Source organism: Quercus lobata, chromosome 9 (genome assembly GCF_001633185.2).
Source record: "Quercus lobata isolate SW786 chromosome 9, ValleyOak3.0 Primary Assembly, whole genome shotgun sequence".
Lineage (NCBI taxonomy): Eukaryota > Viridiplantae > Streptophyta > Magnoliopsida > Fagales > Fagaceae > Quercus > Quercus lobata.
In genome coordinates, this window is record NC_044912.1 from 1,402,243 (window position 1) to 1,474,102 (window position 71,860).

Genomic DNA, 71,860 nt, shown 5'->3' on the forward strand with positions numbered 1-71,860 from the left:
ACATATCTACTTCTTTGTCAGAAGCATATCTAAGCCATGCAAACAAGTCCCCTACTTGGTTTGACACTTGTTGATCAACTCCAACATTTGGTAACCAGGGCCTCTACTCTTGATGCATAAGAACTTTCTCCTGACATGCACAATTATTACCATGGCAGAGCTCTATTCTGAAGAAGATATGTCTCTAGCCAGGCCCCTGCCTTTTTTGCCACTTGTAAATCCATATATGTTGAATTTAAATCTTTTCTTTTGAAAAAAAATCAAATATTGTAGTTGATTTTCTCATGATCTACAAATAAAATAAAATTTATATTTATTATCTCACAAAAGGACTAATCAAACATTGACAATTTTATTTTGATAAATTTGTGTCACATATATATTATATTATCTATTTCATTTTGTTTCTTTATCTTTGTCATTTTGTCTCCTTATCTTTGTCACCCATTGCCCCAAACACACTTGTACCCCCACTACTAATTTATAATGCATTATATGTCCTTTATCTCCTTCTTTTTCTTTATCTCTGTTGCCTATTCCCAATATTGCCCCACTACCAACATACAGTCAAAGTGTCAAATAATCAAATACTTTATATATTATCAATTCATAAATCACAACTCACAGTCAAATACTTTAGCAAAAATTATATATAAATCACAACTCATATCTCACTTTCGCAACTCAAACTCTCCCACTCATCAGTTGCCAAAAAAAAAACTCTGAGACAAATAGAGACTCCCAAGCCCCAAACACAATCACATATTCAAATTCAATTCACAATCATCCTTTGCCACCAAAAAAAAAAAAAAAAAACCACAATCAGAGATTCCTATAATCATCCTCAGCAAAAATAAACAACAACACAATCAATCAATCACAGATTCACAACACAAACATTATATCAATGTTATGTTAGGTTTGAAAGTTTAAAGAGAGAAAAACTACTTGAAAGGGCAAATTGGAATTTTGGGCTGGAAGCTGGAGGCTGCAGCTATCAGAGACAATGATGGGTTAGGCAGATCAAGCTGCCGGAGGTGCTAAAGGTAGTGGCAACGACGTGGATCTATGGCGGCCGAGGCTAGGCGGCATGATGGTGGCCTGTGGTGATGTCGTGTAAGGCTGACGGTCTGTGTGGCACTGTGGCTAACTGCTGACTCCAGTCAGTACTTAGTACTAGGGACGGACCTAGGATTTAAAGCTAGAGGGGCCAGAGATAAGCGAAAAAAAAAAAAAATCAAAAAAATTTACAACTGCATCCATATCATATATGTTGAATTTAAATCTTTTCTTTTGAAAAAAAATCAGATATTGTAGTTGATTTTCTCATAATCTACAAATAAAATAAAAATTATATTTATTATCTCACAAAATGACTAATCAAACATTGACAATTTTATTTTGATAAATTTGTGTCACATATATATTATATTATTTATTTCATTTTGTTTCTTTATCTTTGTTTTCTTATCTTTGTCATTTTGTCTCTTTATCTTTGTCACCCATTGCCCCAAACACACCTATACCCCCACTACTAATTTATAATGCATTATATGTCCTTTATCTCCTTCTTTCTTTTTATCTCTATTGCCTATTCCCAATATTGCCACACTACCAACAAACAGTCAAAGTGTCAAACAATCAAATGCTTTATATATTATCACTTTATATATCACAACTCACAATCAAATACTTTAGCAAAAACTATATATAAATCATTACTCACATCTCACTTTCTCAACTCAGACTCTCCCACTCATCAGTAGGAGGAAAAAAAAAAAAAAACACGACACAATCAGTCAATCACAAATTTACAACACAAACATTATATCAATATTATGTTAGGTTTTGAAGTTTAAAGAGAGAAGAACTACTTGAAAGGGTAGATTGGAATTTTGGGATGGAGGCTAGAGGCTGCAACTACCGGAGACAATGGTGGGTTGGGTAGATCAAGCTGCCGGAGGCACTAAGGGCAGTGGCAGCGACGTGGGTCTGTGGCGACGTCGTGCGAGGCTGATATTCTGTGCGGCGCCGTGGCTGACCGCTGACTCTAGTCAGTACTCAGTACTGTCTCTCAATCTCTCCACTCCAATCACTCTCTCTCAATCTTTGACTCTCTATCTCTCTCTCTCTCTCTCTCTCTCTCTCTCTCTTTTTTAATTTTATCTGAATCAGTTTCTAGGGTTAAAAGTGTTAATGGGTTTTAAAAAATTTTGAGTTGGGCTTAGGGGGCCGGTCAAGGTTGGGCTGAGGGGGGCCCGATAAAGGTTGGCTGGGCTTAAAGTATTATATATAACTAAATTTTTTATTTATTTTTTGGGCCAAGGAAGGCCCGAGCCCCCTACTGGGTCCGTCCCTACTCAATACTCTCTCTCAATCCCTCCACTCCAATCACTCTCTCTCAATCTTTGACTCTCTGTCTCTCTCGACTTTCTCTCTCTCTGTCTCTCTCTTTTTTTAAATTTTATCTGGATCGGTTTCTAGGGTTAAAAGTGTTAGTGGGTTAAAAAAAAAAATTTGGGTTGGGCTTTTGGGGGGGGGGGGGCCATCAAGGTTGGGCTGGGGGGCCCAATAAGGGTTGGTTGGGCTTACAGTTTTTTTTTTTTTTTTGGGCCAAAGGGGGCTCGGGCCCCCTACTGGGTCAGTCCCTGTGGGGGGTTAGGTCGATCGAGAATCTTGAAATAATAAAACACAAAGAGGAGACAGGGCAATGTCTCTCATGCATGTAGTTTTATACTTCCATCATGGAACTTCCATTTTATATCTCACATAAATCTTATGAGAAAACTACAAACACAACAAAATCTCATAATCTTTTCACGTTAGCCCTGTTTTGATAAGATCCCAATATAATATTTGTAAGGACGCGATTCGTGGCGGACCGTAACAGTGTCGGGTTCGCACGTGAAAAGGCCCCTAACAATATCATTTGTAGAGCGTGGGTTTGGAAGGCTAGGCCTTGGTTGACAGGCGGTGGGCTTTTCGTGGTGTACATACAAGTTTCGGTTTTCCTTCACCCCTGGAGTCTTTCTCCTGGAGGTGGGTTGGGAGGCTCTGGTTTCTGGCCATTTTTCCCAACCCCCCCCCCTTGGTGTGCCTTCCTTTTTATTATATATCCGTCTTGGTTGATCCTGACCCTCCACTTGTAGGTCAGGCAGGAGCTCACTTCGGTATCCATCCCATCAACTGTCCCATCTAACTTTCTATTAGTTGCATGGGTCGACGTTTGCACTGCCCAAACGTCTTTTCTCATTAACCAGCTCTGGGTATTGGCAGGTGCATTTACTGATGGGGGTGGGACGCGCTTTCCTTGGTTCGAGTTCACGCCTTGCTTCCCTATGGGCCCCTTTCCGTTCACATCCCCTCGAGGGGGCTGTTTGGGGATTGCCTATATCAGAATGTTGGTCTTCCTGTTGGAGCTATGGAATGCCGAGGACAGGGTAAGTCCTCAGCCGTCTCCCTTGCTACCTCGGCCACTGATCACTCGTCTTCAGCAAGGTACCTCCTCGGCACGGGCCTTGGGCCCAGACAGGGTTTGGGCCGGACGGCAGAGTTCTCGGACCCACAATAGCCCCTCAAAATCCTGCTATCCGTCTCCTCGGACGGATAGGAGGGTTTTGATGACATCATGGATCTGCCAACGTCCATCAATCCTTGTCATCTAGCGATTCCCGAGGTTTTTCACCTGCCCAAGGCACGTTCCTAGAGCCGTTAGAAGGCGAAACGTGGCCTCATTAAATACGGGCGGCTTGGTGCCTCCCACGTTCAACGGTGTGATGGAAATCCTACGGCGGTGATCTCCTGGCTTCTTTGGGTGGGAAAAAGGGCGTGCAGTTTACCCTAGAAAGTATAAAAGATTTTTTGGAGATGGATCCGTCTCTCCAGTTCTGTACTTAAGAGTTTTAGTGCGTGTATCCAGGACTCATCCGAACTTCCGCCCAAATTCAAGTCTATCTCGAGCACATATAGCCCATCCGAAGCGTAGTTCTCTTTTTATGTAAGTTCCCTACCTCTATTAACTTACGTTTTTTCTTTTCTGGATTTATTTCTCTTCGGCTCCCTTTCTTTTCCATCGCGGGTTAGGTTTGTTTTAGTGAATGGCGAAGGCGGCTAAATTGAGATTGAGGAAGTTGGTCGATACTGAAAAGGCGATGAATAAGTTCATCGTTGATTATAGGATTCCCCCCAACGTAAGTCTGGAACACTGTAAGATGGGGGAATGGCACACTAAGAGGGGAACGGGCGCGGTTGTAATTCCCGTCCTCGCCTTTGTAGAGGGAGGTATGAGAATCCCTATGGGACCAGTGACAAGGGGTTACCTCAGGCACTTCCGTTTAGCCCCTACCCAGTGCGCCGGCAACGTTCTTAGGATTTTGGGTTGTGTGGACGCTTTAAACGAGAAAATGGGTTTAAGACTGACCCACCATGATGTAAACTGGTGCTATAACCTCCAAAAATTGAAAGGAAAAACCTACTACATGAGATCGAGGGATGACAGGATTCCGTTGATCCAGTGCCTCCCTGATTCCAACAAGGGACTGAACAAGGATTTTCTTATCGTCTCTGGGGAGTGGCATGACGGCGATCCATGCCCCGTAGTAGAAGGAGAACCAGGTGGGGTATTAGGAATGGCTGGGGGATAACCCTTTAAATCGTTCTGACCTAACTTCCTTCGATAACTAATTATGCATATATGTTTGTTGCTTTTGTAGATGAACGCGCCTATAAACGACATTTTCATTTAGTCAATCGGGCAGACTTGGAAACCGTTTTACAAGCGGCAGTTTTTGTGAACGACAGTGATGGCCAGGTCCGTGCAGCTCACAAAATACTAGGGTACCCCCCGGTTCAGAAGTCGTTCGGGGACGCGAAGCACGTGATCAGTGCCCGCCGTCCCTGGCTTCCAAAAATTACAGTGGTAGAGAAGGGGTTTTTGATCTCGCGGGAGCCAGCTGTCCCCAAAAACATCCCCTTGGCGGGCCCCTCTTCGTCTCATCAAGCAGCAGAGGACGAGGGTGAGCCAGATCAGCCAGAGGAAGGGTTCGGGGTATTTGACTTAGTCTACCAATCCGAGGACCCTCCGGGTGACCTAGGTGACCCAGCCTTGTCCGAGGCGGAATTATCATTAATAGGTACCTCTTCTCAAGCCGAGATGGGAGTCAAAAGAGTACCTTTAACCCCCCTTCTCCAACTCCTCGAGGACCAACCAGGGACGGATACCCAGGAGGCACCACAACCCAACGCTCCTCCTCCACCAGCTCGGCCCCTCACAATCCAAACCAGGTCGTCCTCCACCAAGTCCCAACCACAATCCACCCGGTATGAATCTCCCACCTCCTCCCAACCAGCTCGGTCTCCTCGACCTGAAGGTGCTGATTCCAAGAGGAAGAGGAGCCCCAAGGGCAAGGACATCGTGGACGAGAGAAAATCCCACCCTCTTAAGGAGAAGGATGAGACTCCGCCCACAAAACAACTGAAGATCGGATCCCAAGGCAGAGGCAAAGGACCCGCAGTTCAAACCCCTCAAGGAAAAGGAAAAGGAATTGACTCCCAATCTCCACCGAGCGCCTGGCTCCCTGGCCCAATGCTTCACGGGGGTCCATTACTAGAAACTGCTTCTCTGAGGGACCTTGGAGACGGCGAAGGTGGATACGTGGCAGATGCATTAGGGAGAACCATGCTACTCCCTAATGACATGGAAGAGCTGAAGAGAATGAGGATGCAGGAGGTTTTTCTCAGTACTAAGAGGTACTTGGGCATGGTAAGATTTCTTGGAACCTAACACATTACTAATTCTTACTTCCAGTTTGTCACTTACTATACGTTCATCTTTCTTGACAGGCTCTCCAGGCAACCTACAGGATGGAGGACGAAGTGCATGACAGGAGTAAGGCGGCCGAGAACGAACGCAAGAGGCGCATAACGGCCTCAAAGACTCTCGAAGCTTCTGAGAAGGAACTTGCCAGAGTCAAGGATGACTTAACGATGACTACTCGCGAGAGGAATAACGTCTCGGCGGGCCTTGCTAGTGCCCAAAAACAGGCCATAGACCAAACCAAGCGCGCAGTGGAAGCCGAGGACCAGCTGCAAATAGCCAAAACTCTGATCGAGGATTTAAATAAGCAGCTGGCCACGGCTCTGCATGAGAAAGGAGTGGCAGAATATGCCCGTGATGAAGCCGTAAGGGCAAAGCAGGAGGCCGAGTTTGCCAGGAATGAGGCGGAGGCTGCCAAGAATACGGCCGAGGATGATGGTTACAACATGGGAGTAGCCGAAACCCAGGCCACCCTTAAGGCGCAGATCCCTGGTGTGTGTAGGTTTTATTGCTCCCAGGTTTGGGAGGAAGCATTAAAGCGAGCTGGGGTGGATGCGTCGTCTGATTTGTGGAAGGCGGAGAGCATATTTTACCCGGCGGCCATCCGTGAGGCCACCTCGACCAGCCCCATGGCTACGCGTGATCAACCCGAGGGAGAGATTCCCCCGTTGGAAGACTTGCAGGCCGACGGTTCTTCTAGCAAAGCACCCAAAGAAGGAGAACTTCAGGATGCGACGGTGATATCCCAACACACAGATTCTGAGGTACCTAAAGAGGTTGCTGAGGCCGTGGTTGGCATTCAGGTGCCTAATATAGAGGAACCCACCACACTTGCGGAGCCGCCACAGGCCACTTCCCTTGCTGTGGTTCCCCAGAGCACCAGTGCTGGTCCTGTTCAGCCTTCCCCAGAAGGGATCATCCTTCCAGGCACCGAAGCTGAGTCTGCTCCCATCTCCCAAAATGTTACCGACAAAAAAGCAGAAAAGTAGAAACCTTCGTTGGGCTTTTTGTATTCATTTCTGTTTGAACGATTAACTTGTTCCTTTTCCTTTCACAAACTTTCTAATTTACTGATGGTTTACAAGCATTTGAACATGTATATATGAAATTTTGTTTTTCCTTTTTCCTTCTGATTACATCGTTAACCGCCCTTGTTGATGCGCACTATTTGCTTATGAACTCTGTGCTGATTTATTTTAATATGTACAAATAGCTATGTATGTAATACATCTATCATCATGTTCCCCGAACCCTAATTTACTTGCGCCCACAGAGGCCTTAGATTTATTCCTAACCTTCGTCTCACGAAAATATAAGCACCATTTTTAACGTTACGCATAATAACTAAAACCTGCTTAGTGCCTGGTTTTCTCCATCCAAGTAGTTGGTTTCCCCATAGGCTTGAGTCCGGTGGACTATGCGATGCCTTGGTTCTGTCCAAAAACCTAGTTTTCATTACATCCAGGTAGTTGGTTTCCCCTGAGGCTTGGGTCCGAGGACCATGCAATGCCTTGGTTCTGTCCAAAACCTAATTTTCATTACATCCAGGTAGTTGGTTTCCCCTGAGGCTTAGGTCCGAGGACCATGCAATGCCTTGGTTCTGTCCAAAACCTAGTTTTCATTACATCCAGGTAGTTGGTTTCCCCTGAGGCTTGGGTCCGAGGACCATGCAATGCCTTGGTTCTGTCCAAAACCTAGTTTTCATTACATCCAGGTAGTTGGTTTCCCCTGAGGCTTGGGTCCGAGGACCATGCAATGCCTTGGTTCTGTCCAAAACCTAGTTTTCTCTACATCCAGGTAGTTGGTTTCCCCTGAGGCTTGGGTCTGAGGACCATACAATGCCTTGGTTCTGTCCAAAACCTAGTTTTCCACATCCAGGTAGTTGGTTTCCCCTGAGGCTTGGGTCTGAGGACCATCCAATGCCTTGGTTCTGTCCAAAACCTAGTTTTCCACATCCAGGTAGTTGGTTTCCCTTGAGGCTTGGGTCTGAGGACCATACAATGCCTTGGTTCTATCCAAAACCTAGTTTTCTCTACATCCAGGTAGTTGGTTTCCCCTGAGGCTTGGGTCTGAGGACCATACAATGCCTTGGTTCTGTCCAAAACCTAGTTTTCTCTACATCCAGGTAGTTGGTTTCCCCTGAGGCTTGGGTCTAAGGACCATACAATGCCTTGGTTCTGTCCAAAACCTAGTTTTCTCTGTATCCAGGTAGTTGGTTTCCCCTGAGGCTTGGGTCTGAGGACCATACAATGCCTTAGTTCTGTCCAAAACCTAGTTTTCTCTTTGTGCGGGATCTTGGCCTTAGGGGAGTTAGCTTCTCAACCAAGCCCCTAATCAAGAAACGTAGTTCCTAACGGAACTTTATACTAGAATTTTATAACTAACGGTTAGATATAACGAAGAAAATCTACCGACCCACTTCCTATACCAACACACAAGCCTTTCCCACAGACGGCGCCAATTGTAAGGACGCGATTCGTGGCGGACCGTAACAGTGTCGGGTTCGCACGTGAAAAGGCCCCTAACAATATCATTTGTAGAGCGTGGGTTTGGAAGGCTAGGCCTTGGTTGACAGGCGGTGGGCTTTTCGTGGTGTACATACAAGTTTCGGTTTTCCTTCACCCCTGGAGTCTTTCTCCTGGAGGTGGGTTGGGAGGCTCTGGTTTCTGGCCATTTTTCCCAACCCCCCCCCCTTGGTGTGCCTTCCTTTTTATTATATATCCGTCTTGGTTGATCCTGACCCTCCACTTGTAGGTCAGGCAGGAGCTCACTTCGGTATCCATCCCATCAACTGTCCCATCTAACTTTCTATTAGTTGCATGGGTCGACGTTTGCACCGCCCAAACGTCTTTTCTCATTAACCAACTCTGGGTATTGGCAGGTGCATTTACTGATGGGGGTGGGACGCGCTTTCCTTGGTTCGAGTTCACGCCTTGCTTCCCTATGGGCCCCTTTCCGTTCACATCCCCTCGAGGGGGCTGTTTGGGGATTGCCTATATCAGAATGTTGGTCTTCCTGTTGGAGCTATGGAATGCGAGGACAGGGTAAGTCCTCAGCCGTCTCCCTTGCTACCTCGGCCACTGATCACTCGTCTTCAGCAAGGTACCTCCTCGGCACGGGCCTTGGGCCCAGACAGGGTTTGGGCCGGACGGCAGAGTTCTCGGACCCACAATATTTTTTTATTTCATTTTATTTTGAGTTATAGAAGTTTGAAATATTATTTTTTGTAAAAATATTGTGAGATTTTATTGAGTCCCAAAACTTTTCAATTATTCTTAATTATTATAATCTCAATTATTAAGTTTTTATAGGTAATGAGGACCACACATGAACCCAAGGGCAATGAACGTTGGGGCTCTTGTTGCTGGGACACACTTGCTGACCCTCTAAAAGTCTTTATTTTAACAGTCCAATTACTCCAGTATCAGTACAAAGTAAACACTAACAACAAACCAAGAAGAGAAATAACCCTTTAAAACTGAACCAAAAAAAAAAAAAAAACCCTATAAGAATGGAAAAAGAGAAATTGTAGTGAAAAATAAATGAATGTGGTTAAAAATAAATTTTTAATAAATCATTTTCTTGAAGTTATTCATGTGCTTGTAATTCAATGTTTGGATTGTAGAAAAAGCTTTAATTTACAAATGAAATTTCCTAATGACTATATCTGTGTATATAGAATGTCCTAACATAGCATGATTAAATTGCATTGCACTAATATAGTTCAATTGAATATAATCCTTTTTATGTCTAGTGAAATTATTGAGAAAGTCTATTATTTATGGTTAAATTTTATTTTTTTTAAATCCAACAATATACAAAATGTCTCGTCATTTAAAATTGCAAATAAAACAATATTGCGTGCATATATTTAGATTTGTAATATTTAATATGAATAATAAAATGAATCAATTTCAATTAAAGTTAATCTTAATACTAATTGAACTGAAAGCAAATTAACGGATTTCCTCACAAATAAAATGAAGCGAGTCAAGGGTTTTGTAACTGAATTTGCACCTCTCCCTGCACAAAAGTTTAGAGGGAAAAGGTTTTGAATTACGGGGTGAGCAATATATTATAATTAAATGGGACTAATTGATTTGTGGAGGCGAGGGTGGATGCATTAGTCCTATTATAATTAGAGTAACTTGACCCAGGGTGGTTCACGGAAATTTGATGCAGAGCATCCAAATGGCTTTCACATTTGTGCATGGCAGTTGGCAAAAGATGACTTTAAATCAGTAGCTAATTAAGCTTCAGCAACAGTCAACTAGATTGGTGTATACGTAGCAGCCTATACAATTGAGGTTCGATTCATCCAACAGCCAACTATGAGTGAATTAAGGATGTTAATTAATCAAAATTCTGGGCCATTGCGAAGTCCACTGGAGGTAATTGGTTAATAAAACCAGCTTTAAGAACCTTTCTTGAGAACATTGTGTTCTTTGCAGACCTATAAGCCTTCTTTAATCAACTCAACAACCCATTTCAAACCCTAAGCCTAAACAGCCCCCTTATTGAACCGGGTTGGTATTGCATACTCGAGGAGTATGATCCCTCCCTCTCACAGAGTGGTGGACCTCATGGTGAATGTGACCCACCCCTCTATGAGAGGGAGGAAGTATACTCTCAAGGTAGACAATAATTTTCACCAAACTCGAATAAAAAATTGTGAAGATGTTAAATTCACCAAATTAATCTCTCTCTTTCTCTAGAAATTTCTCTCACTTCATTAATTGCGCAGTGCCCACACTTGGTAATAGCAACATTTGGATATCAATAGATTTCTAGAAATCGTCCTTACTCCCAAAGGGTAAACTCTAACATAGAATTTTTTGGAAGCTTGGAGAAAGCTGAACTTTACTGTCAGTAATTCACCACAGGTTGAGAAATGGGCCAAATCTAGTTTAGGGTTTTTCTTTGATTCTATTGTTGATGTGCCTCAACAATTTCACCAATCGCGATAGCACATCTCCAAACTTTTAGCAACATTATAAGGATCATCAACCAGAATTGGTCCAATATATATCTGTACACACATTAAACACTTCCCTGAACCAACAAACCAAGTACAACTATTTTTTGCTCAAAAAAAAAAGTACAACTATTTTCCAAAATTTTGAGCCCAGAGTACCATATCTACTTATCTCCCGAAGAAATGGAAGAAAAAAAAGGAAGTGCACCAATAGGGACGGAGCTAGAATTTGGAGATAAGGGGTGGTTTACTATTAGCTACGTGACTTCGGAACTCTACTGCTTAACCACTGTGGTTTTTTTTTTTTTTTTTTTTTTTTTTTTAATCTTTGTTGCATGCATGTGTGCTAGGTAAGGAAAAAAAAAATTTTGTTTAGAAATTTTTTAAGGACGGGTTGATTATTTTGGGTAAAATAGGTAGGTTGGGTTTAATTGTTTTTTAACTTTACTGTTGGTAATTTTTGTTGGACTTGTATATTTTGTTTTAAATTTAGATCTATTAATTTCTTTATGGCCTTTAAAAGGAAGAAAATGCTATAGTTATAAACTTTTTTACAAATTACTTATGTGGTGAATAATTATTGATAAGTAAAAATGTGATGTAAGTGGTAGGCTAAAATGCGAACCAATAAGAGTTTGCTACCTCAACCGTTAGTAAAAATATTATAGAAAAGTTTGTAACTATAGCATTACTCATAAAAGAATCGATGATATTGTCAAGGGAAAAAATTTTAATTTTATAGAACAAAATTATTAAAATTAATACCTATATATATATATATATATATACACACACACATTAATATTTTAAATAAAATAAAAATTAGGGGGAAAGAGTAACCATATCTAACTCCGTCTATGGAACCAACTAAACCATAAAAAGTTTAAGAATACAACTTTTGTACCACACTTTTGCCACAATTATAAAGCAATGAAAATGTAAATATATGGTGGAAATCAAATATGACAAGTTCATGTAAAACAGATTGTTCACTATTTAAGATATTATTAAGTTGTGACAAATAAGTGTAGTTCTAGAAAAACTGTCAAACCATCGGTGCTTTCAAGCTTCATTTTTCTTGTCGATTTGACCAACACTACCGCTTCTTGCTTTGCCCGCCGGATGGAAGGGTCATTATTAAGCATTGTTTTTAGCAAATACATTAATTAATAGCTTATTAAAAACAACTAAAACCAATATCTAAACCCATCCATTAATCAAGTTTTATTTATTTTCGCACACAAGAACATGGCTCAGAAACAACAACCAATATTATCACCAGACCATCCATGGAAGGTCCGTCTCCTCCTATCCATTCACTCCTTTGCCTTTAACAACTCTCTCAATTCAAACGGCACTGTCAACCGTACTTTCTTGAACCTCTTCGACCTCAAATCATCTCCTTCCAAAAACCCCATCAATGGTGTTAAAAGCTTTGATATCACAGTCGACCCCTCACGCAAACTTAATTTGGTTCCGCCTCTACACACCCACCACTACCACAACCACAGCAACCAGCCTCCCCATCATTTTCTACTTCCATGGAGATGGCTTTATTTTAATGGCAGCCAACTCAAAACCCTTTGACAAGTTTTGCCGAAGACTCGCTCGAGAAATCCCCTCCATTATCGTCTCTGTCAACTACAGGCTTGCACCGGAGCATAAGTATCCATGCCAATACGAGGATGGCTTCGACGTCTTAAAGTTCATTGATGAAGAAAACTTGGAACACTTTCCTCAAAATGCTGATCTGAAGCAGTGTTTTCTCGCTGGAGACAGTGCAGGAGGCAATATAGCGCACCATGTGGCACTCAAAGCGAGTCCAAGTTTCTTAAGCTGCAAGTTATTGGACTTATAGCTTTGCAGCCATTTTTTGGCGGAGAAGAACGCACAGAATCTGAGAACAAACTTGATGGAGCTCCAGTAATTAACATGGAACGTACAGACTGGTTTTGGAAGGCTTTTTTACCCCGAAGGGTCGAACCGAGACCATGCAACCGCTAATGTTTTCGGGCCAAATTCAGTTGATATTTCCAGGGTGAATTTCCCAGCGACGATTGTATTTGTTGGAGGGTTCGACCCTTTACAGGATTGGCAAAATAATTACTATGAGGGGTTGCACAAAGCTGGGAATTGAAAGAAGCAAATTTGATCGAGCATGAGATTAATGCGTTTCACTCATTTTATGCTTTTCCTGAGTTGCCAGAGTATTCTTTGATGATTAAGGAGGTGAGGGATTTCATGCATATGATATTATTAAGGTTCTAATAAAACAGTGTTTACAGGCCTTGGATACTTGTTTGTGGGTCACTGAACGAGAAAGAAAAAAATAATAGGAAGCGTGTCTGTGAAAAATAAATCATGTTGGTATTCATATACAAAAATACTTGTTTGTGGGTCACTGAACGAGAAAGAAAAAAATAATAGGAAGCGTGTCTGTGAAAAATAAATCATGTTGGTATTCATATACAAAATAAATAGCTTTGTTTCAATTAATTTTTAGCTTCTATTCAGCCAAAAAAAAATTAATTTTTAGCTTCTGATTGCAACTCAAACGCTTGATTGGATAGCAGAAAAAACTTTACAAATGAAATTTCTTAAGACATAGATGCATACAAAGAAGGCTAAAAGAGGAAATCGCGTGGTTAAAACCTGTTCAATCCACTGCATTGCACACAGATGTGGTTTAGGAAAATCCCAATTTGAATCTTAATTTTTCAATCCCTTTGTCGTCCATCGTTGTTTCAGTTAAGGAACAATACCATGAGATGCATTATTCTCTCTTTTCCATATGGACTAATATGTTATTGCATCTTGTTTGGGAGTAAGATCAGTTATCTTGAAATAACAAAGCACAACGAGGAGACACAGCAAATGAGACTCATGTATGTAGTTCCATCATGGAACTTCCATCTTATGTCAAATTTAATTCAATGAGAAAAAATATGAACACAATAAAATTTCACAGCGTTTTCACGTCACCCTTATTTTGAGTTGTAATGAATCCCAATTTAATATTTTTATTTCATTTTATTTTGTACTATAGTGGTTTGACACCTCACTTATCGTGAAAATATTACAAGATTTTGTTAAGTCTCCAAAACTTTTCAATTATTCTTTTAATAATAATCTCAATTATTAAGTTTATATAAGCAATGAGGGCCACACATGCCCCAGGCCAGTGAACTTTTGGGCTCACAATGAAAGAAAGAGGAGATAGTGTTTCAAGCCCTCATTGCTAGGACACTTGAAGACCCAGTAAAAGTTTTTTAACAGTCCAGTATCAGTACAAAGTAAATAATCCCACTTAACAAAAAAGCTAAGAAGAGGCCTTTGGAGCAAAAACAAAACAAAAACCAATTAGAATAATTCTCTGAATGATATTCAATCCTGTGTGAACCAGATTAATTTGTATAAGGATACAAGGTGCAATATTGAAAACCAATACTATGTAGAGAAACATGTCATGTATAAAATGCTTATAAATTTAGCAATTCCAATACTCGTTCAAAATCCTCAGAATTGCAAGCATTCCAAAGCATACAAGGCCACCAGTGTTTTGCTGCTGGGCCTTCTACTGATGATAGTGCATGACCTGAGGTTGCCCATGATTTTGAGCAGAGTCCTTGATATACATCTTTTTTTGCTTAATTGACAACTATATAATTAAAGAACATATGCATAAAAATTCACTAACATCACGCATGCAGCATGAAAATATTTGATCAAGCCTCACATCACAGCATGCTGCTGCCTACACAAAACAGCAGCGCAAAAGCAACACAGAAATCCAAATACAGACATTTATTGCACCACAAGAAATACACATCTTTAAGCGCATTGAACTTGAATAATAACAATGGGGGGAAAAAGGAACCACATCTCAGCCTATCATCTCCTGGTTTTATCAAGAACTTCAATATATCTCTTAGGGATTCCATATTGTTCAATTAGATGTTTCGCAAGATCATCAATCACTCCACCTTGTACCAAAACCTCATGTCCTTTCTTACCTGAAAAAATAAAAATAAAACTTTTAAAATTTCAGATCAACAGGAGTATGAATTTAGCTGAATGCATTTGCCACATAAGATGATAAGTCTGATAAGTCATACAAATACAAGCCACTAGTTATTCCGGAGGTGAAACAAAAATAGAAATGAAGGCACTTAGTGATATACGTCAAAAACCTGGAAACAACATGGACAAGCTAGACTGACTTGAAATAAGGAGAAATTGAGTCATTGTTTATCTACAAAGTAGGCTTACATTCTTCAAAAACAAAAGAAAGCAGAAGCACCATAGGCTTTATTAACAAATGAACAAAAACTCTAAACCAGAAAATAATAACTCACTATGTTTGCCAACTGATAACCACCACCAAACATAAAATTCTCAATATCGTCAAGACTGATAAGATAGGATAAGATACCTGGTAATTCTGTCACTGATGTACTGCAAGCAAACTTTTTCTGAAGCTCAGATGCCAATGCTTCAGCATCAATCAAAAATGATTCCATCCCTGAAAGTTTAGTCACCTTTTTGTTACCTTGCCGCCGTTCTGTCAATATCTGAATTGCTTTCAGAGCACCTTTACGAACAACTGACTCACTTCCTCTTGTCACAATGTGGTGAGGTTGCATCCGGCTTATGAATGCCGCCCCTAAATCTTTTTTATGAATTTCTGTTGGGTACCTTGATCCTTTTTTTATGGCCCCCTTGAACAGTGCATCACATAATATGGGATCCAGGACTACAATGGACCTGTCTGTAGGCTTCACCAGATTTTCTTTCTCAACATATTTGAAGACAATATCAGTGGCTTCTGAGGCACTATAAAGGTTTCCTGTATCAGCTCCTACAGAAGCAAAAATAGGATTGACATGTACACTTGGTTTATAGATTTCTGCCACGTCAAGCACTTTATTTGACCGACTTTCATTAGCAGCACGATCACTGATCTGATCATTTTTCTCTACTTGTCGTTTCTCAGGCTTGAAGGATGAGTACTCCACATTATTGCGGTTAACAGACAATAACATAACCTCCTTTTTATATTTATCTTCTTTTACGGAAATCTGTTCATATTGTATAATCATCGTAAAGAAAAAAGATAAGTAAACAGAATACAAAAACAATAAAGTAATAAGCACACAAGGCCCTCACGCATAAAAATCTAGAATCCTGCCTCAATTAGATCCACATACTGCCTTTTCATTAAACAAGGTCATCAATCACTTTGACCCCTAACTAGAGATTTTTGTAAAGAGCATCGATAACTAGAGGTGTGCATAGGGTTTGTCTACAAACTCAAAAGAAACAAATCATTAGCACAAAGTTTCAATGGAAGTGCAAAATTACAAATGGTCATAAAAGGATCAGCAAAGGTATTTTGCTTTAATCCGAAAGTTGTTTTAACAGAAAAATCTTATGCCTCTAAAATTTATTACTATCAACCCAAAAAAAAAACTGTGGAAAAGACCTGTCAAATTATTACAAAACCCTCAAATACCATTATTCAAAGAGAAAAGTGAAAAGTTGAGGACAACAACACATTTAACATTCTACCTTGGTTGTTACATAGGGTCCTGAAACAATGAAGTGGGAACTTGAGTTCACAATGGCATACCCTCCAAAACTTCCTATATGCATTTTCCATAGTTATGGATTAACGTTTCCAAAATTGTCTCCAAAATAACTAATGCAATCAGATATTCTAATTCATCTTTCAGATATCATACCACCATTATAAAAACAAATGACTATTTTGGATTTTCATTGCAACCAAACAGCACCAGATGAAACCACTCATAAAATTTTTGAAAACCAACTATAAATTAACAGTAATAACTCATGGAACGCTGTACAAGACACACCAGTCCCATAGAAGATTTAGCTTGTAACCACTTCGATAATTTCTTATGGGATGATTTCTTGATGTCTAGAGTGATTCCTGAAGGCCTACAAGGTAATACATGGTTTGCCCTACACCACCACAAAGCAGCAGCATTTGTTAGATATGTTAGAAAAGGAATACACAGAAACAATGGTTAATGAAGTAAAGAGTACAATGTGAGTCATTTTGAAAATTTTTTGATCTCAAGTACATGAATATATATATGCGATGCAAAGTGCAATTTTCTACTAGCCCATGAGACAGCAATGGTATTTTAAGCCTGATTTACTCCCGCCCCAAAGTATCATGTTTTGCCTCTATATACCATCTCTTTTCAGTTCGGAAAAAAAACCACAAAAACAGAAAATTCTAGACAAACCATCACAGAAGACATGATATTTATATTTTGAAACACTGATCAATTATTTTTTCCTGTAAGAAAGTGAAACTCACTAGTTGATACACTTCAAGGGATGGGATCTCTCTCTTTCTCTTTAGAAATAGGTGCTTGGGTGCAAGTCCCCAAGTTCACTATCTTTTTACTAATTAACTAGGAAAAATGGCATTGGAAAAAAATAATAATAATAATAATTCTGTAATAAAGCTAACCCACAGAAAATTCACTGATCTGCACTCAAGTCACAAAACTGCGGCTTAAGCCTCTGAACGTAGGTGGATTAGGGCATTTTACATACCATAGTGTACTGCCAGGCATAGGAAGATCTTTGTCTTTAATTGTTGTATGCAAGGCTTGCAAAAGGCATTTATCCAAAAGAGCATCCACATCTTCAGTGGATAGAGTATGTTGGACATTCAAATCCTCAGATAAAACGTTGTCTGTCACCTTCAAATCACCAACTCCGCCAATTATTTCTTCAGCAGTAGCATTGTCGACATCAATCTGTTTTGATGAACTTGAAGCATGATTAGCTTCATCAAAGACATCAGTTACATCAACATTTTCTCCAACTTCAATGTTATCGTCACCATTCCGCTGCCCATTTGACACATCAGTAGAACCTTCACATGAATCAGAAGCTTGGCCGGACTGCAGTAAAGCAGGATCCTCAAACACAACATCTTCAAAAAAGCCAGCATTTGGCACATAGTGGCCCTCAACTGATTCCCTGTAAAACAACACGAAGGTTTCAAATAAATTGTAAAGTTGATTAAAATTTTAAATCATTCTCAAATATATACACTTCCAGCAATACTTGCCATAGTATGTCATGATAATGGTGAGTGATTCTCAATGCCTTTCCCCGCAGCCCAGCTTTTAAGGCTTCAGTGCTGCTCATAGTGGTTGCTCCTACCTGCATCAAGATCAATCAAATATGCCAGCAAACAATTCACAAGAGCTTTGACACCACTGCAATGAAAATATTCCAGAGCACATTTGTTACTTATCCCCAAAAACATGAAAAAGTTCCAAACTTTTATACCGCAATGGGAGCTGGATTACCAGGGACTTTTACAGCCCATGTTTCCCCAGCTAGAAATGAAGGTAGACCTTCTACAGGTACACTGATACCAGGAAACATCAAATCTGCCCCTCCAATGATGAATCGTGAAACCTCACCCCCCTTTAGCATGAAAACAGGCAAGAGATCAGGAACCTTCCATAGAGCAAACACTGCAATGGAAAATAAGCTATTAAATCCAACAAACATGTCAATTATTATAAAATTAAAAAAAATAAAAAATTAAATTAAATTAAATTATAAAAAATAAAATAAAATAAAATAAATAAATAAAACTAGAGAAAAGCCTCCAAACATTTGATCAATATTACTGCAAACACATCCTTCTTCAAAAAATCATGAGTCATGATTAGTGACATTAACAGAATTTTATGTTCCCCAAAGTTTATGGATTATTATATTATTGAAAGGAAAACAACATCCAAGTTTTGGTTTCATTTCTCAATAGTAAAAAAAAATTGGATAATAACAAAAACACTGGCGCAATGTCAGTTACTTTTGAAAAGCAAATGAAAATACAGGAGACAAAACCAGTTACTGAGAGATAATCAAATACCTGTGGGATATATTTCTGTGCCTCGCCCATCAACATCAAAAAACATAGGAAAGCCTCCTTCTACAGCATATACATGGACTCGATTTTGAAACTTTGCAACAGTTATCTCAGCCTGATATATTATTTTTAAATAAAAATTGCAGTGGATGATTAGCACATAAAACCAATAAAAGCATCACAACTTTACTAGGATGGCATCAACCAGGGAGAGATATTTATTTAAGCATTTTCCATCTAGATGGTACTACTATGGTTACATATTGTCAATGAAAATCCAACTTTTTAAAGGAACATCATTTAATATCATTGTCATTCAAATAAAAGGTGGGGATTTGTACCCTAGTTCTCCACATAAAAAAGGGCAGGCAATGCCACTGAGCTAGCCTAAAAGGCTCTTGGTATAGAAGACCACATCTTGCAACATCTCAAAATGAAATAGAGGATCAACAATATGAGCCGGAGGGAAAAAGACTTCTCAAACAAGGTGTATGACTTCATTTAGAGTCCCTCGAGAGCAATACTATATTACCTTTGAAGTGCAAAATCCCAACCAAGAAAAAATAGCCAATTATTTCTATTGCATGCATCATAGGAACTTGAAAAAAAAATACAATTTCTCTAAATAAATAAAAAATACTTCGCCATAACTAATAATTCAAAAGCTTAATAAAAAAACCGATTTATTTGAAAATTTGAATCTAAAAAACAATGCACACTCAGTGCAAATGGAATCATTTACAATGGGCTCATTCAAAATAAACCAACGTTATTGCCTTAACATAAAAATGCAAATAAGTATATGATAAAAAGTGTTCATTACGTATGATCATATCGCTTCTATAGCACATCCAGTCATGCCCCATTATCTTTCTTGACAATTCAATTGATACAACTAGTGGGGGTGGGGATTTGAACCATTGTTGTCCTCATAAAAGAGACCAATCAATGCCACTAAGCAAGGTTCTTGCCCAACGTGCCCCATTATCATTAACAGCATCATATTCAGTTATAGAATGAATTAACATGCCAAAGATTGGGACCAAAGCTACACCCATTGAATAAAACATGGACCTATATTTGTACATGCCCACCAAATTGCACAAACAACTAATAATAATAATAACAACAACATTAACAACTTGAGTTCCCAAATGAAATTTATACAATTTGCATTCACTACTAACACCCAAAACATAAAATGGGCCAATTTTTGTACATACCACCCCGTGTGTCATGAACATTAAAGAACAACATGAATAACTACAATGAAAATTTTATTCAATATACACAGTCACTAGAATCAATGTTCAAAAAAGATAACAAATTTGAAGCCAAATCCCAAGACCCACATGAGCAAACTTGGAATAGCACATAGGATAATCAAGATTGTAACCAATCAGAAAAGAAAGAAGAAACCTTGGGAGGGAACAAAGCGTCGATGTCGGCATCCGAGGCTGCGGGGAAACGGTCTCTGACGGTGCGTTTAAGCTTCTTCCTGTCTGCCCCTGACAGCCTCTGGTGTGACTTTGCCTCCACTGCCTTCTTGAACATTCTCTGTGTCTCTGTCTCTGTATGTGTCTGTGTCTGTGTGTGTTGCTGAGCCAAAAGCCAAAAGCTATGTGAGAGTTTACTCTGTTTAGGGATTTTGGGAAATACGAAGGTTGTGGAAAAGAAGTATGGCGGTGTGAAAAAGATGAATAGGTAAGAAAGATTTTTTATGATCTCATGGTTTTCCTTTCTTTCTATTTTTTCCTTTGGAAAAAAAAAAATGTATTTACTAAAAATGAAAATGGTCTAACAAGAATTGCATTGAGTTGTTTATTTCATCTCGATATTTTTTTCAAAGTAAAAAAGGGTGACCAATCCACCACAACATTTTCATAATAAATTATAAATAATAAATTATTATTTATTTTAATTTAAACTTACCATCAAAATTACATTTTTTATCACAAATGACAAATCGAAACAATCTGTTATTTATGATTTATTTTTAAAAAATGTTGTGAATATGACATTTTCTTTTACTTTAACTTATTTTCCAAATACCAAGTGATTTTCAAAAAAAAAAATTATTTTCCAAATCTCATTAAAAAAAAATTATTTTTCAAAAAGAAAATACTAAAATAATAAAGTTACATAATAAATATTACATTCTTCCATTGGTCTGGTTGTTTTGGTTTTTCAATAACAATCCGAAACAATATGTTATTTATGATTTGTTTCTAAAAAATGTTGTGAATATAGCATTTTTCTTTAACTTATTTTCCAAAAATCATTAACAAACAAAAAACTTATTTTCCAAAAAAAATATTAATAAAATGATAAAGTTACATAATAAATACTACATCTTTTCATTGGTCTAGTTGTTTTGGCTTTTCAATAATTTTTTAAACATTTCTACCGAAACATAAAAATATTACTACATAAATACTTCACTCACCACCCAAATATGTGAACTAAGTCCTCCAATCAAAAAGCTATCATCAGGAGCAGATGTCATAGGTTGAAACTCTTTAAAACAAATTTAAAAAAAAAAAAAAAAGTCCTCCAATCAAATGGAACGTTAGGTCAATACTTATAACGGCTTCCATTATGATTTATTTTTTGGGTCATGCTAACGAGTGCCCTTAGAGCATTTGTTAACAATCCAGTAAAAGAAAATTTTTATGGGAAAAGAAAAAGAAAAAAAACAATTAATATTTTGACAACTTTTTTCATTTCCCATAAAAGTGATGTCAAAACTTTTCTAAAACAGGTTGTTAACCAATGTCCTAAAGACGCTCATTAGAATTTCATTTTTTTTTTTCTCGAATGATCTAAATTCTCATCAATTACAAACTACTATAATTCAATAGATTAATCATCAATATGTGTAATATAGACGTGTTGAAAAGTCACATAATAAGGTGCATCACAAGCATTGTTGTAACGTGAAATCAGTCAAATCACTAAACATTGGACTTCTAATTTCGGGATGAATTTTCTCTAATCTTTATTTGTGAGTCCTAAATCCAGTTCCACCCTTATGGAGCACAAACAGGTTCCCAAAGTTATTTAGCTAAAAAAATATTTTAATAAAAATAATCATTCAAAGTTATGCATTGAATTCTCATGTGTTACTTGAAATAGTGTGTTGAACTTGTGATTTTAACCTAAAATATAATGGTACCCTTAAGAAAGATGTATGGCACAAGAATTATGCCATGTTTGGACTCAACCCAGCCAACGCAATCCCACTTGATGGACTGGGATTTTTGCCTCGCATCTTGGGGGTAGGGTAGAGATGGATTTAGGCTGCCCCTCCCTATCTCGCATATATTTGCAGAAACACCCTTTATTTAATTTATATTTCGAAACACCCCTAGGATCTTTACTAATTTATATTATTAAGTATCAAACTACTTGAGTATTAAAATTTTTATTTTGTTTACTGTATTGTTAGATACTTTGGTTTATATTATTGAATTGCTTAATAAAAATTAGTTTGATTGGTGTGATCAATTTAATTGCAATTTTTAAAAAATCATATTATTGTAATAAGTGTGAGGCAAGGTAGGGTGAATTAAAATGGGTGGGATCTTGTAAGGTAGTGTAGAACCTTGCAAGGCCCTCGTGGGGGGCAGAGATGGGGCAAGACAACTTATCTCGACATGCAAGGCGGGGCAATGGCAGATAACCCATGATCTAGATCCGCTTCTCTTTGTTATCATCCCTAGCAAGGATGACATGTATAATGATGATAGGTTAAACTCCATAAAACTTCTATCTAAAAAAAAAACCCATCAAACTCTTGGATTAGGTCAAGTAGAATTCCTTAATTAAGAAAATAAAGATGTGTGCCAAGAGTTTTGTAAGCTTAATGATATTGTTTGATCTCCTTTATAAGGTGAAATAAGATTTTAATTATCATTCATTCCCCACCTCAATCAAAGCAGTAAAAATTTATCAAACCATAGAGTTTGACATGAATTGATAGTCACGTTTTGTATTTAGAATTTGATCATAGTTTGATGCTAGCATTTACTCCTTTGGTCGTGGTAAATAAGTTTTGTTGATTTTGATCCAAAGATAGAGAAGAGTTACATCCATAATATTTTCATAACAAATTATAGGTGATTAGTTGTTATTAGTTTAAATTTAAACCTACCATTGAGATTATTTTTTTGCTTCAATAATAACAATTAGTAACAACCTGTCATCTAGGATTTGTTGTGAAAATATTGTGGACATAGCATTTATCCAAAAAATATGAGTGTTAATTTGATCAAATGTGTTTCAACTTTCAAGCGTCCTAGATTGTTCGAAAATATTTTGAAAACTTTGAAAAGAGTCAGAATGAGTTGATGATATTGCCATGAAAAATTATTTAATTTTTTTTTCAAGAATAGCCATCAACAATTATTTCAAGAATGAATAATTCTATCAAAAAGTATAGATATACAATAAATTCACAACTTATATTTACAATTGTTAAGATGGATAAAGTATTTTCTATCAAATGATACCATGCCAGTGGTATCAAAATCCAATAAGTGTGAGACATGTTAGTAAAAAATAACTAACCTAGTAACAAATGAAATATATGTGTTAGTGGGTAATTATTTTTGTACACATGTCTCGCACTTATTGGATTTTGATACGGATGACATGGTATCATTTGATACCAAATACCTTCTCGTTAAGATTACATGTCATGATTCTTGTACAATAAAAGTGATGTATGTAGTAGTTCTATGTGAAAGTAATGTTGAATTAATCATAATATTTTCCCTCGAATATTGTGAAATTTATTATATTCAACAATTGTTGTAACTTCATGCATATCTTTGTAGATATTTGGATTCTGGTTTTTAAAGCCCTTTTTGTTGATAATTTGACCGTTACATTAGAAAGAGATTTAGAGGCTGTTTGGTAGACTTGTTTAAACATATGTTTTCAATTTTTAAACAACATTACACGTATTTTCATACATTTTTTTCACCTACATGTATTTTTACACATGTTTTCAAACAATAAAACACATGTTTTTAAGTGCATGTATCAAACACCCCTAAAGTTTGAACTCTATACAATTATCATTGAAAACTGCATTAGATACCAGTTGAGGGAAAATACTTAGGATAGTCTCAGAGTATAGTGAAATGGTACTCTTTCATTTCACATTCATGATGGATCCTACTATGAATTTAATGAGCAGACTTTATCATAATTGTGAGAAGAAAGAGTACCATTTACCGAAAGTACTTAAAAATTACTTCTAATCGAGATATAAGATTTTTGATAGGACTCCTTTCTAATTGGAGAGTCATTTTCCATCAAAGAAGGATAACCGACTTTCTATTTTGTGTCGGCCCATTTTTAACACGCATACCATATTGAAAGCCTCGATGAAATCTTATCAAACAAGGAAAAAAGAAAAAAAAAAAAAAAGCCTCGATGAAACGTTGCAACAAATTTTATTTCTTTATGCTTATTTTATATTACGTAGTCCAACTACGGCCGCAACCTTTTCTCGTTTTGGAATAGTATTCTGTCCGGTTATTTTGGAATCCTCTTATTCTTACAAGTTCACCATATGGTTTTACATTAAATACTAAATGCGTAGATTCTATTTCACATTTGCAAAGTGGGAGGGTCGGTGGCATCACCATGATGGATCCCACTAACTTCAGATTTTTTTAAGGTTGTTCATTATTTGGTGACTTTTTTTTTTTTGGAGGACTTTATGGTGACGTGGCCTATGAATTCTCAATAAAAATATGAAAGGGCCTCTTTGTACATAGAGTGAGAGAGTTTGTTCAAAAAAAAAAAAGAGAGAGAGTGGGAGTGATAGAGTCTGTGTGCAAATATGAAAATAATATTACTATGAATAATCACAAAATATGCGATGAATGAAGTATGTTTATAAAATATATGAATAAACTATACTCATAAAATAATGATTATAGAAGTAAGTTGAACAAAATCACAATTTCAAGTGAACAATCATGTGATAGAATAATTGGAAATCAATTAAATAAATAAATAAAAGCGATATCAAAATATTAGTTAACTAAATCATGCTTCTTAAAATGTCTGAAGTTAATTTTTTTCCCTATTAAAAGGACAAAGCTTTCTCTTTGTTATTTTTTATTTGTTTCCATTTAATCATTATCAACATTTCCCACTTGACACTTCATATCTGCTTTGATTCATATATGTTCTTTTTTTTATATGCTAAAAATAATATTTTTATATTAAAATCTAGCTCCTCAAAGAAGAATGATTGGTTCTGTCCTGTTTACTTATTTTGATGAACCTGTCCTGTTTACTTATTTTTTTGCTGAGAACCTGTCCTGTATACTTAAAACAAAGAAAAAAAAATATAAATGCTGCTTTAATTACTGCATATCTGTGCTTTGGTACCTATGGGTAGTTTTTGCTTAAAGAGAAAGTGTTGTATTGTCTATTTGTCTTTGGGTGGGGTGGGGGAAGGAGAAAGCTAGCTTGTTTGGACGTTGATATGGCCGCGAAAATCACCAGCGACTGCATGAAATTTCGTTTTCCTATTCATTTTTCCTCAATCTCTTCATTCTATTTGTCACTTATGTATACATTTTTTGGTTAAAATTTGTTTCCCCTGGGCTAAATGATTCATTCCAGAAACAACTTACTAATGTTAGATGGTATTTGGGCATGGCATAAAATTTAATCAAAATGGGAAATATATATATATATATATAAATAATTTTTTAAGAAGTGGGTTCCAGTTAGTTCAACTGATAAAGTCTGATGGTTGTATAAGAGAAAGATCTATCATCAGGAACGGACGCTATAGGTTGAAACTTCCTTAAAAAAAAAAAATTTTTTTAAAAGATTTATAAATTATTAAATATCGAGAATATACCCAAGTAACCTAATATTGGCTAAAAATTTTAAACAGACTTTATGAACCTTTAAACTAATCTATTAGGTTAAAACAATTTTTTTTAAAAAATTTTTGAGAATTTAATAGGAATTAGGAACCATTAATTGACTTTCATTTTGTAAAATTTTTTGTGTATAAAATTGGTTTAAAATTAAATCAAATATGTTTCCTGAATACCCATTTCTTTAAAATACAAGATTTAAAATTTTTTTTTTTTGAGGGGAAATTTTTGATGTTTTTAATAAGTATAATATACTTACTGTAAATTAAATTTTAAATTTGACATGTCAACATACATGCATATCAAAATTGGTTATAATATATATAAATATGAATAAATCGAAATAAATTAAAACTAGGGAAGTTTTAAAATAGTTTCAGCTTAGATTTAACTCATATTAAAATTTAACCAATTTAGTCACTGTGACGAAATAGGTCCCACAAACCGATTCAGATCCAATCCAAAAAGAATAAAAAAATAAAAAAAAATTAAAGAAACGCAAAACAACACTGTTAAGAAAAGAGAGAGAGAGATTTTAAAATTGAAAAAAAAAGCAACCAAGTTATAAACCAAAAAAAAAAAAGATTCAAATAAGAGAGAGAAAGTTCAAAGTGGAGAGAACGAGAGAGAGAGAGAAGGGTTCTTCTCGCGCATTACCTCTCGTCCTTTTTTTCCCATTTCAAATCGTTGAAATTCAATTCAAAGTTCAAACCCTAAAAATACAAACGCATAATATTTTCTCAGAGAGAGAGAGAGAGAGAGAAACACAGAGAAAGAGATCTAATTCCTTCAGATCTCTCCGATTCCGATTTCACTCCGATCGATCTCTTTGCGCTATTTCAGTTTTCTCCGATTTTCGTTCATCCCTAAAATTTTGAGAATCAGATCGTCGGAGATCTTCGAAAGCTCGAGTCGATGGAGGCGATCGAAGAGTTGTGTCAGCTATCGGAGTCGATGCGACAGGCCTCGGCTCTGCTCGCCGACGAAGACGTTGACGAAATTTCAAGCTCCTCTGGTTCTTCTTCTAGAAGAGCCTCCACTTTTCTTAATTGCGTTGCTCTCGGCAATGTTGTGAGTTCCTTCATCTTCCTCTTTCTGCTCTTGTTTTCGCGTGTATAGAGATATTTGTATGCATAGGTTGGTTGGAGATTTTGTGCTCGTGGGGATTTTTCTATGCTTGAGCTTTGGATTTTGACTAGTTTATGTGTTTTGGTATTTGATATGTTTGGTTATGGTGAAAACTGAGGATAGGAAACTGAGTGAAAGTGCTATTTTAGATTTAGCTTTGAAAGACATTATTGCTTAATGCGAAAATTTAGATATTGTTGTACTTGATTTACAGTGACCGCTTTTTGTTAGAGAAATTATAGTTCGATTGCTTGAAAGTGTTTTGTTATTGGGGATTTTGATGAACAGTGAATGCAGAGGTGGGAATTGATGTCGTTTATAACGCTTAGATGAAACTGTTTTTAATTGTTTGCTTGGAATTGAGGGAATTTTGGAATTTGAATTGCAGTAAAATTTTGAAGCTCAGTGCTATGTGAAGTAATATGCTATGTTTCAATTTTGAGTTTTAATTGGGATGTCCAAATTTTTATGTTTTATTTATGCCAGGAAAGTATGAGAATCTGTTTGAAGATGGGGCCAAATTGAAAATTTCTTATTTCAGTGTTGTTTGTCTATTTTGTAATCATTTGGGTCCATTCTTATGCTGTGTAATACTGCTTTGGTTGTTTGGAGATCCTGATGTAATAATTTTATTGGTGCACCAACAATTGGACAGGGTGCTGGTAAATCTGCTGTCTTGAACAGTTTAATTGGTCATCCTGTTTTGGTAAGTTTGGATTTTATGTGGTTCTTTTTGATTATTTTGTATAATGTATAGAACCTGGAATAGCTTTATTTATTTATTTTTTCTCTTCTTCATTCAGCCAACTGGTGAAAATGGTGCTACACGGGCGCCCATAAGCATCGATTTACAGAGGGATGGTTCTTTGAGCAGCAAATCAATTGTTTTGCAGATTGACAATAAATCTCAACAAGTTTCTGCAAGTTAGTAACTACTACGGATAGTCTCTAATTAGATCAACTTCATGTCTTTATGGCTGGAAATGTTTATACTTGCAAAAATCATAATCTTTCTGAGGATTTCACTGGTATCACTGACCTGCCCTGTGGGATGTCTGTGATGCTTATCCCTTACAAATACTGTGGGATGACAGGAAGTTTAGTGATAATGTGACAAACACTGTGGGATGGTTCTCTTCAACCGTTTGATGTTTTTTATTTGATTGTTGTGGTTCTTCTGCAGGTGCGTTGCGACATTCTCTACAGGATAGATTGAGTAAGAGTTCCTCAGGCAAGAGTCGAGATGAAATATATTTGAAGCTACGCACAAGCACAGGTCAGTTCGTAATTGATAGTCCTTTATCCCTCTTAACTTATGCTCTAAAATTTTATTCCTGAAGATTTTGTATGGGTTGATAAATGCTTCGGGGTTGTTTTTTATTTTACTTTTATTTTATTTTTATTGGTACTTTGGGGTTGTTTCCTTTTGCTGCTTTTCCTGACTTGCTTGATCAATGTACTTTTAGTGTTTAATTTTGATGTAACTTTTGTACACTTCCTGTGTACATGGGTGGTGCCCTTTGTCCTTTGAGCTTATGTAATGAATTTTCACAAAAAAAAAAAAAAGGAAAAGAAATTATGCCCTAAGATTTACTTATGAAATGTTTTTTTTTTTTTTTTTGTGTGTCTGTGTGTATGACTTCCTAATTTGCAAAATGAGAAGTTATTCCAAAAATTCTTGATATGAGATTGCAAAAATATATTTTGTTATAGCTCAAAAACAAAATTTATTTACCTTCCCCACAAAAGAGAAAGCCTTGTGTATTGGGTATGACCTTTTATATTTTAATTGCAATCTTACTTGGGGCTTTATGTATAATGCTCTGAATATGAGGGCATCAATTGTTTTGTTTTTGTTTTTTTCAAGTAGAGAGGTTATAATGGACATCTGTATTGGGTTTGTTCATCATTTATTTGATTCCGTGCCATCATGTGTATTCTTTGATCTCATTGGTTTCGTTTGTTGTACTTATTATATATTCTATTAACTTTATTTCTCCTCAGCTCCTCCCCTGAAGTTGATTGATTTACCTGGGCTGGATCAACGGATCATGGATGAGTCGATGGTAAGTAGTGCCTAGTACTTTTAGAGTCTTAGACCTTTGTTTGATACAAGGATTTCTATGGCCAAGACCCTAGAGTTCATCATTCTTGCAATGGGTTCTGTCGGATGTGTCTAATTGATTTATTTATCTATCTACTTTTAATAAATAGGTTCTCAATGAATGGTCTTGTCGTAGTTTGTGTGTTTGAATTAGTAGAAACAGTTTTGATTAACAATTTTTTAATGGTTCTTGTATAGGTTAGTGAATATGCTGAGCATAACGATGCCATTCTGCTGGTTATAGTACCTGCGTCCCAGGCACCTGAAATTGCTTCGTCTCGAGCCCTTAGAATTGCCAAGGAATTTGATGGAGATGGTAAATTGCTTTTATGTTTCTAACTTATTTCTGTGGGACAGGAGGTTAAATTTGACTTTGTTCCTTACTGTGAACTAAGTTCTGTTGTAAATAATTGTGCCTTAGTGCATATGAGGCACTGCTATCCAAAAGTCATGCGCTCTGTTTCCTCTCATTCCCAAATGCATTCATCCTCTTTCTCTTTGTTAATCATTTGATTCTATAAGTAATTAAGTGGGCAATTGTATGTTGATTACAGGTACCAGAGCCATTGGTGTAATTAGTAAAATAGATCAAGCTGCATCAGACCAGAAAGCTCTGGCTGCTGTTCAGGCTCTTCTGTTAAATCAGGGGCCCTCAAGAGCATCTGATATGCCATGGGTTGCTTTAATAGGTCAATCGGTTGCAATAGCCTCCGCATCTGGATCTGTTGGCTCCGAGAGTTCCTTGGAAACTGCATGGAGGGCAGAGAGTGAAAGTCTAAAGTCCATACTAACTGGAGCCCCTCAAAGTAAGCTTGGGAGAATAGCTTTGGTGGATGCTCTGGCACAGCAGATTCGCAATCGTATGAAAGTCCGGCTTCCTAATATCCTCTCTGGGTGGGTCTTTTGCTGATACCATAACATTTTGTTTTGAACTTTTTGTGTCTTCATTCATTTTTTAGATCAGTTTTTCTTTTCTTCTAAAATTTAATTCTAGTAATGACTAATGTTTTTACTTACAACAAATGTGACTTTATTTCCTTATTTTTGTTATAATTCTTGAGAAGTTTGGATTTTGGAGTTTTGTGATGTATGAAGGACAAAACTTATATGAGGAAGTTTTCAAGTGTTAACTTAGTATTAGGTTACTCATACAAATTTATCCTGTTTTTTAGCTCTGTAAATTGGTCATAGTTTGCGCTTCCACCTACTACTGACATGCAGGTTGTATTTAGTGAATAAATCTAGTTTATTAATTTGGTTTACATGCATTTTTTTTTTAATAGGTGAAAATCAAATTAATTAGGTTTACATGTAAAATTATGGCCATACATATAATTTAAGACTGAATACCTTTTCTAATAGAACAGCTTATGAATGTATTTACAGTCTTCCCTCTGCCATGCATGTCGTGAATTTCCATCTATTTTGGCTCCTTATCAACACCTGTCCTTCACATTTGTGCAGGTTGCAGGGCAAGTCTCAAGTAGTTCAGGATGAGTTGGTAAGGCTTGGTGAGCAAATGGTGAATAGTTCTGAGGGCACCAGGGCTCTAGCCTTGGAACTTTGTCGTGAATTTGAGGATAAGTTTCTCCAGCATGTTACATCCGGTGAGGTGAGGTTTTCTGTCCTTTTTTTTTTGTTTAGTTCAGTAAACTTTAGTCTTAAGCATGGAAATTTTCCAATTAGAAGGATTTTTTTATTTATATTTGGCATATAATCTTCCGAATCCCTTCAATTTATCAATCAAAGCGTTTGTTATTTTGAAATTTATCTACGTAATATACCTTCTCGTAGTCAGGAAGTTTTCCTCATTCATTGGTCAACATTTGCCCTTGCCGACCTTGAGAATTTTATTAAAGGTGAAAGATCTCTAAAGTTGTATCAAGGTTGTTAGTTGCTGCCCATCTCAATTCTTATCAATAAAAAAAAAAAGAGCAAATCACTATGGAGAAGCTTATCTTTAAAAAATGGAGGCAATTCTCTAAAGCTGTCAGATTTTGAGTTGACGGAAAAGAAGTATATTTTAAATCTACTTATAAAAAAAGAAGAAGTGTATTTTAAAACTGCCAAGGAAAACTTTACTTTAGCTGGTGTGTACCAGGCAGTGGTAGCAAACTCAAAAGTCCTTATACGTTAGTGGATGTACTGACTGCTGAGTTGACAGGTTTCCTTGAACTTTATTCTAAGAGATCATTTATGTAGTATGAAGACAATTTTGTGATTACATAAATATTATATGGTAAGATGAGTTTATAAAAATAGATATAATTGCTCTGTGCTTCTTGCCAGCATTCCTCTTTCTCTTCCCTCGTTTTCACTCAAGAAGCTGTGTATGAAATGACATTTTGTTTCAAGTATTTGTATATGGTGATAGTAATATTTTTTTTCAGAAATTCATTTGGTGTGATTCTTAGCTTTCTTCACATGTTTATCTGGTCGTTCATTTGGATAGCCTGTGCCATTGGCAAATGCCTCTTTCTTCAACATTAACTGAACTATTTGTGGCATTCAGCAGCAAATGATATTCTTATGATATTCATTCAGTTAATTGCTTCTTGAGTCATGTGTTTGAGCTGCTGCTGTTACTAATTTTTTTGCAGGGTGCGGGTTGGAAAATTGTTGCCAGTTTCGAGGGGAACTTTCCAAATAGAATCAAGCAACTTCCTTTAGACAGACATTTTGATATCAATAATGTCAAGAGGGTATATTTTGTCCTTCCACTATTTTCCAAATTCCCTTATTTTAGGTTATCTTGTATTGTCTTTCAAGGTTTCTTTTTGAGTCTTCCTCTGACCTTTGCATTTTGAAATTTGTATTAGATTGTGTTAGAAGCGGATGGTTATCAACCATATCTCATATCCCCTGAAAAGGGTTTAAGATCCTTAATTAAAGGTGTCTTGGAGCTTGCAAAAGAACCATCGCGACTTTGTGTTGATGAGGTAAATCCAGGTTTTCATGACCATCTAGATTCTAACTTATGACTTTAGTGGGCTTTCCAAAATATTTTTCTATTGAAGGCTTGAGAGACTATCATTTCTTGGGTTCTATCAATCAGCCTTCACATTATTTACAATGACTCAAAATTTTAGAATAAGAAGTGTTTCTAGTTATTTGGTCTGGAAGAGCTTTTCTACAGTTAATACATGCCATTCACACTCTTCTGTATAATCTTTATTTGGATCATTTGTGCAAACAAATAGGTACACCGTGTCCTGGTAGATATAGTTTCTGCTGCTGCAAATGGTACACCAGGTCTTGGAAGATACCCTCCTTTTAAGAGAGAGGTATGGTGCCTTATTTTCTTGTCAAATTTTTCTTTGTTATTTATTTTTTTATTTTTTCTAAAAATGAATTGTACTGTGTTCAATTGTATGAAGCCAAGTTTGGGTGGTGTAACTTCACTTCTGTTTTTATCTTTCTATTTCGTGAAACTTAACCAATGTTAACCTTGTACAAGGTTGTGGCAATTGCAAGTGCTGCTTTAGATGTGTTTAAGAATGAATCAAAGAAAATGGTTGTTGCACTGGTAGATATGGAGCGAGCTTTTGTGCCGCCCCAACATTTTATCCGTTTGGTGCAAAGAAGGTATTTTTTTTTTTTAATTATTCTTTTGCCTGAAATATGTGTTTTAGCATTTGGTTTTATTTCCTAAGGCATTTGGTTTCAGATTGTGACATGTCATGTTGCATGGGTAACAGACCATAACATGTTTGACAGTTTTTGAATGCTTGTTTTTTTTTTTTTTTTTGGTGCAAAAATGTTGAGTTAAACTCTACAATTGTAATGTGATGGCATGCCTGCTTTAAGCCTTTAGCGGCTATATCATCACTACATAGCTTGAGAATTCTATATAATCTTCACTTGATTGAATTTCTTCTCTCTCTCTCCTTCTCTATCTCTCAAGTGTGTCTTCTTCCTGAGTGTATTATCAAAATAAAGCATCTGGTTTCAGATTTTACCATGTTTGACATTTGTTAAATGCTTGCAATTTCTGTAAAGCTGTTGAGTTAAAAGCTTTGCCATCATTACATAGCTTGAGAACTCTATTTAATGTTTGTATTATGAAATTTTGTCTTTCTCTTCCATAAGTGTGTCTTGTTCCTGAGTTTATTGTGTTCGTTGCTAGTTCAATATTAAATTGTTTGTAACATTTTCCAATATTTACCTGCAACTTACCAGGATGATCTATCTTTTTTTTCCCCAGAATGGAGAGACAGCGCCGGGAGGAGGAGCTCAAGACACGTTCCACAAAAAAAGGACAAGATGCAGAGCAAGGAATGCTAAACAGGGTATGAGATCTCTTTCTCCAATGTAAAGTGGATGAGTTTGGAAGAACAAGTGCATTGATTGGATTTTGTTGCTCCTGTCCCCTGGGGAACTAATATATATAACTTGTTATTTTAGTTATTTAGTCTCTTAGTATTCCTTGCTCATTATATGTTAATTATTTCCTTGTCCTAGGCAACTAGTCCTCAGATGGCTGGTCAACAAACTGGTGGAAGTTTGAAATCAATGAAGGAGAAATCTGGTCAGGCAGAGAAAGAAGCACAGGAGAATTCAGGTTTGAAGACTGCAGGCCCTGAAGGAGAAATAACGGCAGGTTTGTATGCACATTTTGTATTCATATGAGAATGTATACACCACTTTTTAGGGGGCATTTTTCTTTTTTATGCATGTTGGAAGTGGCATTTTGCCAAAGCAGCATTCGTGGAAATTAACATAGCCGTTAGCTGGGGTCATCTAGGCTTTCAAAGTTTCAGGCAACCATGCATGACAACTGTGCATTTTGTCTTATTTTTTTCCTGTTTAATATGTTGTTATCTTTATATTTTCTGCAGGTTTTATATTAAAGAAAAGTGCAAAAACTAACGGATGGAGTCGGCGGTGGTTTGTTTTGAACGAGAAGACCGGAAAGGTTTGTAACATCAGTTCCAAGCCTGCCAAATTTCATGCTTACATTCACTAATTGGGTTTGTTCAATAATATCCTCACATTTAAAGTCTTATAAAATAAGACGTATGTACTTATTGCTGATATACTACTACCATTACTATGATTGTGAACTGTAGGATTTACTTTGACCTCTAATTTATTTTACAGCTTGGGTACACCAAAAAGCAAGAGGAAAGACATTTTCGTGGAGTCATCACTTTGGAGGTAAGGATAACAGTTTATACTGTTATACTGTCAGATCTGTGATTATTAGTAATTATCTCTTACCCCAAGTTTTTGGGAGTCTTTTACTTTTTCAAATTCCATCATCCTTGGTAAAGCCAGACAGGAAGTGTAAGTGGAGAGAACTATAAAGTTTCACCTGATATCTTAACTGGGTGCATTCACTCTATATCTATAGTATGGGATTGTGGGGTTGCAGGCCTGCGGCCCATTTTTTCTAGTCACAAATTCATAAACTATGTATGTGAAGTGCTACATTTATGTGATCTGGTGAATAAGCACGTTTTCACTTAGCTGAATAGCAATGCATGTAACAATCCTTATGTTTGCTCTGGAATGCTCTAACTCATTGAATTTTGAATTAATTGAATCTATGTAAAACATTTTGTAGAACTGATTTTTGGTTTAACCCTGCTAGAGGTTGGTTCTAGGCAAAGTTGTTTTTGTAGAACTGAGAATATCTTTTAAATTCTTTTATAAAATTGGGTGTGGGCTATTGGGTTCTGCTAATTCAAACTGAAAGCAATTGGAATTTTTTTCATATGGAAGCATTAAGGGAAATTGATGCCTAGCAACTGTTTCTCTTTGCTATGTTCATTGGGAACCCTAAGTTAGAGATTTTGTTTTCCATTTTTAGTGCACAATAATAAGGGAGAAGTGAATTCTCTTGTTGACTATCTTGCTGAGATTGTAGACACTACGAAATTATGGAGCCACGTTGGTATCGTGAATATCTGCTTGTATTTAAATGTTAAGAATTGTTTCTAGAAAGTCAGCTGTTCTTGGAAATACAAATGATATTGCAGCAATGTATTGTAGAATTTGACTTATCTCATAAATCTGCTTATCATTTGGTTTGGGAAGATGCAATGTCATATTAGCTTTACCATCTTGATAAATGTATGGGAGAATTGTAAATCACACAAACAATTTATGCATGTCTACCCATGCCTATGAAGGGGTAGTATAATTTTGGAATGTCATTTGGTATGGTATTTCATGCTAATAGCAATGATCACCCATCTCATGTAATTATTGTGCAGGAATGTAATATTGAAGAGGTCTCAGACGAGGAAGGACCACCAGCACCTCCAGCAAAGAGTTCAAAGGATAAGAAGGCTAATGGGCCAGATTATGGAAAAGCACCCAGTCTTGTGTTCAAGCTCACTAGCAAGGTTCCATATAAAACTGTGTTGAAAGGTATGTCCTTTTCTTTCATTATTGTTGTTTCTTTCATTCTCTATCCTCAGTTATTTACGTGTTTAGCAAATAAGGAAACTTGTATTTCTAAAGTGTTAAGCCCTCTAGTGGGTGATAATGACAGAGTGCGGAGTTTAAGATTTTATAGGGCTTTCAATGATTGGGAGTTAGCGGCTTCCTACTCCCTACTTCATTTCATCCAAACCCGAATTCCTAGGGTGGGAGGGTGTGACAGGATTTGTTGGGATCTTAATGGAAGTGGGGAGTTTGATATTCAGTCTTTTTATCATAAGATTCGAAATGCAGCTCCTTCTACTTTCCCCTGGAAGGGCATTTGGAAAGTTAAGGTTCCTAAAATGGTGGCATTCTTTATGTGGATTGCAGCTCATGGTTAGATTCTGACTTTGGATAACCTTATGCTTCGTGGTTGCTCTTTGGCGAATCGTTGTTGTATGTGCTATTGTAATACGGAATCTGTGGATCATCTGTTACTTTTTTGTCCCATAGCTTATTCTTTGTGGACATATATACTTCGGTTGTTTGGGATCGACTGGGTCATGCCAGGTTCAATTGTGGACTTATTATTTTGTTGGTATCATTGGCTTGGGAAACATAGTTTTGATATTTGGAATTTGGTTCCAGGCTGTTTAATGTGGACTATTGGGACTAAAGGGAATCGGCCCTCTTTTGAGGATGAGGTGAAAACTGTGGTTCAGTTATTAGATTTATGCGAACGGATCCTCTTTGATTGGTCTTGGTGTTGGGGTTTCTTGGATTGTTCTACCCTTATGGATTTTCTTTCGTATATTAGAATAGCTTAGTGGCTGTTTGTGTCTTTTTGTTTTCCTTATTGTTTTTGTTCACTACTGTGAACTCTCTGTATTTCTCTTGCCTTTCCCTTATTAATAATAATTTTTCTTCTTACTTATCCCCCAAAAAAAAAAAAAAGTTCTTACAACCCCATATTCAACTCAACCTCCATTTGTCTTGCAGCTCATAGTGCCGTTGTATTGAAGGCTGAGAGTATAGCAGATAAGACTGAATGGATGAATAAGATAAGAAGTGTTATTCAACCTTCTAAGGCAGGACAATTGAAGGGTACACCCATTGAAGGTGGTATGCGACAAAGTCTTTCTGATGGTTCTCTGGTGAGTTACTGATTTATGGATACTGCTGTTATCTAAATTCTTTTATAAATCTTTTTCTGATGGTGCTTGTATAAAGCTTTTTCGCTCTGATTATTTTTGAAGAATTCTTCCAATTTCATAAATTTTGAATTTGCACTCTAGTACTCTTGGTTGATGATCTATTTAATATATATATATATATATATTTTTGTGATTTTGTGCATTAGTAGTGATTAACGTTTGGAAACAACTTTTTTAGCTTTTTGCTGAAAACTTATTGTTGAAAGTGTGCTGAAGTATACTTGCACTTTGAAAAAGTAAGAGCAAATAGTTAGCTTATAAGCTAGTCCCAAACATGAATTTTTTTGAGGGGATTTGGAGCTGGGATTTTTGATCCCCGAATCCTGGCCGTAAATCCCATGGGAAATTTTAAATTTCCGCATCATGTTTCGCTAAAGTCAGAATTTGTAAATGGTGAATTTTGAATCCTCACTTAGCCCCAAACCCTGGCTACAAATGACACCCAAACACACAATAAAAGTAATTTCCCAGTGCAATTTTGATTGAACCGCCTACTAACCTCTATTTAGCTTAAATTGATCCATAAGTATTCTCTGCACAAAATTATGAAGTTTTTTTAACTTACTTTTTCCTTCCTCTCCTGTACTTTCAAGGATATGATGACTCGAAAACCTGCTGATCCTGAAGAGGAGCTTCGGTGGATGTCTCAAGAAGTACGTGGTTATGTTGAAGCAGTTTTGAACAGTTTGGCTGCAAATGTCCCTAAAGTAAGCCAACGTTTTCAACTTTACGTTTGTCATCCCTAAAGTCAACTTGTGAAATGATTTAACACATTTGGGATTGACTGGTTGAACAGGCAGTTGTTCTTTGCCAAGTTGAGAAAGCCAAGGAAGACATGCTAAATCAGTTGTACAGTTCTGTCAGGTTGCATGCTTCTCTATTTACATGGGCATTTGTTGTTTTTCTTTTCGCACTACCATGAACTTTTTTAACAGACTGCCTTGTTACTGTGCTCCATACCTAACTGCAATATGTGGCTCCCTTCATATTGTTTTTTCTGCCATAAAATATAAGGTTCTTAGGTAGTTGATAGGGAACAATTGTTTTTAATCATTTTTATATTTGTGCATGGATAGTGCACAGAGCACAGGCAGGATTGAAGAGCTGCTTCAAGAGGACCAGAATGTAAAACGTAGGAGAGAGCGCTACCAAAAACAGTCTTCTCTCCTTTCTAAACTAACGCGCCAGCTTAGCATTCATGACAACCGAGCTTCTGCTGCTTCCAGCTTTTCTAATGGAGGAGCAGGTATGTACATAAAAGCTGTTCTCTCCTCTCTTACACAGGTCTGAATGCAGCTGATTAGTGGTTTGTGTTATCCACCATCTTTAAACCCTTGAAAATGTCTGTTTTTGATGAACAATTTAACAAAGGAAAAATTTATTCATTTATGATATGTCATAAGTTTATATTTTTGTAGAGAAATCATTCTAGAGATTGAAAACTAGGCTTATAGATGGATGGATAACGTTCAGGCCCCATTACATTTTATGTTTGTTACCCATCCATGGTGGATGAGGACCTTATAACACGGTCTACCTCACAACGTTGGATCCAGGGGCTGTGCATATAGTAACACTATCATGGTGAGCGAAGCAATCCCCTCTCCACTCACTCACATTGGTCAACTCACATATACATCCAACCATTTAGTGTCCCACTTATTCCCAAACCTCAAGAAAGGAGGGTTGCTGTTGATTGACAGCCAGCATAAAACTTTGTCAATGTAGCCAATAAATTTGAGCTGAAATTGCATCTTCTTTTGTAAGAGTAAGGTTGAGGGCAAGGTCTTATTTTAATGACCCATCAAGTGCATGTGTATGAACTTGTAAATTATGTTGATTTGGCCTTTACCCTGAAATATCATGATATATAACATATTTTTAATTATCAATGATCTCCTTTGTTCAGTCTTTCACCACCCCCTTCCCCCAAATGTTTGTTGTTTTGGGGGGGGGGTTGTTCATGACCGCTGTAGTTATTCCTTTAATGCCTATTGATAATTTGATAAGATGGCCGCGTCCGGAAGTTGTTTCAATGATCGGTTATATTTGTGTTTTCCTCTTTCTTTCCTGAAATTGTTTTCTGATATTTTAATCTCTGTTTCTTTAGCAGAAAGCAGTCCTAGAACCAGTGGTCCTTCTGGTGATGACTGGAGATCTGCATTTGATGCAGCTGCTAATGGCTCTGTTGACTACAATTCCCACAGTGATTCTTTTAGGTCTCGATCCAATGGTCACAGCAGAAATTCCAGCGACCCAGCACAAAATGGTGATATGAACTCTGGTTCAAACTCCAGCAGCCGGCGTACTCCTAATCGGTTGCCACCACCACCACCACCGTCTGGTTCTTCGGGTTACAAATACTATTAAATGGCCGACTTACATTGATTGATGACTCATATTTTCGTTGCATTTTTGGTGGGGGAGACCACTCAGCCCCATTTCATGATTCAAGCATATGGTCACCCTAAATTCTATACTATTAGAATCTTTAGAAGAGGAGAGAGAGAGCAAGGAAGGGAGGGTGTTTGTGTACATAGAAGACTACAATTACTTGGTATCAGGTTCTCATGGCTTGGCCCGGTGGATTCAAGGTTCACTTGAAATCCAATTATTATATTCTATTCAATTTTTCTCCATTCTCATAAAGTTTTAATTTTCCTTTTTTCTTGCTCATTTTTGGATGCTAGAGATGTATTTGCTTGTATTGATTCTGATTTCATGTGTACTTTCCATCTTTGATGGCCTTGTAACATGTGGAACATCTTTTTCTAGTAAAGGGAGATATTTTTTGTTTCCCATTCTTATATATCCACGTTTTATTCCCTGTTATGTGTCACATGAAGATGTTTGATTGAGAGAGAGAGAGAGAGATCATTTTTAGTTATGAACATTGATGTGAGAAATTCTTATCATGACCTCCCTTGATTCAAATAGAACATCCCATACATCGTAATTTAATAAATAAATGAGTAAAATTTTGTTTCACTATGCTTGAATTTAATTGTTGTTGGAAATAATAATACCATATTTGTGTTTTATTGGATAATGTCACCAGGTGTTTTATTTTTTGATAGATAGATACCAATTTGTGCAGTTAATAAATCCAGTTGTTGACCTAGCTGTATGCTTGTATTGAGTCTTTTATTTGGTAGTTCGTTAAATCTTGTGTATTAAATTTCATGATTTTGGATAGATTTTTCAGCTGCCATGTAATGTTAACACTTGGCTTGAGTTTTGTCTTTCCGTGCATGGCAACATAATAGAAATTGTGTTTATTTCACACACTATTGCATTAAACTTGTGATTTCAAGTCACTAGTTCAATTCAAAAAAGTGATTCTGTACTTTGTGTGCAATAGCGTGTACAATATTACCAACTCTTTTGCTTTATTTTCTACTCAATTTTGGAATTCAAAATGAAATAGAATTAATAGCCGACTTTGACAACACTGTCTTGACTATAAGTTATGCTGTGTCGTGCCACAAATTAGATTAGGATTATAATCATTTGTGTTTTCTTTATTATTTGTGGGAGAGAACTTTTTGGATGTATTTTCAAAATAGAAAGCGCTTTAATGTAGTTGTTCAAAGGAGTAAATTCAATCATTTCTATTCAATATCTTTTGGAGGTCTTGCTGTTTTTGACAGACCTATCTTCTACTCAAAATATACTCTTCAGTGTATTGTCTTTTTCGAATATCCCATTAGAGGATTTGTACTTAGTGCCAGGTCACCTCAACTTTCCATTTCACTAGGATAATACATCACAATTTTTGTGAGATAAACTGTCCTCTCTCAACGATACAGGCATTGCTGTTATCCTCTACCAAGTAATCACTGCAGAGCAGGAATCCCACTCCACAACAAAGCAAAGGTCTTTGCAAACATGAAATGATTTGTAAAGATGTTGAAAATCCACATTCAATGCATGGAAAAGCAATAACCCAATGAGCATGCTACAAGTCTCCAACCAATCTTCCTATGGCCGCTTTTTGAAAGATGATAAGATATATAACTTGTATCGCTGAAAAAACTAGATGAATGCTAGTAATGTATTTCACTGCCTTAAACAGATTACAAAAATAAGGGTCACTCTCTGTATGTATAATCTATCAAACAAAACCAATGTACTTATTTGGACATGTTCCCATCAAAAGCCTTTCCTGATGGCGAGCCCAAGCGCAAGTTTAACCTCCTGAGCCAAATAGAGTGAACAGTCATATGAAAAATATCGAATCTCTTTGAAGGTCCATTCACCACAAAATGCCTTTGCACTTGTTTCACCCTCCTTTGCAAACTTATGTATTGCTTTTGAGAGATGCTATTAAGTATCCCTTTGATATTTGGTATGTCCTTCACTTCCACTTGGACAGAAAACGACTTCCAGTTTAGAACATCACTGAAAGGTGGAACAAAGCCATCAGAAATTAACACAGGAACACACTCTGCATAGATTGCATCCATAACTCTTGCGGTTGCTACTTCATAACCACTTGGGCATAAGCAAAACTTGCTATTCTGAAACATTGAGTCATAGGATAAATGCTTGGGAAGTTGCTCATAGACCAACACATCTTTGTCTTTTTCTTTCCAATGCTCCAGAAGTAAGTGTCTAATGTGGCCATGTCTACCACCTGCAAAGAAGGCTAGTATGTGTCGGCTAGATGCAGAGGGTCCACCAAGAATTCCCTTAATTTCCCCAGATTTAAGTTGAACTTCTGGAAATGAAACATCTTTAGAAGGAATGAATCCTTCAGAGGTATTTGCATTGCACAATGCTCTAATGGACATGTTGTACAAAAAAGGAGCATATGAAGATGAATAAGGGCCCTGTATATATATTGACAAGCCATTAGCAAATTAGCATAGGGTATTAATTCAACAAATATTTTGGAAATATCAATTCTTTGAATGCTTAAGTATTACTTTTATGCTCAATTCAAAGCAACAAGTATTTGCCAGCTGTTTTTGTTATACTAATTCAATTAGTATATTTCTTATCAGGGACGAAACTAGGATTCGAAGTCGAGAGGGGCAAATATAATTTTTTTGAGGAGGACAAATATAATTTTTCTTGGGCTTATTTTCTAAAATTTTAAATATATACCTACTATTTAATATTTTTTAAAAATTTGGGGGGGGCACAGCCCCCCTCTACCTGTATGTAGTTCCGTCCCTGTTTTTTATTAGTCATCCTTTACTATAAGTCTATAATATAGATGATTAATTTTTGTTATTAATAAATAGATGCTAATTTTATTTTTCATGTATTGATTTAGTTTTAAATCTTTGCATATTTCGTATTCTTAAATGGTGAAATTTTTTTGTTCCTATTTTGACCCCAAAAAATGAAATCTTGATTGTCCTTTTCATTTTTTAGGGATTCTCTCAAGTCAACTGAATTTTTGGGAGGCCAAGTGTATTTTTTGAGTCCAAATTCACTCTTATAATATATATATATATATATATATATATATATATATATTATGTATTTTTTTTTTTGAAGGGGACTCGAAATATACGCAGGTGCGGAGGGTAGTAAACATAAACATGGTGTCGAGGAATTAAAGGAAGATGTGGGTATCATTGGAAGTTTTTTATAGATATAGCATATAAACATATTTATGTAGACAATCAAGAAAAAATCAATTTGAAGAAGAAGAAAAAAAAATAGTGAATATTGCATTATTATTTTAAAATTGGTTGTATTTAATTACTTTTGTGCACCTGCATTATCTATTTGAGCCCTTAATTCATAGGTTATAATCAAGCTCCAAAACCTGGAAAAAGTAAGTAAACCATGAAAAAAGAAGTGGGAGTTAAGAGTGGGTGTTGCTCACCCAATCATGGCAAGAGACCATGACATGATCAGCACCAAGGCTTCGATTCCAATAGGGATGTTTATTGGCAATGACATTGACATAGTCAGCAATAGTTCTTCCAATTGGACTCATATCATGGGAATCTGGAACATAGAGATAACGAACCATTGCCACCACACTATATGGAAGGAAATAAACATGGGCCTGATTGGGATCACTGGTTCTATAATAATTGTCCATTGCCAACTCATGGATGAACCTTCCCTCTGTTGCATATACACTCTTGCATGGACCATCATTAAACAATGGTTGCTCTCCTTCTTCATATACATATATCTTAAAAATCCTTTCCATCTCTAAATAACTCCTGCATTTTTTTTCCTCTTTCAAATTAGAATGAACCAACCATGATCAAAAAAATAATTATGCATAAAAAACTAAAATACAAATTTAGGGAATTGAAATGGTACCTATGGAAAACTTTTGCATTCCTATATATTGGGCCTCGTGGAACATAGTCAGGGTCATCATATGTTGATGTTTTATTCTGGACTCGACCAGCTTCTTTAATGGCTAACCGGGCTCTAGCCAAAGTTGCTTCAATTTTCTCTAATCTACTGTGTCTCTTTACTTCATTTGTGGCTGAAGTCGCATTGATTTTTTCGGATACTTTACCCTTCCCTATCCCCTCCTGCCTTTCTCCCTAATGACCAACACCAAAAAATAATCACAAAATAGTAATAGTTTCTTTAAAAAAAACCAAATTAAAATAATAATGGTAAATTTTTATGAGAATAATAGTAGTAATTATTATAATAATAAGAGAGTTACTCAATAGTCAATAATAAAAGAATAACACAACACACTTTTAGCGTGATGATCATTCTAAAACTATAAGTACAAATTCTTGTGAGGTGGGGAAGGGCCGGGGCTGGGGACTCACATACATACTAGTAGGATTTCTATTTTTTTGTTTTTTTATTTTTAAGAATACTAAGTATTTTTAAAATACACATGGGGAGAGGGGGTGAAAGTTTTTTAAATAAACTTAAAGTGGTATATATCCAAAATGACCTAATTCTTAGATACACAACACAGACTTTGTAGGATTTCTATCTTAAAATAAAAGAAGGTAAAAGACAAATTTTGAAAAAGTTGAATTCAGATTCACATTTATCTCATTTATTATTGACCCTTCCAAAGTGACGGGGGCAGACAAAGCAAGGAATAGAAGACTAAAGTAAAACTAAAGACTATTTAAAAAGAATTTTTAAAATCAATCATTAGATTACCCTCTATACTTTTAAAATATCAAGAATGGAAGATCGATATAAACCTGTCTCATCATAAAATATTTACAGTAAATAATTAACATTTGATTAGTAGAAAATTTTCAAAATATTACTCTTATAAAAGAGTTATAGATAATAGATTTGTGTAACTTCACAAAAGGTTACACCGGATATGCCATGATTACCATCCACATATATATAAAAATATGAAAGAACTTACAATTTGAGGGTTGAGAGAAGAAGTAGGTGGAGGATCTGCCACAGCAAAAACTTGACTTGTCCCTGAGAAAGTTAGCGTTGTAGAAGCAAAACCCAAAAGACTACCATGTCTCCTTGTCCATTGAAAAGAACTGGCATCACCCAATGTGCAAACTATCACCAAGATCACAGCCAAAAGAACAACAAACAATATGACCAAAAATAAAGAATATGGTCTAAAGGATGAAGAGAAAGGCAGCTTCTTAGAAGAAGAAGAAGGCGGCATTTTTCTCTCTCTACACTAAACCCTATGTTCTTTCGAATACCATACACATATTATTAGCCTATACAAATATGGTGAGCAACTCATTTTCCTTTTTCGTAGTATTATCCTTATTTTGCTTGACATTCACTGATTCACTCTACTCACTCCTTTTTGAAAATTTTTCTAAAATTTCGTAGCTAAAAAAGTAGAAGTTAGTCATTATCAATTTATAGACTCGAATTCTGATAGTTGAAAATATTTATACAGATTTATTATTATAGAGGTACACATTTACAAAATGGATAAGGAGGTAGCATTAAAGCTCGCAATTAATTTGATACATGCGTATATAAAAAGCAATTATCACAATGCAATGACAATGATATATGTATTCCATATGCGGCCACCTTTGCACAAGGGTTCATTCTACAGTACCCACTAATTTTTTTAGTGGATACCATACCTCCTTTAAATCTTGACCATATATTTTACATGTCTTAATCCTGACCATTTGTTTATTTTTAATGAAAACTAGTTACCGTATAAGCAGATAATGTATAAAAGCAAAAACACATCGAAAAACAAACAACGGAGCCTTTTTCTTTCATCGGTGGCCCAAGAGAGAGAAAGAATCAGCATTCTCTCCTTCAAGAACTCTTTCAAACCTGACGACCCAGGTTTTGTCTCCACTCTCAAGTTGATCTCTGTCACTGACCTGTGACTGAGAGTTTTCTTCAATTCTTTTTACTCTTAGGTTTTTTTAGTCTTATGATCTTGTCAATTTGTATTTGATATTGGGTCTTTTTTTTTTCTTTTTCTTTTTTAATCCTAAAATTCCTAATCTCTACATGTTTGACGGTCCTTGGATAGTCAAATCCTTGCAAAATCTTGGGTCTTTTGCTTTTTGTTAGAAATACTCGATGAATATTATTGTATTTCTCAACTAATAAAATATATGTATAAGAAAAAACCAAAACTCAACATTTCCCAACAAATAAAATAAATTACGCCGCCGACGTCCACATTTCCCAACGTTTGTTTCTATCATCACTGAAAAGCAAAAAAGAAAAAACCGAAAATCCAACAAACTCTCTCTCTCCTCTCTCATCGCTCCGGTCTCTGAAATCTCGGGCAAGAGTTTCGGCATTTAACGATCAGAAATTTCGGCCTTTCTTTTTATGTAATGGATCGGTCTGAAACGAAACGCCATTACTCAGAGCTTCGATCTCTCTCTCTCTCTCTCTCTCTCTCAGAGCTTTGTGATTTGCCGAAAGAGATCTCAACCACATTTTCCCACACAATCGTACTATGAATCCTCTAGGTTCGCATCTTCAATCCACATTCCGTCCGTACTTCTCACATTTCTTCAAATCTTCAGGCTTCGTACAAATCCGATGGCCAATTTGTTGTTGTTGTTGTTATTTTTCTAAAATGTAGGTCAGTGGATTTGAATGATCTGTGAGAATTGTCATTGCCAAAAAACAGAAAAGCTTTTTTTTTTTTTTCATGTGTTGAAATTATGGTCTGTTTGGTGGCTGAGAAAATGGAGATCAAGAAGAAAGAAGCTCAATTTCGTTGTTATTTACTTAATTGTTTATACTTTAATTGTTCATATACTTTTTTTTTTTTTTTTTTTTTTTTTTTTTATGGGAAGGGCTAGGTTGAATTTGGTTATATTGTTTTTGGGTTAAATGGGTCCCAATGAGTTTTTAGTTAAAACCCAATAATCATTGGGTCTAATTGGGTTGATGCCCATTTAATCCAACTAATTATAATTAGGTGGGTTTATGTTCAATTAGAGTTGGTGGGTTTAGGTGGGCAAATGAGTTTGAACTTAGTTTGCCACTCCTAATAAACAGCTATTCGAGCTCGCCGTGCTAGCCATTGTCAAGTATACATGGCTGCCATGCAATATCACTGAAGTCTTGTGGACGTAATATTCTGCATCAACTGCCGTCCCGCTAAACTTTTATTATTTGTTTTATGTGTGTATGTTATTATTTTACCTTGCTTAAGTGTTACGGATGATGACAATTAAATATATATAAGCTTTAAGAAGGATGAAAAATGCTTCGGTAAATTAACAGTTGGTTTGCCCTAGCCTACATTCATAGCAGGTGGGAAGCTTGATGTTAAATTAATGATCAAAATGAATTTTGTCATGTGACATCTATATTCCTTTTACTTCTTTTTGCATTATAACTCAACTAAAAATTGCAGTGCCTGTACATGCATGTTATATGCTTTTAGCACGCAATATTATTGGCTTTTGTTTTTCTCTATTAAATTTTGGATATATAACAATGTATTTAATTTACAGGCATTACACCAATTGTCAACAAATATCATTATGCATATGGTGGTATATATATCTTCCATCCAGATAAGTAAAATAGGTAAAATTGCCCTTCTAGAGAGATAATGCACAACAACATTCTCTTGATAACGAACATGAGGAAAATTAATACAAGAAAAATGACAAACCAAGAGTTTTTGTGTCTGCAATTAGGTGACCATGCAATATTAAGGATGATTTAGAGTTTATAAGGTCTTTAAAAATAAAGTCCATTATCATGTGCTTCACAAATCACAGTTTGACACATGCCCTTTATTTTACATTATAAAGTAATCAAAGTTAAAAAGTAAAATAAAAATAAAAATTTAAACACACATGATGAATAAAAATCCATTGTCCCACTATTTTCAATTTGATAGACATTATCTCACTATTAGTGTTTTACTTTATACTCTATCAATTGCATTATATTATGTGTTAGGTTTAAAAAATTAATAAAAAAAACTTTGATCGACCATAAGCAAAAAAATTTATCCAAATAGTTTTTTTTTATTATTATATTTTATTTTTTATTGAAAAATGACACATAAACTTGAACACTTAAAGTTTGATACAAATGTGGGTTCCAGTTTATTCAACTAGTAAAATCTCTAATAATTGAATAAAAGATCTGGGGTTCAATATTTGTCTACACTAAAAACTTAATGATAGTTATTATTAAAAGCAGATACTATAAATTGAAATTTTCTTATAAATTAAAAAAAAAAAAAAAGTTTGATACAAGATTTTTATTATGACATATGACATGTATATTCCATTTTTTCAATAAAAGTTAAACAAATTATTTTTATTTTATGAAAAGCACGAGGAGGAGGGTATCAAGTCAAAGCCCAAAAATCTAAAACCAGAAATGGATAAATTTCACAAATATGCATAGGAAGGAAAGAATATATAAGTTATAACACGTGGTGAAATCCGCAAAGGCAATACCAATATTACGAATATCATGCATGCATGATTATGGAAATAAATTCTAATGGAGATCATGAAATACGGGAACTAATTATGAGCAGCCAATCTTTGATATAGACTCAGATTCTCAGACAATCTTCTTAAATATTTTCTCTGTTAAACCTCGTATCAAACTTCTCCATATATAAATACCATAGCTAGTCTTGGCTACGGGAAAAATCCTCAAACCTAAACCCTAGAAGTAACTAACCTTTTCTTTGGATTCAAGAAACCTTTACCTCTCTGCCAATGGCTTCCAGTACTCAGATGGTATAGTATTCGTGCTTCATCTTTCTTTTCTTTTTGATTTGTGATTTATATTATATATTTTACTAGCTACTTAATTAATTTGTTCCCTTCATTTTTATTTTCTTGTTCTGTCCATGATCATGAACTACCATGTCTTTTGTAGTGTTGTGCTTTGAAAGTGGATACCTCGTCTGCTGGATGGCATAATACCATGGTGAAAGTTTTGAAGAAAATCAGTGGTACTTTTTAATCCATGTTTTGCCATACTTATTATTATTATTTTGAATAAATATACAATACCAACTTTGTGGAGCTTTAATTTGAAAGTAATACTTAACCCTATGGTAATGTTTTATATCATCTCATTATTTTTTTCACATATGTTAAAATTTACACATAAAATAATATCATTTAGAATAAGTTGTGTTACATTCCAAACTTATGGGTTTGTGTATTTTATTTTATTTTTTTAAATTGCGAATAGGTGGAGTGATTATCTTTTTTGTTTGTTGGCTTAAAATTTTTCCAGGAGTTGTGTACGACATAGATGCAGAAGAAGGGATGGCATATATCACTGGCAAAGTTGATCCACACAAAATATTGAAGAAGCTAGTGAAAAGTGGAAAACATGCGCAACTGTGCTGGGTTGAGATTGGAAATCAGTATACGTACTCTCAAGATGGCTCGTATCTTCATCCTAGGGGAAGAGAACCTTGTTATGAAGATCCTTACCCTTACTCCAGTAGTTATCGAAGAGACTCTTATTGGGATGGGTACAATGGACCAGGATACAATTCCTACTACCCACACCAACCTATGCCCCATTACTATCCACCACAGGTCCCATATAACCCATACTACTATTGAATAGATCACTACATGTTGGTTTTATATGTGTCATGGTCATGATGAAATATTTTAGGATTCTTCATGACATGATATTATCTTTTATGTACTTTATTTGGGATACTACTTTTGGGATTTCAAGTTGTAATTTATATCTGTTTATTTAGATCTGTCATGCTGAAATATTTTAGGGTTCTTCTTCATGACATGAGACTATCTTATGTTATTAATGCATACTTTTTTTGGGAAATTACTTTTGGGATTTAAAGTTGTAATATATTTCCCTTTAATTTACTTAGTCCAAAGACAAATAGCTTGTTTAAAGTTGAATTCATATATATATATAAATGGTTTCTCTTTTGAGGCAATTTAAGAATTGTTTTTTTGTTTTATAGGAGTCGGAACTATAAAAATTTGAGAATAAAAAATATAGAGAACCAAATGGTTTTTTGTCAAAATATTATGAAAAAAAGTTATATCTCAATTCTCAAGTATGGTTTAACTAAATTTTTTTTAATAAAAATAAAATTGCAAGACCAATTAATCCAAAAACAACACCAAAAAATTAAGAAAAGAGCAGCTGAGTTGCACATTCTTTTCTTTTTAATAAATCTTTTTTTTTTCTTATGCAAGAGTTGAGTTGGAACATATTGTAACATCTTCTTTTTGGTCTTTGAATATGGCCCGAAATTCTACCTTAAGTACAAATTTGTGGAATATATTTAACAACGAAAAAGGAGATATGTGGTGACCCAATCGAATTCAGATCTTCGAGATTTCTTAGGATACTCTATCAATAGATTTCTTAAGAGTCTAGATTCTGCTATATTAGCATTCTACTAACAATACTCTTAAAATAATAAAATAATAGTGTAAACGAAACAATTAAGATTATTGTTAGTGGAATACTAATATGGAAAAATTTAGACTATTCAATTATTAAAAAATGATTAAGATTTATGGAATTTATTTGGTAGAGTAGCCTAGGAAATCTAGAAGATCTGAATCCGACCCAATATAGACCTTATAGTAAGATCTGAAATTTTACCTAGTACAAATTTATGTCTTATACAGATCACGTGTATTCAGATTAGGTTCCCAAAAAAACTTACCTCAATGTAGTAAATTTTAAAACAAAATTAATTAGACATGATAAAAGGAGTCAGAATTTGTTGACTTGATTCGACCTAAAAAATACCTGACCCAATCCCCTTTTTTAACCCGAAACAAAAATGGGTTAACCTATAACTTGACCTATTAAAAAATTACTAAAAAATATTTAGACAACTACGTCTTGAATGTTAGGTGCATAAAACACAAAGCATGTCAGGCCGGAGCCAATAGATAGCATGTTTACAGACAACCTATTTATTAATAATAATAATAAAAAAGCAATTCTACCGATTCTCATTTGATTTGACCAGACACTTCACACTAGTACATAACACTACTAACACAGTAACGCGTACACCACTTTATGAGTGATTTTTTTTTTTTTTTTTTTTTTTTGAGAAACTTATGAGTGATTTAGTTAAGACTTACGACAAAACTTAAGGTTATTTGTTTTTTGAGAATTTGAAAAAACTAAAAAAATATGTGACAAAACAAAATTGTGTGCTCTTGTAGTTGTAGTCTACAAACCACTAACCAGCTAACACACAACACTCGCAGATACTCACAGTCACGCACGTTAGAACATGTGCTAATAACTTGACATGGTCCATGATATGTAGTATTTTTTTTTTTTTGTGGGAATAATATTATTAGTGGTGTAAACTTAAAATATATATTTTTTGGTGCTTCTTAAGATCTATCTCTTTTTGAAGTTGTAAATTTGTAATTACATGCATATTGGCAGTGAGTTATTAACATTGAAGACATTTTCCATTATGAATTCGTGACTATAAAAAATTTTAGTTATGTTTAAAATTGTCAGAATTGTAAGGATATCAACAAGGGGTATTAAGTGCAATTCATTTCCTTAATTGATCTTATTTATTCTCTCTAAAAAGGTTGCCATTGATTTGTTTTTGTAAATTAGAATTTTTTTGTTGAAAATGCGGGTCAACCCGACTCAAACCGTAACCCGATTGACCCATTTAAAAATAAACTATTTTGACACAACCTGTTAAACCTACAAATCCGATTGACCTGACCCAACCCACCTTATTGCCATGTCTGAAAGTAATATCCTAGTAACTCTTGATTTTGAGATCTCTTTAATTTCCACCTTAATGATCACATGATTAGAGCCTGTTTGGGTAAGCAATTTCCATAACTCAATTCTCAGTTTCCATAACTCATAACTCAAAAATGGTGGGACCTATAGCAAAAAGGTTGTTTGGCCAAACGATAACTCTGTTTCCATAACTCTGTTTCTATCACTCAATTCTCTGATTTTTGAGTTATGAGTTATGGAAACTGAAAACAACAAAAGGCTGTTTTCAGTTTCCATAACTCATAACTCAATGGTATTTCCGTAAATAAACACACATGAGGGACCCACAGCCGCAACTTTTGACCACCTTTTGACTTTTTTTTTTTTTTTTTCTGGGTTGGCTGTTCGTTCCCTTTTTTTTTTTTTTTTTTTTTTTCTGGGTTGACGTTGGTTGTTTTTGGCTGTTTGTACTTTTTTTTTTATTACTGGTTCGTCTGTTCTGTTCTATTCTTTTTTTTTTTATTTCTTTAGTACATAGACTCACCAAACTTAGTGAAAAAAAAAAAAAAAAAAAAAAAAAAAAATCAGACCGAACAGCCAACCCAGGAGGAAAAAAAAAAAAAAAAAGCTACATTGTGATGTGATAGGCGTGGGCCCTCCAAATAGTGTGAAAAATAGTGAGTGATGAAAACTGAGTGATAAAGGCAAACAGATGTGAAAAATTGAGTGATGAGTTATGAGTGATGAGTGATGAGTGATGGAAATTGAGTGACGGAAATTGAGTGACGAAAAATGCTTACCCAAACAGGCCCTTTAGTTTCCCGAGAGAGTGGACTTTCCTTGTCAAGAGACAACCGTAGCTGTGCGCCTCTATGAAGAGAGAACTTTTCTTCTTTCCTCGAGTGCTAGGCATGTAGTGTAAAGACAAAGTTTCTCAACTTATTATGTTCTCTTTATGTGTCTACTCTAATAGAGACTAGATAATAAGACATGGGCCAGCCCAAATATGAAAATTGAAAACAAAATATTTGTTAGTGGCTTTTTTAGTGGTTTGGCGATTGGTGGCGATCTCTCTCTCTCTCAAAAAATTATGAAACAATGAGTTGATAATATTCTCTTTTAAAAAGTACACATGATAGAAATTAAAACTGGCCTATTATATCAATAAAAATTCAAAATGCTTTTTATTATTATTATTATTATTATTATTATATACAACATCAAAGTTATATTTGTAAAAAAAAAAATCTATTATTGTATATATATATATATACTTGTTTGTTTATGTTAATGTTATGTTATTGTTTATGTTTACGCTTATTATTATTTTGTTTATTTTTTCATGTTTATATTTGTTTTGATTCATTAATTATTTTTTTATAAATATTCTGCCAAATAAATTTATAAATTAAACCATAAGATTCAAAACTTTGAAAAAAAAATTCAGTTATCAATAATCCATTTTTTGCACCAAAATATTTTTAACTATAAGATTTTTCATTGCACTTATAAGTTTTTTGAAAAAAATTTCCCAATAATATTGCAAACAGTTGTTCCATCAATGTCAAAAAATACTTAATTCTTCTCAAAAATTATAATAAGAATTTTCCCCATAATATTCGATGATGATTGTACAACAGCAAACACCATCTATAAAGATCTTTCAACATAGAATATAAAGAAAATCAGACTAGCCCTTTTCCGAAAGATGCTGTTAGCAATTGTTGCTTCTATAACCAACGACATAAAGTTTATTAGTTTCTTCAAAAAAATAATCATTACAAAAGATGTTGGAATGCATGGATGGAAAAATTAAGACACAGTGATAATGATCAATATATTAATAACAGTGATATTGATTTTTTTTTTTTTTAAACAAAGAAATAACTTTAGATGATTCTTATTTCTAATGATCTATATATTAATAATATTAAATAATTATGCCCAATTTATCAAAAAGTTTCTCTGATAGTTGTGAAAATACAAATCCAATCAAAGAGATAGAAAAACCAAGAATATTTTATTTTATTTTATTATGTTGGTGAATAAAATTATAACGATATCAATATTTTTATTTAGTTTTCCATTTTAATATTTGATTTGTATCATATATGTTTAACACAAAAATATGATATTTGTAAAAGTTAAATCTCATTATTTATGTATATTCGTTTATTTTATGTTAATGTGTATGTTCATATTTATGTTTGTTTTCATGTTTATATTTCTATGATTATATCGTTTGAACAAAGTTTTCCTTCAAACCGATTTGAAAGAATTTTCTAATCCAATATGCGGCAACTCATATAATTATGCATGCATATTATTTAAACAAGTTATATAACTCAATAAATAGGTTATGTGTGTGTGTGTGTATTTTTAGTAGTTAGTTTGTTTCTTAAAAAAAAAAAAAGTTGTATGATAAAAAGTAAATATAGATGAATTTATCAATTGCGACGTGGTGGATTAGAGTAATTTTCCTCCAAACTAATTTAAAAGTAAACTTTTTCCATTTTTTTGTTTTGTTTTGTTTTAAGTCAGTGCTTGCACGCAGGTATATATATATAAAGATTTGGCTAAATAATTTTAAAAATCAAATCATAAGAAAGTAGCCTCTAAAAAAAATAAAAATCATGTTCATGACTTATATTTCTATGATTATATTGTTTGGAAAAAGTATAAACCTCAAAGTTTTCTTCTTCTTCCTCATCAAAGAAAAAAAAAAAAAAAACCCTCCAAGTTTGATAAACCACAATTCGTAGCCATTATTACCCACAATGCTGAGGCCAAATTAAACTGATAAGAGATTTGGTTAGATTGCAGGAACAAAACACAATTCTTTCCTTCCTAATCGAGAAACATATAATATCGGTGACACATAACATATAACAGAAAGCACCACTAGCATCATACGCTTTTCCGTTAACAAGCCTAACCATTTTGAGCAGTAATTCATTTGAATTAAACAAATTCGCTAATTAAATCCCACACAACAAATAGCCTGCACCAGCAACATCTTAGCCTGATCTATGAGATACTGGCAATATTACTCCCGTCAAAGAATATAGCGTAACTTGTCCCAGGACGCACATAAAGTGGCACTTACATGAACACTAGTTAAATAAAGCTGAATAACTCAAAGATATGTATATTACTTATATTGATAGTATGAAAATTATAGTGCTACAGCTCAATAGTAAGATTAGCCAGGAAGAGTTCATCTGACAAAATTTCCCGGACATTTTTGTTCTATGAACACTCAATGACATATAAACACTCATCGCCAAACCTAGGAATAACCTTACAAGAGCTAAAAATGAAAAAATTAAACATACAAAAAATACTATGATACTCTTATTCTCCATGAAAAGCTGATTCTCCCGGACCTTATCAACTTGAGATCTGCAAATGATGGGCAATTAGTAGAACTTTCATAAACCCAAACACCAAAAGAAGCTGCCCACTAGCAAAAACCAACTAGATAAAAACTAAAAAAATATTTTTTTAATGATGGCTAAGCAACAATATCATCGTGTGTGTATGTATATATATATATACACCACAAGTCAGTATTAAGAAACTAAGAGAGGCAAAGACGTGTGAACATTTTTGTCTTGTCTATAAATCTACTAAATTTTATTACTCCTTTTGCCAACTCAAATGTTCCATACCAATTTTGACTCTAATCACCTCTCCCCTAACAGATGCTGACAAACTCACAGGGCATTTCATTTCTGATCCAGAATTCAATCTAGGTATTCTTACTTCTAGTTCACTAGTAGGCAAAACTGCATCCAGGAAACGGGAGGCAGTCCCACCCACACATATGGAACATCACAGCTTGCACCAGAGTAGGTAAAAGCCATAATGCTAATCAGAAAGTTGCTATGCCCTATTATCACTATGTTTTCCTTATTCAACTATGTTGTATATTTTGTTTTGATTCAATCCCTCCCCCACTCCCCCTCCCCCCCATTCTCTTTCTCCTTCCCAAAAAAAAAAAGAAGGAAAAAAAAAGACCCAGAGAAAACCACAAAAAGAAACAGAAAGAGATTATTAAATAATGAGCTTTTCTTTTTAATGAGTAATAAATTTTATTAGAAAAGAGAAGCCATCAAATATGCAGGTAGTATACTAGATGCCCAACACATCTATGTACAGACATTAAATAAGAAGATTATTATAACTTTGTATGCTTAAAAATACTTTCATTAAAAATTTCTTAATCCTAATCTCATACTGTAATAAACTAATAGTTATGAAGAACAAAAACAACAAAAGTTGTGGAAGTGTATGACATAAGAAATAAATTCTACCTCAGAACAACATTGTCCCTGAGTAAAGTATCCAACTGCAACGAAACAAGGGATCTCCAAGAAATAAGATCATCAACATCCTTACCCTGCAAAGGAAATCAAACATACAAACTTAACTGCATATAATGATGATACAAAACTGATCTTGACATTTATATCAAACAAAAATAATACAACCACCAAGATTTCTCAAAGGTAAGTATCACATACAATGGCCTCTTGACTGTCAAGAAGATTCTTTATGTCTTCTCTCATCTTCTCTATAATAATATCTTTCTCTCCAATATCTTTGTTGATTTCTTTGAAAATATTGCCATATCTGGAATTCAGCTCGTCTAAAAATCGCTCTAAAACAGACAAATTTAAATCCAGTGAACGCACTTTCTGCATCAATATCTTGAGAACTGTGTCCCCAGGCATCCTGCCAACTTGGTGGTGACGCATTTCTTCAACTGGATCAGGCACACTATTTACAGTTTCATGTGCATATTTTGATTCTGTGTGTATGATATTTTGATCAATATCAGCACTGTCAGTGAGCTCCGGCTGGGAGGGAATTTCTTTCTGGTCACCAGTGCCTTCTTCTGGAACAAACAGTTTTTTATCTTGAGCAGATATCAAATCTGCTATCATTTTTTCAACAGCATCCACACCATAAACTTCAACAAAACTCAGTGTGCAGTAGAATTCCGAACCATAATGGCTCAGAAGATTCAACTTTAGGTATCTTACCCATTTTGGCTCCTGAAGAACAAAACTTTGTGCATGCTTTACATTCAAAGCAGTGAAATTCCCAAGCTTGACCCATTCATCTGTTGGATAAACCAAACTTCCAAGCAACTCAAAATCTTTTAAATTAGAAGAGTGGTGCTCAAAATTAGCTATTTCAATTGTATCTACTAATGTTTCTTCCGAAAGCTCTATAGCAACAAACTTCTCTTCCACAGAACATGGATTTCGTAAGTACTTGTCCTTATCTCTACCTAAGATATTAGGGGCACCCTTGGCTTCCTTGTTAAAAGCCAAGACCTTTGCTCCCTTTGATGCTGAAGCATAATTGTACTCAGCACCCCCGGGCTCCACTCTGCGTACGATGCTTCCAGCCTGACCAGTTCCAGATTTACTTATGGAACTAAAAGCTCTGCTCTTGAATTCATCAAGACCAAGTGGAACACTATGAGACAGGCGACCAGTCTTTGGAGCATCACCTTCAGATTTTAGAGTGGAACTGGAATTCTCAACCTCAAGTTGCTCTCCAATAGTTGGAACATCATTTGTGCTTCCTTCATTAGCAACTAATTCACTACCCAAACCTCTCGTTTCAGCACCATTTGTGGACAAAGACTCAGAAGAATACAGAGAATCAGTTTCTTCCTGTGGATAATTATCTACAGTATCTGAGGGTTCATTATGTTCTACCTTAGCTTCATCCCAAGTTGATATGCCAACCGAAAGTATTGCAGATTCATCTAAAAGTCCAAAGAAAGGAAGAGAGCAGCCAATAAGAACAAGTTATGCATTAAGTACATTCCCAAAAAAAAAAAAAAAAAGCATTGTGAAGAACAAGACTAAAGATGAGTTCACCAAATATTCACCCAAGTAAATGGAAAGACAAGAAGGTAAATTAGCAAGGAAAGACATTCACATTAAAATTCCACACATACACATATATACTCACATGTATATATCTTTGTGCATTACACGTTACATTATACATATATTATAAAATTCATATAAAAACAAAAACAAAAAAATTTAGAACACAATATACAAAAATCGTTAAAAATAGTGTACCTGACCAGGATGTAGTGTAGCTAAGAGATACTTTCAGCACATAACTAAATTAACAAATAAATATAGGTTCTATAGAAGATCTACAGGGAATAACAATAATAGAATAGTTCCATCAGACATACAAGCACGGAGGTTAAAAAGATTTAGGAAGAAACTAATAAAATTATGGTTTGAAACCCAATAAATCAACAAAGAATAAGACAATTGGAGTTGATGCTATGTCTGGCAACAGGTAAAAAATTAAGGAATTAATAGAGGAAGAACGGAGATAAGGTTAGCTCAATTCTTCTGATATAATTGAAAGTAGCACTGCATCTGCACCATCTGAGTTATTAGTAGCCACCAAAGAATTTTTTGCCTTTTGCTCCTTTACATTAATTTGATTTGCCAATGAGCTCTAGCACAAATGGCACATCTTCCCATTAGAAGAACAATGTGTAAAGGGTGATGTAGATTTAAGACCTCCTAAGCCCACGTAAATAACTTAGCAATAAAATAATAATAATAATTTCCAAATTTTGGGTTTTTTTTTTTTAGGTTGTAATTCATGGATCAGAATAGTACTCCACTAGAGTATTACCATAACCAATGTCAAATTAGCCCTTAAATGTTAATTTTTGATTGTGTTCTTAAGGTTATAATTAGTTGTTAATTGCATTTTCTGAAAAATAGAATAAAAGAAAATGTTCTGCTGATAGCGTCAGACTTTCTGTTGACATTGTCATACTATAAATTGGAGCATATGGTTAAGATATAATTGATTTTTATTCAGGTCCCCCCAATCTGCGCTCATGCAAGCAGGGAATTCAGCCTGTTTTAGTGCACCACAACCCAGCTTATTAGTAACTTTTTTTTTTTTTTTTTTTGGGGGGGGTGGGGGGGGGGGGGGGGGAAGGCCTGCTTAAGCACTGCAATATGGCAATCAGGCCAATATTTCATGTTCTAGTAATCAAAGGGAGGCTATTCAGTTCAAAATGATGGATTACAGATATGCAGGAGCAAGAAAGGAAACGCATAGATTGCCAACTATGAAAATATGCACTTACGCTAAGCAAAGGCATGGAATCCCATCATAACCAGAAAGAAGTATAGCAAACCCACTGAAGCACCACCCATATTACATCTAACATGACATTCCAAATAGCCATTATTTATTTAAAAAAATGCACAACAGCTCAGCACTCGGCATATTCTTTAGAGCTCTCAACAACAATTTATAAGGGGATTCAACAATAGTGTACAAAGAAAATTTAGTCTAAAAAGCTTACCTCTATGGTCATGGCCGTGACTGATCCATAAGCTAAGAAGGAAGACAAGCCCCCACAAAACAAATACCAAAGAAAGAGAAACCTTATACAAGTGACTTCTTCCACTTATAGTATCCTCCAAAGCTCTTCTTTGCAGAAGAGCTCTACGTGATCTCTGCATTGCTCATCAATCTGATCCAATCCTGACCATTGAACAATTAAAGAGAAAAGGAGATATTCTGCATTACAAAATTCAGAGAACTTCTTTAGTCTACACTCACAGGAAAAAAAAAAACATAAATAATCTATTTTTGCTTATAAATGAAGCTCCGATCCAAGTACAACAACTGTAATTCCTAAAAGGTACCATTGAAATAAACAAAAAGAGAATTTGAATTGGAAAATCTGCCAAATACCTCTAAAAAACTCAAACACTAGCACAATTATCTTCCTTTTTTTTCTTTAGGATCAATAACACTTCCACATTTTGAACAATCCAGCGACATATATACATAAACACTTAGTAAGACCAAAGTATTATTCAAGCAAAACCACGCTTAGTTCCTAAGAAATATTGTGCCACTGAACCCATTACAGGAACATCAAATTCAAGATTTTTTCGAATCTAACATAATCCACCCAATCACTTGGCTTACTAATCAAGCAGATCATTTTGTTATTCTCAGAAACCAAAACACCAAACAACATCATGACACTGTAACAATCTCATTTTCCTCTTAAATTCCACAGCTTTCTCAGCAACCAAACACAAACACAAATATAACACATTCCAAACAACTTAATACACACATGCATAGATTAGATTAAAACACAACCTACACAAATAAAAAGATAGAGAAATAGATTTCTGAGTGATCAAAATGAAGCTAAAGTTGAAAGCTTTAAGCACAGAAATCAAACCAGTTCTAGATCTAACACAAATTCTGACCAAAACCCAGATATGAAATTCAAAAATAAAACAAACCCAGATTGATTAAACTAAGAATAGACACAAATAGAGAGAGATTCAAATAGAAATCCCCTGGGTTTTGAGGCTCACCTTTTTTTGTTTGGGTATTGGGATTGTCAACGACAAAAACAACTAGGAAACCCAATTCTTTATTAGGAGAAATTTCGCGATCATAGATACGACAAAACGACGTAGCTTAAGGGGATTCTCCGAGTTGGCTTGGCTTGTGGTTTGGGCATCCTCGGTGGTTCTCTCTTTCTTCTTCACCTTTGGCGTTTACATCTATACTATTTTCTCTTTTCGCTTTCACTCTTCGCTTTCTTCTGTAACGGCTTCCTATTGAATTTTGAATTCTTTTGGAAAACAGTTTTTACGTTTTGTTTTTATTGCTTTTCAAAAACACCCATTTGGACTTAATTTACATCAATAAGTGAATAATTACAATAAAAATTAACTATATGCTCATTTAAAAAAAAAAAAAAAAAACATTGAATATAAAACTGTCTACTAATTATTATTATTATTTTCATGTTATGGTAATCAAAAGTTTTGATAAGTGGAGTACTCAAATACTAAGTGGATTTTGTGTCTCTTTTTAATGTAGCAAATATGTGGGGCTTATGAATGATGTACATGACTCATGAGAATTTTCATGAATTGGGATGTGAGATCTTAGAGATTTCAATCCCTTTTCCAATTCCTAATGCGTATAATACAAAATTTTGGTGTGTGGATTTAAAATCAAGGAAAAAAAAAAGGAGAGGAAATAAGTAGCATGAAAATTGATGTTTGATGCAAGTGCAAAAGTGATTATGTAGTGAAATAAAGAGAAATAGGTAAGATTGTGTTTTTGATATGTAGGCTGGAAAAGCAGGAGCTATATATATACACTGAGTGAGAGTATTAAGTATAAACAATTAATTAAATAAAATAATTTTAGTGAAAACTAGCCTACTCTTTATTTATTTTTTATGTCAATATTATAATGCTATTTAATTTTGTAATTATTATTATTTTTTTTGCTACTTAAGAACATTCCATATTACACTAGATTACAGTAATGAATTTTATATCTATTTTTGTGAAATGCTTTAATTGGTCAAATAGATTTTTAGTTGTATTTGCCGACTAAACTTAAAGATTTTAACTTTTTACCCTTCACAGTGATTTATAAAAACAACAAAAATAACCCCTCCACTCATATTTGTATTAACTTTTAAAAAAAGCATTGAGCTAAATTTAAAGCTTTGAAATTTGAAAATTTTCCACTTTAAGCTAAAAATATTTATCTTTAACTATTTTTGTAAACTTTTTCTTTGTCGTGTTTAATGATTGTATGCAAATTTAACGAATTGGGCATGATAAGTCTAAGCAAGCAAACAAAAGTTAAGAGCTGGCAATGGCTGCCATGGACAAATTATGAAATGCCACGTTGTAGAGTAGAGTGCTTAATGGGGACCATCAGTCACCATGTATATAATAGCGAAGAGAGAGGGAGACTTTACAATTACAGGTGACCATCAGTTGAGGTCGGTCTAATGAGTAATGAGTAATGGTGGAATGACGTGTAATCCCGCGTCATTGGCGCGCACATGCAGCATTTGCGTCGACATACATAGTAGCTGTAATACACGTGTACTCAATGACACAATCTATATGCTTTGTCAGCTTTTTGTTTTTATTTTTATTTTTTTAGAATAAAATTTCACCTACATTAAAGACTAACTAGTATTTTAGTCTAATGATATAAAATAATTATCATGTAACATGTGAGAAATTCTTAGGTTCATCGGAAAAATTGCTGATATGGTGGACCTAATAATTTCCCGTAACATACATCTCAAGTTAAGATACTATTATATATGTTAAAAAAAAAAAAATTGTGACCTTTAACATTTATAGAATATTTTGTGAAAGTTGGTGAGGATCCAGACTTATTAAAAAAAAAAAAAAACATATGCATTTAGTTCGCAACTTTTATCCCATGTTTTGAATGGTCCTTAACCCCCTAACAAAAAGTTTTGAATGGTTCTCATCATTTGAAATTATTCAATTTTAGTAGTAATATTTTTAAGTTTGTGACAAAAAGGTTTCTACCCAACCGTTAACTCTTAATTATTTTTTATTGCCAAAAAAAAAAAAAGGAGCAAAAAAATAAAAAAAGAAAGAATAATCAATATCTTCCCCCACTTAACTCCGTTCTCAAAATTCAATGGATTTCATTAAAGAATTCCAACTCAAAATAATTGAAATAGTTAATGGCACAGATTTTTTTATTTTATATTACATAACTTAAAAGTATATATAATGACAATTAAAATGAAATATTTAAAAGACTAGAGACTATTTTAAAACACGCGATAAAAGTTAAGGATTAAATGTGTAATTAAGCCCAAAAAAATTGATAAAGCTTAAATATGCTATTGTCCTAAAATTTTTAAGATAGTTTTGATTTTGGTCCACACATAATTTTTTGTTTTATTTTAATCTTTATCTTGAAGTGTGTTATAAGATTGTCCTTCCTTATCATCAGCTAACTGATAGAAATTACTTGTGCTAGCGTGATAATGTTAGAAGAATGCTTATCTCACATGTTACCTAATTACATCAAAAAAAAAACATGTCGACAACCTAACTAGACATGACAAACTAGCAAGTCGGGTTGGGTTTGGGTTGATTCAATTGGGTTGCGGGTTGGGTCGGGTCAGGTTGATCCATAATTTTCATATGAATTTTTTTAATTTTTTTTTTATAAAGAAACAACATTTATTTGTCATTTGGAAAGTCATGCCACAAATTACTTAATATAAAATGCATTACTTTAAATTCACCACTTATATCAAGAATGAACTTAGTTAAACTTATTAATACTTATTCAATAGTTTTAAAATTATACAAATTTTAACATTACTAACTAAAACAAAATAACACAAAGATAAGTAAAACATATACACAAGTTTTATTTCTACACAATATTAACATCCCAAAATATAAAACAAAATTACAAATAACTTATTGGATAACTCATTTGACAAAGAATAAAAACATATAAGAAATTTACAATCATGAAAATTAATTTTATAATTTATTATCAATTGTGGTTAGCACTCTATTTCAATTTGAGAATATGCATTAAAGTTTGATTGTTTACTTATTTATATATGGTCTCTTTTAAGAATATCATATCTTTGTTATGCAACACATACTCTAGGAAATATCATAATTTAGTTTGAAAAGCCTTTTATTTTGGACTTAAATTGTTAAAAAATAGGTCTAAACATTCATAATTTATACTAATTTGATACTTTACCTTCACTATGTTCACACTTATGAATGTTTCTCATATATGTCTACAATTTTAAATTTATATTTTTAACTCTACTGTAACTAGATTATCTTGGCATGTACTTTGCTATTTGATATATAAAAATCTTTGTTCATTATAGAATGCTAAACCATTCATGTTTTCAATTCATTTGCATGCAGTTATGTAAATGTCTTAATTATTTCCTTAAAACTCACAAAAAATAATTAAACAAATATTGTCTTAATTTTATTATATTTTTTACCCAAAAAAAAGTTTGGGTCACGGGTCGGGTTAGGTTGACCCGCAAAAAACATGGATTGGGTCATGGGTCAACCCGTTTTTGCTTCGGGTAAAAAAAAATCGAGTTCGGGTTTGGTATTTTTCGGGTTGGGTCAAGTCGAGTCAGAAAATTCTGACCTGTTTTACCATGTCTAAACCTAACTAACGGAAAAAATAGCACATTAGGCAAAAATTTACTCTCAAAATAATTGAATCAAATATTGTAAATAATATTACTTTATTTTCTTTTTCCTTCATTTAATTCCCCCTCACTTTCTTGGCAATCAAACACATCACACATTCACACTCACCCTATTGCAATGACCAGGTTAAAGATTTCCTCAATTACAATTAAAATTTTCCACAAGGATATGATTGCTCTTGCATCTTTAAACTCTGTCCAAGAATCTATTTCATCATTTTCTTAAATATTCTGTTTTCTGTGTCCTCGCCTTCTTTGAGCTGAACAATTTTTTCGTCTAATTGACATTAGTATAATACCAACTTATCAACCATTTAAACAAAAATTAGGGACATCAAATCAAGTTTGACCCTATGTGACTGTTAAAAAAACTTGCTTCCTGTTTGGTTTATTTGATTGTTTAGAGCTTAGATTGCTTTTAAGAGAATCAACTTGATCTTAGTAAATTATTTTTCTAAAAATATATATATACTTTGATCCATAAAATTTAGGTCATATATAACCTTGTCGTTATAATTCATGTTTATATGTTTATGTGACAAAGTTTGACAAAGCGAATTGTCTTGGTGGGTTTAAGTTGGGCTCAACTATATACAAATGGTCTACTGAATATTGAGCTCAATTGTTGTGGGCTGTGCTCTTTACCCCTTAAAGATCTTGCCCATTTGTGACTGGACTCAATTAGCGAATGTAACCTTACCTTTTGTAATTCACTTGACTTCAGACTTTCACTTAATTTGTTACTTGTACTCTGTACAGTGAAAATTTTCCGATGAAACCTTTTCAATCTTTAGATGAAATCTCATCTTAGTTTTAAGGAGATGTAAAATTTGATTCTAGAAAAAAAAAAAAAAAAAAGTCTGTAAAATTTTAACCATTGAACCAATACTACTACTGTACGGCACCAAGATCCCAAGACCCATAGAGGCCCTTGGGCCCAGGCCCAACGGGAACAGCCTCATTGCCCTAAGCCCTTCTTGGATCTGCCTTAGCGTAAAAACTAATTTTGGGCCTTGAATTCTGATAAGCGCTCGGCATAAACTTTCCCGAACAAGCGTATTAACCGTGTCCGAGAAAATCATGATATGCTCGGTAAACTGCATTACCGAGCATTATCGACTAAGCTGGAACCAAGTTCCAATGCCATAATTGTTGTACCTCACTCTCACCTAAATATCCACTTAAATCAGATAATATTGGACCTTCAATAGCACTAACAGAGGCTGAAATCGTAATCTCACCACTAACCTTAGCTATAAATAGCAGAAGTTTGGGAGGAAGAAGGGGTTCAGAAAAATAGAGAGAAAACAGTCAAGTGATAAGCAGAAACTGAGTGTGGCTTTGAGTCTCTCTGCCAAGAACTACCTAGAGTAGGAAATCCTCAAGCCCACTACAAATAAATTGTGAGCCCAAGTGAGTTAAAACCCAATAGCCTCATACCTGGTTCCCACAATTGGCACCCACCGTGGGGCTCTCCTACGAAACTGTGGTTCGACTGAGACTCAAATAAGGAAAATGTTCGAGGAGCGTTCAGGAGGGCGTGCCCCGAGCAGTTCCATAGGATCTTCTCGGGGATCGACGTGGAGGGAGAGAAGGCAGAAACGGCGGGAGGATAGGGAGCACCCCAGAGGAGAGGAAACGTCCGGATTGGGAGAAGGGTCGGCCCAGACACACCGAACGGTTTCAGGCGTCTCGGCACATCGGTAGTATGATGACAGAGACCGAGAACTGGAGCGGTTGCGTAGATTGGTAATGGATTTAGAGCTGGAAGCAAGGGGTCGGCGCTAAGAAAGGAATCGCAACCCCCAGCAAAGGAGAAATTGGGGCGAGGAGGGTTCCAGCCGATCTGGTACGCAACGATTTGGAGACCGATCACGCTCTCAAGAGTCACACCGGCATCCCGGGAGACACGTCATCAGTGGGACCGTTCACGGTCGCATGAATACGGTGACCGAGGGTCAGAATCGCCGGAGGAACGGCAGCACCACAATGCCGCCATGGACGCCATGAGCCGAGCCTTACGGATTGCTGCCCTGTCGCCGTTCTCCGATGAGATTGAACGGGCCCCTATGCCGAGCAGATTCACGCGACCGCCATTCAATTCCTACGAGGGGAAGACGGACCCCGTGGAGCATGTCAGTCATTACATCCACATGATGTCTTTGCATGCACACAATGATGCATTGATGTGTAAAGTATTCCCCTCTAGTCTCGGCTCAACGGCCCTGAGATGGTTCAATGGGTTACAGAAAGGCTCCATACGTAGTTTCACCGAGCTGATTCAAGAGTTCGGCAATAGATTCGGGACATGCAGCCGAGTGCAACAGCTGGTTAACGTGCTACTTTCCATGAAGATGAGGGTCGGAGAAACCCTTCGGAGTTATGCCAGCCGATATTGGGAACTCTACAATGAGATTGGTGGAGGGAATGAGAAAATTGCGACAAGCACCTTCAGGATGGGGCTCCCCGAAGACTCTGAATTACGGGAATCGTTGACAAAAAGACCCCCCGAGGATATAAGGCAACTGATGAGACGCATAAAGAAGTACAAACGCCTGGAGGACGACCGGCTGCAGAGCAAGGGGAAAGCTCCGGTAACTAGGAGATCTCGGCAAGGCGTTATGCCGGCAAGACCCAAAAAAGACTTCAGAATGCAGGAACCAGAGGTGCAAATCGAAGGGGTTAATGTGGCGTTTAAAGAACCGGTGCACAAAATCTTGAAGCGGATCAAGAACGAGTCATTCTTCAGGTGGCCAAACAAAATGGGGGGCGACCCGTCTCAGAGGAACCAAAACCTATACTGCACCTATCACAGAGACAAAGGATATACCACCGAGCAGTGTCGGGTATTAAAAGATCATCTCGGGCAGCTAGTAAAGGCAGGGTACCTTAAAGAGTTTGTGGTAGACTCCACTGACCGAGAAGCCGGCCAGGGCGTCCAACAGAAAAGGAACCCCCTCCCGCTTCCACTAGGGGTAATCGAAATCATCCATGCCGCACCAAGAGGAACGGCAGCAGCAAAAAGGGTATTAACTGTTGCTTGCACGGGAGGAGATTCAGCCGAGAAGAAGAAGAAAGTTGAACTGCTGACCATCTCGTTCGGAGAAGACGATTTGAAAGGAACGGTCCAACCTCATGACGATGCTTTGGTGGTGACGGCCAGGATAGGCGGGTTCCTGGTGAAGAGGGTAATGATCGACCAAGGGAGCGGGGTTGACGTCATGTACCCGGACCTCTTCGAAGGGCTCGGATTGAAGACCCAGGATTTGGCGAAGTATGACACGCTGCTGGTCTCATTTGACGGGAGAGTCGTAATTTCCGAGGGATAAATCTCTCTCCCGGTGGACATGGAAGGCAAGGGAGTTATAGTTACCTTCATAGTAGTCCGATCATTCTTAACGTATACCGCAATCCTGAGGAGGCCGTGGATTCACGCCATGAAGGCTGTTCCGTCCACCCTCCACGTGAAAGTTAAATTTCCCACTGAGTATGGAGTTGCCGAGGTGAGGAGGAACCAACAAGTGGCGAGGCAGTGTCTTGTCGCCGCGGTCAGATGGAAAAATGAGCAACTCGGACAAGCTGAACAGGCCGAGAAAGAAACTTCATAGTAATTACAGAAGCCCCGAGGGGAAACGGGGGCGGATGTGGCCGAGGAGGTATTGAAGGTTAGAATTCTTCCAGATACTGACAGGTATTTCCAAATAGGTACAAGCATGAATGACCGGGAAAGGGTAGAGATGTTGTTGTTCCTTTTGCAGAACGTAGATGTTTTCGCATGGAACCCATATGAAGTGCCCGGCGTAGATCCCGAGTTCATTGTCCACAAACTCAACGTGGACCCATCATTTCCCCCGAAGAAGAAGAAACCGAGAAGAGCATCAAAGGAACATGTCGACGCAGTAAACCTGGAGGTCCAGCGGCTGAAGGAGGCCGGAGTCATAAAAGAAATATTCTTCCTGAGATGGCTAGCAAAAACTGTTGTAGTGAAGAAGAAGAACGATAAATGGAGAGTTTGTGTGGACTTCACAAACTTGAAAAGGGCGTGTCACAAGGACCCATTCCCAATGCCCAAGATTAATCAACTAGTAGATGCCACGTATGGGCACCCGAGGATGAGCTTCCTGGATGCCTTCTAGGGCTACCACCAGATTGCCTTGGCGCCCGAGGATCGAGAAAAGACAACATTTATATCCCCGAATGCAAACTATCACTACGAGGTCATGCCTTTTGGATTGAAGAACGCCGGAGCCACGTACCAGTGAATGATGACGAGAATGTTCCGAGAAAAAATTGGATGCATGGTTGAAGTATATATTGACGACATGGTGGTAAAAAGCAGAAAAGAGTCACAGCATACGGAAGACCTCCGGGGAGTATTTGAGATACTACGGCGGCATAAATTGCACCTGATTGCCGAGAAGTGCACTTTCGAAGTGGGGGCTGGCAAGTTCCTGGGTTATCTGATCTCTACTCGGGGAATAGAGGCTAACCCCGACCAAATAGAGGCCGTGAATCGCCTCAAACCACCAAGCAATCCCAAGGAGGTGCAAGTGCTCACTGGAATGTTAGCCGCCCTAAACCGATTCATCTCTAAGTTTGCCGATCACTGCCGGTCGTTTTATCAACTTCTGAAGAAATGGAAGGGGTTTCGTTGGAACGAGGGATGTGATGAGGCTTTTCGAGAGCCGAAGGAATACTAGGCAAAGGCGCCAAGGTTGACGGCCCCGGAGCCCGGGGAGGATTTGTTTATGTACCTCTCAGTCACCGACCATGTCATAAGTACCGTGTTACTAAGGGACCAAGGAGTACAAATGCCAGTGTATTACATAAGCAAAACCTTGGTAGATGCCGAGACGAGGTACCTGCCCCTGGAGAAGTTAGTTTTAGCCCTGGTGCACGCCACTAGGAAGTTGCCACATTACTTCCAGGCTCATACGGTGTTCGTCCTCACCGAGTATCCATTACAGTCACTGTTAAAGAGATCAGACTTCACAGGTCGAATTGCCAAATTGGGGGACTCGGTTGGGATCGTTTGACATAAGATATCGACCTAGAAGCTCGGTGAAGGGACAGGTTCTCGCAGATTTCATCGCAGAATTCACACCCAAGAACGACAGCAAGGTAATCTGAAGTGCAAAAATTCGCCCATGGAGGGTATTTGTGGACGGCGCTTCAAATGCTATGGGGGGCCAGGGCTGGTATTGTCATAATCACCCCTGAGGGCATACGATTGGAACACTCCTTCAGATTGGGATTCAAAGTCTCGAACAATGAAGCCGAGTATGAAGCCCTACTGGCCAGTTTGAGGGCCGTATTGCATCTGGGCGCAAAAGATGTTGAGATTTACTCGGACTCTCGGCTGGTTGTTTATCAGATCACAGGAGACTTCGAGGCTCGGGACTCTCGAATGAAAGCTTATCTAAATGCGGCCAAGCAGATTATCGGTCAATTCGGAACGGTAAAGGTGTCCCAGGTAGCTCGGTCACAAAACAAACACGCCGACTCATTTGCCACGTTAGCCTCATCGACTACTGAGGACACGCCACGGCTAGTCACAATAGAACTTATAAGGGAGTCAAGTATCAGTGTGAAGAGTATTCCCAACCAAGCCAGAGTAGAGGTTGCGAAGGTAGCAGTGGCCAATTCGTGTTGGATGAACCCGATCATAGATTTCCTTGCCAAGGATAAAGTCCCGGAGGATGAAGACGAGGCCAATAAGATTCGTCGGGTGGCTCCTCGGTACTGGCTGTCTTCGGACCACAAATTGTACCGAAGGTCCTTTGCAGGCCCTTACCTTTTATACTTACATCCTGAAAAAGTCAGAGAGCTTCTGACCGAGCTACATGAGGGAGTGTGTGGCGGCCATGTTGGGGGACGATCTTTAGCACACAGAGCGATGACCTAGGGGTTTTGGTGGCCACAGATGCAGAAGGATGCTGCTGAATATGTTCGGAGCTGCGAACAGTGTCAAAAGCACGCCCCTTTGATCCATCAGCCTGTAGGTTGTCTAAATCCCGTCAGCAGCCCGTGACCGTTCGCGCAATGGGGGCTTGACATCCTCGGACCATTCCCTCGAGCAACAGGGAATCGCCGTTTTGTATTGGTGGCTGTAGATTACTTCACAAAATGGGCAGAAGCTGAGGCCTTGGCCAATATCCGAGATACCGACGTGAAAAGGTTTGTATGGAAAAATATTGTCACAAGGTTTGGGGTGCCAAATTCGCTAGTAACAGACAATGGGCTACAGTTCGATAGCAAAGCCTTTCGGACCTTTTGCAGCGAACTCGGCATCAGGAACAAGTATTCAACCCCGGCTTACCCACAAAGCAATGGCCAAGCTGAGGCAGTGAACAAGACTATTTTGAACGGGCTCAAGAGAAGGTTGGACGGGGAGAAAGGAAGATGGGCAGAAGAGCTACCCAGTGTATTATGGGCTTACTGTACGACCCCCAGAAGATCCACGGGGGAGACCCCGTTCTCTTTGACGTACAGAGTGGAGGCTGTGATACTTACCGAGGTAAGCTTCTGCAGTGCACGGGTCGCAGGGTTTGACCCCGTCTAGAACGCCGACCTGATGATGGAGCGTTTGGATAGGTTAGAAGAATGCAGGGAGGCCGCGACCATATGGCTCACCGAGTATCAGCAGAAACTAGCCCAAAGATACAACCGAAATGTAAAGGGGAGGGAATTCAGTGCCGGAGAACTGGTGCTAAGAAAAGTCATGGGAAACATGCGAGACATAGCTGCAGGGAAGCTTGCTCAAACCTGGGAGGGATAGTACAGAGTTACAGCCATCGCTGGTGCAGGGGCCTACAACTTGGAAGACCTTAACGAGAGGCCGCTTCCCCGGCCGTGGAACGCCAACAACTTAAAGAAGTTCTACGCATGACCATCCGTGTAAGCCAGAACTTGTATTTTGCTAAAATCAAGATTATGATGAAGTTATTTGTATATGCTGTTTTTGGTTCCGTAACTGCACACCAAGAGAATTGCAAATAAAATCTCTAAAGACAGAAACCTGGCCCTCGGCTCGATTAAAATCGCCGAGCAGGTGGTAACCTTATAACTAAAATCTTTAAGGATAGAAACCTGGTCCTCGGCTGGATTAAAATCGCCGATCAGGTGGAAACCTTATAACTAATCTCTCTAAGGATAGAGACCTGGCCCTCGACTCGACCAAAATCGCCGGGCAGGTTGAAACCTTATCACTAAAAGCACAGAGGCCTGGCCCTCCGCTCGATTAAAATCACCGGGCAGGTTGAAACCTTATCACTAAAAGCACAAAGGACAGAAACCTGGCTCTCGGTTAAGCTAAATTCACCGAGCAGGTGAAAGCCTTATCACCATCAAGGAATAAAAATATAAAAAAACAAGAACATCACCCTCGATAGAATCACAATCACCGAACATACAAGAACCTTAACCCTTTACAAATGCTAAATCCATTGGCACTCTCGGATTCTCCAAAGCACCGCGCAATAGGTTTTAGGGGTGTCATTCCATTAAATGGCCAAAACACTGGCATGATCCAAGCAAAACATATAAATAGATAGAAATTCATTCAACAGATTAAAACGAAAGTCAGAAAAGGAAAGCGGTTTACCAATCAAACAAATAAAGGTAATTGTTCGTTCACCACATCCCGGTGACATAGGCAAATAAACCAATAATTTGAAAATGCGATAAAAATAAGGAAAAGCATAAAAGGACTGCAAAAAGAAAATCAGTTGGAGGGTCGGGCCAGGTCCGTCGCTTCTGGCTGGTCGGTCAGGGGGAAACGCAAGTCTTCGATGAGAAGCTCCTGCACAGTCGGGATGCTGGTGGCTTCCATGTCCTCTGGCTCTGCATGAGCGTCAATTTGTTGAACCAGCTCCCTCATGCTTGCTGTTTCCTCCTCATCAATAGCAGCCGGGGTATCTTGCACGGCAGTAACAGGGCTCGGAAAGGGAATTTGGCCGGGGTCTCTCAGGTGTGAATCCTCGGGAACACCCAGTGCTTGGAGAGCGGCGAACCACCCGGCCTCAAAACCCAGGTTCCGAGCCTGAGCCAGTACCAGCTCTACAGATTTCTCGGCATCAACGAAGCCTTCGTTATACCATTTTTGCTCGGCGGCCGCCAGGGCTGGCCTAAGGTCGGCTAGCTCCTCGGCGTAGGCAGTATTGAGGCTGATGGCTTCAGCTAACTTGACCTCCGTCTCATTCTGCTTAGTCAAGAGCTCCGCACACCTCTTTTCGGCCAATGCCCTGTTCTTCTCCACGGCAGCAGCCTTCTTCTTGGCGGACTCAGCTGCCTTGAGCTTTTCCTTCGCCGCTTTGGCCGCTGACTCCCGCGCCCCCTTTTCGCGCTCGACTTCCTCGGTGAGATCCCATGTCCAGCTAGCTACTATGTGAGCTAGTTGGGCAGCCTAGCAAGCACAAAAGTTAATAAAGAAGCAGAAGTGAATGTATGGGAAGAAACAAATAAACTAAGTAATTACCGCAATGGCGTGCCACTCTAACCGGCGCCCCACAGACTCCTCAGATCCCTCTTCGAAGGCGTGCACGTCCTCAGGAAGAAGAAGACCTTCGGCCAAAGTTTGGGCAATACAGCCACCCTCGCCTTTCTCCCACATCTGAACACAGACGGTTGAAGGCAACGGCTTGTCGTCCAATAAGAACTTGGGCTTCCACGGGGGAGCCACTTGGGAGGAGGACACAACCCCCATACCAGCCTGGGTTTGCGGCTCACGGATAACGATTCCCCCTGTTGGCTGGGGAGGAGTCTGGACGACGGCATTCCCCGGACCTGTGGAAGGTTGATCGATTACCTTCTGTTTCTTACGGGCCCGTCCAACTTGAGAAGAGGGTGGAGGTTGAGGCCCCTGGCCTCGGCCTTGAGAAGGTGGGGGCTGGTTGGGTTGCCGTGCACCGAGCACGAAACGGTCAATGGTCATGACCCTCCTTGACACCATCCTTTCGCTGGGTTGGATAGCTTCAACCGACAAGGCAGCTGCTTCAACCATTGGTTGCTGAGTCTCGGCAGGGGGATTCTCGGGCTGCGGCTGCTCTTGAACAGGGCCCTCTTGTTGGATAGCTTCGTGGGCTAACTCCCTAAGGCGCCGAGACACCCGTTCCGCGGACTTGTCTTGCAATGGGGCTAGCTCGTTCGAGCAAGTGAA

At 36.7% G+C, this 71,860-nt stretch overlaps 4 protein-coding genes and 1 pseudogene across 5 annotated transcripts; 2 read left to right on the forward strand and 3 right to left on the reverse strand.

The window, feature by feature from the left end:
- The first annotated feature begins 12,038 nt into the window (after positions 1 to 12,038).
- On the forward strand, positions 12,039 to 13,058 carry LOC115959995 (annotated as a pseudogene).
- Positions 13,059 to 14,242: 1,184 nt separating this feature from the next.
- Positions 14,243 to 20,438, reverse strand: LOC115960207 (eukaryotic translation initiation factor 2D). Its single transcript, XM_031078982.1, has 8 exons — positions 20,140 to 20,438; positions 18,724 to 18,835; positions 18,129 to 18,319; positions 17,905 to 17,999; positions 17,382 to 17,813; positions 16,667 to 16,775; positions 15,223 to 15,868; positions 14,243 to 14,803 (listed from the first exon to the last, which is right to left on the reverse strand). Exons 1-8 carry the CDS (start codon positions 20,272 to 20,274, stop codon positions 14,682 to 14,684), a joined length of 1,842 nt encoding a protein of 613 aa, XP_030934842.1. The 5' UTR covers positions 20,275 to 20,438; the 3' UTR covers positions 14,243 to 14,681.
- Positions 20,439 to 26,220: 5,782 nt separating this feature from the next.
- Positions 26,221 to 39,276, forward strand: LOC115959392 (dynamin-2A-like). 2 transcript variants are annotated; one of them, XM_031077753.1, is made up of 22 exons: positions 26,221 to 26,705; positions 27,418 to 27,468; positions 27,566 to 27,686; positions 27,946 to 28,038; positions 28,767 to 28,828; positions 29,065 to 29,182; positions 29,421 to 29,760; positions 30,331 to 30,478; positions 31,467 to 31,568; positions 31,686 to 31,805; positions 32,067 to 32,150; positions 32,324 to 32,451; positions 33,071 to 33,155; positions 33,328 to 33,466; positions 33,705 to 33,781; positions 33,967 to 34,023; positions 35,085 to 35,241; positions 36,235 to 36,389; positions 37,043 to 37,156; positions 37,246 to 37,313; positions 37,526 to 37,695; positions 38,560 to 39,276. In XM_031077753.1, the coding sequence occupies exons 1-22, from the start codon at positions 26,550 to 26,552 to the stop codon at positions 38,817 to 38,819; spliced, it is 2,805 nt and encodes a 934-aa protein (XP_030933613.1). In that variant the 5' UTR covers positions 26,221 to 26,549; the 3' UTR covers positions 38,820 to 39,276. The 2 variants fall into 2 exon arrangements, with proteins under 2 accessions (XP_030933613.1, XP_030933614.1); XM_031077754.1 differs by having other exon boundaries at positions 26,222 to 26,705; positions 38,563 to 39,276.
- Positions 39,277 to 40,306: 1,030 nt separating this feature from the next.
- Positions 40,307 to 44,357, reverse strand: LOC115959252 (probable glycosyltransferase At5g03795). The gene is made up of 4 exons (XM_031077591.1): positions 43,786 to 44,357; positions 42,744 to 42,976; positions 42,292 to 42,640; positions 40,307 to 41,281 (listed from the first exon to the last, which is right to left on the reverse strand). The coding sequence occupies exons 1-4, from the start codon at positions 44,047 to 44,049 to the stop codon at positions 40,583 to 40,585; spliced, it is 1,545 nt and encodes a 514-aa protein (XP_030933451.1). The 5' UTR covers positions 44,050 to 44,357; the 3' UTR covers positions 40,307 to 40,582.
- A 9,363-nt stretch (positions 44,358 to 53,720) lies between these two features.
- Positions 53,721 to 59,355, reverse strand: LOC115960673 (SUN domain-containing protein 4). Its single transcript, XM_031079633.1, has 5 exons — positions 59,006 to 59,355; positions 57,967 to 58,184; positions 55,115 to 56,373; positions 54,905 to 54,990; positions 53,721 to 53,990 (listed from the first exon to the last, which is right to left on the reverse strand). The coding sequence occupies exons 2-5, from the start codon at positions 58,124 to 58,126 to the stop codon at positions 53,744 to 53,746; spliced, it is 1,752 nt and encodes a 583-aa protein (XP_030935493.1). The 5' UTR covers positions 58,127 to 58,184; positions 59,006 to 59,355; the 3' UTR covers positions 53,721 to 53,743.
- Between the last annotated feature and the right edge of the window lie 12,505 nt (positions 59,356 to 71,860).

Bases quoted from the DNA above. Each gene is read 5' to 3' on its own strand.
- LOC115959252 (XM_031077591.1), bottom strand. From the start codon at position 44,049: ATGCCGCCTTCTTCTTCTTCTAAGAAGCTGCCTTTCTCTTCATCCTTT. The intron at 42,641-42,743 runs GTACCATTTCAA...AAAAAAATGCAG, and splicing joins AATGCAAAAGTTTTCCATAG to GAGTTATTTAGAGATGGAAA. The intron at 41,282-42,291 runs GTGAGCAACACC...ATATATATACAG, and splicing joins TGGTCTCTTGCCATGATTGG to GGCCCTTATTCATCTTCATA.
- LOC115959392 (XM_031077753.1), top strand. From the start codon at position 26,550: ATGGAGGCGATCGAAGAGTTGTGTCAGCTATCGGAGTCGATGCGACAG. The intron at 27,687-27,945 runs GTTAGTAACTAC...GTTCTTCTGCAG, and splicing joins ATCTCAACAAGTTTCTGCAA to GTGCGTTGCGACATTCTCTA. The intron at 37,157-37,245 runs GTAAGCCAACGT...CTGGTTGAACAG, and splicing joins TGGCTGCAAATGTCCCTAAA to GCAGTTGTTCTTTGCCAAGT.
- LOC115960207 (XM_031078982.1), bottom strand. From the start codon at position 20,274: ATGTTCAAGAAGGCAGTGGAGGCAAAGTCACACCAGAGGCTGTCAGGG. The intron at 18,836-20,139 runs GTTTCTTCTTTC...ATAATATATCAG, and splicing joins ACGCTTTGTTCCCTCCCAAG to GCTGAGATAACTGTTGCAAA. The intron at 16,776-17,381 runs GTATGTAAAATG...GTGGTGGTGTAG, and splicing joins ATGCCTGGCAGTACACTATG to GGCAAACCATGTATTACCTT.
- LOC115960673 (XM_031079633.1), bottom strand. From the start codon at position 58,126: ATGCAGAGATCACGTAGAGCTCTTCTGCAAAGAAGAGCTTTGGAGGAT. The intron at 56,374-57,966 runs GTAAGCTTTTTA...TTGGACTTTTAG, and splicing joins TCACGGCCATGACCATAGAG to ATGAATCTGCAATACTTTCG. The intron at 53,991-54,904 runs GTAGAATTTATT...CATCATTTGCAG, and splicing joins AGGGACAATGTTGTTCTGAG to ATCTCAAGTTGATAAGGTCC.